Source organism: Sardina pilchardus, chromosome 5 (assembly GCF_963854185.1).
Source record: "Sardina pilchardus chromosome 5, fSarPil1.1, whole genome shotgun sequence".
Lineage (NCBI taxonomy): Eukaryota > Metazoa > Chordata > Actinopteri > Clupeiformes > Clupeidae > Sardina > Sardina pilchardus.
The window spans coordinates 24,683,641-24,744,588 of record NC_084998.1 but is presented as its reverse complement, the minus strand read 5'-3'; the positions used below and the strand labels follow the sequence as shown (position 1 = coordinate 24,744,588).

At 39.6% G+C, this 60,948-nt stretch overlaps 3 protein-coding genes and 1 long non-coding RNA gene across 7 annotated transcripts; 1 reads left to right on the top strand and 3 right to left on the bottom strand.

Moving 5' to 3' along the window:
* Window positions 1-426: 426 nt before the first annotated feature.
* Window positions 427-32,587, bottom strand: LOC134080546 (beta-1,3-glucosyltransferase-like). Of its 2 annotated transcripts, none has more exons than XM_062537048.1 (15): window positions 32,436-32,587; window positions 31,129-31,175; window positions 30,809-30,839; window positions 19,783-19,892; window positions 16,022-16,101; window positions 15,699-15,810; window positions 15,315-15,451; window positions 15,112-15,175; window positions 10,040-10,168; window positions 7,980-8,049; window positions 5,946-6,059; window positions 3,395-3,494; window positions 2,022-2,141; window positions 1,597-1,741; window positions 427-1,017 (listed from the first exon to the last, which is right to left on the bottom strand). In XM_062537048.1, exons 1-15 carry the CDS (start codon window positions 32,497-32,499, stop codon window positions 844-846), a joined length of 1,497 nt encoding a protein of 498 aa, XP_062393032.1. In that variant the 5' UTR covers window positions 32,500-32,587; the 3' UTR covers window positions 427-843. The 2 variants fall into 2 exon arrangements, with proteins under 2 accessions (XP_062393032.1, XP_062393033.1); XM_062537049.1 differs by having other exon boundaries at window positions 16,022-16,098.
* Window positions 32,588-35,503: 2,916 nt separating this feature from the next.
* On the bottom strand, window positions 35,504-45,368 carry LOC134080545 (uncharacterized). 3 transcript variants are annotated; one of them, XR_009939224.1, is made up of 5 exons: window positions 44,818-45,368; window positions 36,744-36,861; window positions 36,257-36,405; window positions 35,903-36,039; window positions 35,504-35,638 (listed from the first exon to the last, which is right to left on the bottom strand). It is a non-coding gene; the product is annotated as an uncharacterized LOC134080545 (long non-coding RNA). The 3 variants fall into 3 exon arrangements; XR_009939223.1 differs by lacking the exon at window positions 44,818-45,368 and having other exon boundaries at window positions 36,744-37,354; XR_009939222.1 differs by lacking the exon at window positions 44,818-45,368 and having other exon boundaries at window positions 36,257-36,342; window positions 36,744-37,354.
* Window positions 45,369-55,068: 9,700 nt separating this feature from the next.
* Window positions 55,069-56,702, top strand: LOC134080542 (mesenteric estrogen-dependent adipogenesis protein-like). The gene is made up of 5 exons (XM_062537045.1): window positions 55,069-55,303; window positions 55,502-55,635; window positions 55,874-55,989; window positions 56,114-56,281; window positions 56,389-56,702. Exons 1-5 carry the CDS (start codon window positions 55,110-55,112, stop codon window positions 56,401-56,403), a joined length of 627 nt encoding a protein of 208 aa, XP_062393029.1. The 5' UTR covers window positions 55,069-55,109; the 3' UTR covers window positions 56,404-56,702.
* A 165-nt stretch (window positions 56,703-56,867) lies between these two features.
* alox5ap (arachidonate 5-lipoxygenase-activating protein) lies at window positions 56,868-59,914 on the bottom strand. Its single transcript, XM_062537047.1, has 5 exons — window positions 59,757-59,914; window positions 59,517-59,598; window positions 58,533-58,603; window positions 58,118-58,199; window positions 56,868-57,170 (listed from the first exon to the last, which is right to left on the bottom strand). Exons 1-5 carry the CDS (start codon window positions 59,824-59,826, stop codon window positions 57,008-57,010), a joined length of 468 nt encoding a protein of 155 aa, XP_062393031.1. The 5' UTR covers window positions 59,827-59,914; the 3' UTR covers window positions 56,868-57,007.
* Window positions 59,915-60,948: the final 1,034 nt, after the last annotated feature.

Below are 60,948 nucleotides of genomic sequence, written 5' to 3'. Positions count from 1 at the left end.
AATGTTTTTTTTTTTTTATGGTAAATGGTAAATGGACTCTTTAGCACTTTTATCGGCTTCTGCGAGCACTCGCAACCCTTTACACATCATGCCTCACATTCACCTATCGATTCACATATCGATGGCATCGTTGCCATGCAAGGCGCCAACCTGCTCATCAGGAGCCCTGGATGTCTTGCTCAAGGACACTTCGACAGGGTCAGGAGGAGTTGGGCTCGAACGAGCAAGCTTCGAGTTACTGGACGACTCCCCTACCTCCTGAGCTACTGCCGCCCCACCAAATGTGAGTAGAAAAGGTGACTTCACCTGAGCTTTCATACAGTTCTGCTTAACACCCTGGTCAGTGTTAATTCATCCTTTACCAAAATGAGCTTCAACGCGTGACCCCCAACAAAAGTATCAAAGAAGGGAAAACAGAATGTACTATTCATCAGTAGAGTAAAAATTTATTGTTCTAAACTTCACGTTCATGTTAAATTGGTTTTCGTGCAAGAGAAATGTGTTCTGTGTTGCATAGCATCATTACAGATGTAACAGGCTACCAAGATTTGTTTATCATAATTGTACAACACACAAAGATTCCCCAAAAATATAAAGGCACACCCTCATTCACTCATTCATCCATACCTGGCAGTGCAAAAGAGTTCAAAAATATTGAGCAGAGCAGAACAGCAACAATAGAACACACACACACACACACCAACACTTTTGGGCCAAAATCTGTCGCTCTCACAGACTCTCACACACACACTCACATAAACAAACACACACAAAAAATACACACCAGCAGCCTTACTACACGGCTCTGGGCAAAGGCATATCTCTCACATCTTTGCTATAACTCTATAACTCTTCCTTGATTTGTCCTGGTCCATTCACAGCTTCTCGTGCCTCTTCTTCTACGGTGTCCGTCAGCCAACGCATGTAGACGTCCACAGGGTCCACGTTCCAGTGTTTGTGGAAGGAGATGTGTTTCTCTCGGGCAAGGAATTTCTTTGGGTAATCATCCGGACGTGCCTGTAAACAAAACAATGATGATGAGTATCCCTGAAACCAAGCTTGATGGAAACATTCCTCCATCAATCAAACAATCAATAAATCAATCAATCACTCTGCACATGCGCAGATTGCACACGCGTACACACACACACACACACACACACACACACACGCACACACACACACGCAAAGACAGACATACCTAGAACACATCTCACTCAAAGACCTGCCTAAAAATGTTCAGGGTCAGGCATGTCCAATAGAATCTCAAAGCTATTTGCATGTAATCTCTTGGCGAAACGATGACGGTAAATATAAACTCAAGCCTATTGGCCATGGAATGCCAGAACTGGGACAAGCTAGCTGCAAATAGTGACATGATTGATACTAAGAATACTTCCACCAACAACCCTTTGAACTGAAATATACTGTATCAGCCAGTCCATCCCTCTTTGCAGACTAGCGGTGCGTGTCCCATGCGCTCTAGTCTCAGGTCATGCACTACTAGTCTGTAAGGGGGGGGGGGGGGGGGGTGAACACTTTTAAGTAGTGTGAAGCAGACCTCCAGCTCTGGTCAGCTCTGGTCAGCCGCCTCACCTGGTGGAAGAGAGGACTGTGTGTGACGGGGACTCGGAGGGAGCTCAAGCACATGCCCAGCACCATGTCGTCAGGAGCGTCGTCGCTGTAGCAGCGGCAGCCCCCGGAGAGGATCCTACGCACTGCCGCTCGGCTGAGCACCATCCTGCCGACGGAAGAATGTCGACGGAAAATAAATGGGTTTCAAAAAGAAATAAAAAGAAAACAAACCAGGACAAGAACAAGCTTTGATAATATGTGCAGTGGATAGTCGAAGGGCAATGCAATGGAAAACTACCCTGCGTGCCAATGGAAGCATGTAACACAAAAACAAACAAAACAAAAAATTCAAAAAACTACATTTTGTGATCAACTGTCATATCAGAGTTCCAAAAATACACTAAAAGTAAACTAGCCTGCATTTTTTAAAAAGAGATTGACCTTACCCTCCTCCACCTGTGATATAACTGTAGCCGTTCTGAATCAGGCCGTAGCCGTAGCGCTCACCCAAGCACACTGGCTCTTTGGGGTTGTAACAGCTCAGCAGTCTCCGGAGTCTTGGCAGGCTGAGGACACAGACACATGCCGTGGTGCCGGACATCAGACACCTCAGTCTATAATGATACTGCACTATTCCCAGCCTCTTTCAATTGTATATTGCATCTTGCGTCTTGCCTGTGCCTGTTGGGGTGTCCACGACCATGGCAACCTTGACAGGAACAACAAGGCCGCATTCCCCCTCCGGACAATTGCATTACCCTATCCCACCCGCATCTATTTAATTTTAAATGTACATACTGTATTTATTCTTTTACATAGCTTTACTGCCCTTATTCTATTCTATTTTTTTAATGCTATTGTTGAGTGTTGTACTTGAGAGCAAAGATTAACCGGAGTCAAATTCCTTGTTTGTTTACGCAAACCTGGCCAATAAAGCTGATTCTAATTCTAATTCTAATCAACATGATTTTGTGCCGTCTGGCACTTAATTTAGTCAAATTACATTAGTTCATGCAGTAATTTAGCACGTGGTTTTATCCTAAATGACATTCAAAAGATATGTAGAAGAGAGAAAGGATTTTCATCAAATAGTACAATAGGTAGGGTTTTTTAATAATACTAGATTAAGACAAGATATTAAGACTGGGCATACAATACAGACCCTTCACCGCACACTGAGATTTTGTGACATGATAAAAAAATATGAGGGTTCGACTTTAAATCCTCCCGTGACTGTCGGAGAGGACAGAGTTGCTTCAGACTAGCACAGCAGTGGAGTGGCTTAATCTTGAGACTACAAGGGCGTGATATGAATGTGAGCTTGATATGGGACACGGAGTGCTCTGCAGTATATTATATTTCAGACCTGTATTTCTAGGGCATCAAATATCATTGTCATGCTGCTTTGTAGGGCACAACTGATTGTCAAGTTTACAAAAGCATCAGCTGATTCAGACAGAATCGTCTGAAATGTCTATTATTGCATGCTGTTGGGGGCTGTGAGTGTTTCATTTAAGTGCTTCCAGCTAAGCAAACACTAAGCTAAATTGAATGACTGCCGTGAGAAGTTTCACAAAATAGATGCTTGTCAAGTGTCAGTATATGGGTGTGCACGACAGTTTTTTAACACTGCATAATTTGTGCAATAATTACAGAGAACTTATGCAACAAAGTCCTCAAAGGTCACATGGGATATGCTAATTGTTGAGACAGAATTATCATTTAAGAAAACAAAAGTCATGCCAAAGTTGAAAAGATCAAGCCATAAAAAAATCATGACCTAAAAAACTCTTGTGTAAGCATGACTACTGATTGTCACCTGATCAGCGTGTCATCATCCACAATCACTAGCCACTGGCACTCTGGGACATCATTGCTAAAGAAGTGTTTCAAGATGGCAAAGGTTTTCCCACAATGCCCTGCAAAACAAGGAGTAAATTCTCACGTTATAAAGGTCTGAACATGCATGAACTGGCATCCAAAGTAATCCCAACATTAAGTCCATCCTCTTTGACATCATCAACTGTGAAAAAGTATTACTTGTTAGAATTGATGAGTTTCAACAGTTTCAAATAATGTTCCTAAATGTGGCACTTTTTGAGGCGTGTTCTAAAATAGACCCTTCTTTGGTACAATCTTCACATTGATTTTGATGGAATATGGTCATCTGAGGGACACATGAACACACATCATTTGCAGTGTCTGTACAGTACGGTTCAGTTCTAAACACCACATGAAGATAAAAATCTTCACAGCATTACGTGTCCAATCCTGATATAAGACTCCAGTTAGCACGTACTGTAGGCCTATGTATAAGCCATATCAGCTTCAAGTGGTTGTTGGAGGTGTGTTTGAAAGGTTTAACATGCTTTTAGGTGGGTACTAGTAGGTAGCTTGATATTTTAGACCAAAATGGCATAATTCCAAATATCAAAGAGACATGGAACATACTGTAAGCCTGAGGAGTGATCTATGTATTATCTCAATGCACACTTCAATAAGAATCTTCAAGCTATTACTGACAACTCCAGAGCTGTCTGTTGTTTCAGACAGACAGAGACAGTGAAAGAATAGAAGATAGAACAGACAAGAGAGAGAGAAAGAGAAAAAAGGAGGGAGGGAGGGAGAGGGAGAGAGGGAGGGAGGGAGGGAGAGAGACACCAAATGTGAGAATGAGGGAGACAGAGCACAGCAGGAATACCACGGAGGGAGACAGTCGAGCAAATGTTCTCCACCTGACATGAGAGAATAACACCGAGACGAGACTGAATGGGAGAGGTCAGAGATAGAATGACAGAGGTAAGACAAGACGAACAGAGCAAAATGTACCGAGGAAACGAGGAGGAAAGGAGAGTAGAAAAGCCACAAAGACAGAGAGATAGAGAAATCAGACACCTTTAACAGGAGGCACCTGAGGAACTCATGTGGAATTAGATGATGGGCTACAGGAACATAATAAAAAATACAGGGCCTCACTTAGAAATGTAATCAAACACTACCATGAAATGCTTGTTCAATGTTGCCGCTTTATTTATTAATAAAGACATTTAAACTTGCAATTGCTTATTATATTTTGGATTAAATAGAGACCACCTATACCAGAGTAGTAAACTGATTTCCCAATGGGGAATGCATGACGAAAAGCTCTATCCCCACTATCCTTTTGGGTCTGAAATGTTGCTTTTAAATCTATTTCCAGAATGTTCTAAATGGGTGGGGGTTTGCACAGCATCCACCTGGGCATGAGATAAAATCCTCACCAGTGCCGAATGGAGTGAAACGGGACCCTGGTATTTAACATCTAATTAAATGACTGAGCAGTAAACAACCCATCTGTAGCCACACATATTAAACAGACCGAGATAAGGATTATTCTTTTTGAAAAGACCAAGGCGGTGGAAAAAGAATTAAGTTTAAGGGTAAAAAAGAAAGCAAAACGATTAGACACACCATGGTTTAGTGCTTAGCTTTTTTATCATATAAAACACACAACCAAACACTATCTTTAGTAGCAGTAATGGTGAAAAGGGAGAGGTAAGGAGGATTTAATTTTTTTTTTTTTTTTTACAAAATGAAATAAGAGTCAGCCAGAGTTCAACTACACAGGAAGAAGGATGTTTAAAAAGGTCTCCTTCACTCCTGTATCCGGTCACGCTTCCAACATAATTGGTGTCTGCAATTGTATTTCTGCATTCATGCTTTACCCTGAACTAAAGACATTGCCCACAGCTTTAACATCTATCACTGCAAATTAAAGAAACGAGTTGATTTTATATGCAGGCACAACCATGGTTCAACTACAGGGGACACACTGGACCAAATGTCCTTATTCCATAACAGCATGGCATCAAGAGTGCATGTGGCTTGGGAAACACTAGGGGCTGATTCACTGGTGCCAACAGAGCTGGCGATTATTTTTTGCTGATAGAAGACTGACAAGAAGTGAACTGACTCATCGTGTAACAGATCATTTTTGATGTGTCATTTTTGACGGGCAAGAATACAATCACATACAATCTCCCAATGTGACACATCACACAAACCAGACAGAATGGTGAGTCCATTTCACATCAAACTTTTGGAACCAATACTAAACTAGAATTTATTTTAAATCTGTTATCAAGGACATCAGAATAGGAGCATACCGTAATTTCCCAACTATTAGCCACAGCTTATACATTCATTTTGTTAAATTTCTTCAGCTATGAGGTTAATACACGGGGGTCAGTTAAAATGGTATTAATATATTTTTTCTTCTTTTAATTTGCATAAAACACTGTCCTGCGGCTTATACACAATGCGGCTAATACACAGGAAATTGCTGTATGCTTTTTTTACATAAGAGGACAAATGTAAACTCAAGCCTGTACCTCTTTCTGTGTTGGGGACCCCCAAGTCAATAGTAGGTATGGAGGGGTCAGCAGAGTCACTGTAGTACTCCAGATAAGCCGCGTCTCTGGCCCATGTCTGCTTCACCACAGGTACTGAGAAAGACAGAATCAACACATGATGGGGGGGTTAAGTGCCACAAAAATAAACATTTATTCAACCTCAGGTTTGTTTATGTCTTTTAAGAGCAGCAGTAATTCAGTCTGGAAAATGAATTGCAGTTGCCCACATAAAAAAAAAAAAAACACTTTTATCCCTGTGGCTCTTTTATCTCTTTAAAAACTCGGACATTAAAAAAATGAATTAATTTCAAGTCATTATGTAAATCACTGTCATCGTGGAGCAGTTTGTTACCGAGTTTCCCTACACTCCAGAGAACATCTGTCCCATTTGACTGTGTGGACTGTTTTCATTTGATTACTTTAATCAGCTGAGGCTTTCAGCCCCAACAGAGGACACAGACAAAAACAACACCAATGAAACTGGCAAGACTGTCAGAACATATAGACAATGGAGCAAAGAAAAGTTTTGAATTTGAAAAGCCCTTTTAAAATACATCTCCCCTATGGTTATATCCACCTCCCTCGTTAGTCCAGAGACATTTACTTATATCAAGGTCTCTGAACCCAGAAGTCATATCATATTTACCCATTGGTTAAAAGTAATGGACAGAACTAGGTAACTACGGTATGCGTTAGTTGATTGAGCCCTTCGCAGTCCAAGCAAATGCAGATAACCAGAGGTAGAAAACTCCAGCTTCAGTGAGTAAAAGTCCGATCATGAATTGGTTCTACCTGTGCACTTAGCACAGGTGATCTCGTCAATTAGCTGCTCTACCTAGCTGAAGAGTTGTGCTAATTAGAATCAGCTGGTTGAAATGAATGGTTGGCACAGATATGTGGTAAGACTTTTACTCACTGTAACTGGATTTTTCCTAGCCTAATGGTGCATTCCAGACAGCATTTAAACTAGTGGGACGTGGGATGTATCCTACCTCCAACTACAAAAGGTGCACTGGAACGCCTGTCGAAGTGGAACCTCCTACTCGCTAACTCGTAGGAGATCGACCTGCCCCGACCTCAATAAAATTAAGTTGGAGGATTATGACGGCGCCCATGGAGACATGCTCCGTGAGAGGTAACTTCAAGGAATACGCTATAAACTTTAGGGTAGGGCTGTTTTAGACACGGTAATTAACTTGTTCTTCATATTATGACTTCAAATTGTGTTAACAAAGAATACAACGTATTGTGAAAGTAACGCTATAACGTTATACAGTTAGCCTAGCCTAATGTGCTAACGTTACGGCGGTATGCTAACGTTACAGCGGTCGCCCATGTTTTCTAAACCTCCCACTCCAAAATGTTTGGAACGCTTTGAAGTGGGAGGTAGGACGTTTCAGGATGAGGTCTGGAACGCAGCATAAATAAAATGTTCCACCTCTGCTGGTAAACAAGCATCACATTACAATTCTCTAATCAAAATATACTATTTCGTAAGTCAGTGTATTTTGCTGGGAAGGACTATAAAATCAAAGTTACCCTGTTATTATGTTATTATGTTTCCTCCAGCACCCGTATCTCAAAGTGCATGTTGTTGGATACCATACCGGTGTTATGTTGGTGTCAGATGAACCACAATTACCCTCTCTATTCTAAACTGACAGGTGGAGGTTATGAGGGCATAATAATGGCAAAACCCAACTCTCCAAAAGCCACCGCAAACAGATGGTTGCACCAGTAAACACTGAACGTATGCCAGGATTCGGTGGCTGGGCCAAACAGCGCTTTAAGTTGGCAAAAGCTCTACAGACTAGATCATAGTCTCCTATGAGCTTTGAGCAGAGCCATCCGAAACAACCCGTGTGAATTGAAGCTTAAGCACAATATACTTCGATGCAAATCTGACAGGACTTTACAACTAAACTAAAATAAGGAGGATTTAACGGCGTATCAGTTCTCTTTCCACAGTCAGTCCTTTTACAGTCTTGTTTTGCAATGTCCAAAAGCACTTACCTCTGTCTGTGTGGAATTTTGTACAGGTTTTCACAGCAACAAAGAGGTCTTCCTGTTTCACTGGTTCTCCCTAAAGTCATAAAGAACAGGAAAGGGAATCCATTTAAAAAAAAACAAAAAAACACTTGCTGCAAAAGAAAGCAGGTGAGAACAGAAGCTAACTTAGAAGATGAGGAAAAGTTAAGCATTCTAGGTGAAGTACACTGTACTTCCATCTGACTGACATCTGATCCTCAAGGGGCAGTAGTGCAACATTAAAATGAATATCTAAATGCACAGACATCCTGCTTTGCTCAATGAGGAATTCAATCAAAGCACAGAGAAGCCTGGAAGAGATGCAAAGGACTTCTCTGTGTCTACACTAATTAAAACCCAAGGGCCAGGATACAGAAGTTTTGTCAGGGCCCTCCTCATTGAATGAATGAATGAATGAATGAATGAATGAAAGAATGAAAGAATGACAGAAATAATATGGCATCAGCATAACTAAAGAGAGAGACTGTGCAGGGAATTTGACAAGAATGAGGAAGCTAAAAAAAGAAAAGACACTGAACCCAATGACGCTCACTCACTCTTGATCGATCAGCGGTCTTGCATGCCACATTATCTAATAAATGTCAGGAAAAAGCACGTCACACAATTGTGCTGTGCTTTCAGAGCAAGTCTGGAGAGATGCAATGATGAATAATTCTCAGAGAAAAAGTCTCTGTGGGTATGTTAATCCTTAAGGGTCAGGTGCAATCAAGCTCATTGGGGGACTTCTGCGATGGTTCTGATGGCAATAATATTATGCAATAACCACACACCCAACTCCCTGTCCCCAAAAAACACCAGGCTTAGAAAGGATTCTCAAGGAAGGAGAGGTGCAAACGCACACCAAAGTCGAGGTGCAGGCAACTAGGTTTAAAGCTTATGGAGAGAGAGAGAGAGAGAGAGAGAGAGAGATATGCCGCACACTCGGAGTTCTAAGTTAGTTTTTTTAATAAAGCGGTAACGTTTCGGCCTTTGGCCTTCTTCAGATCGCAAGAAACATTACCGCTTCGTTAAAAAAAATAACTTATAACTCGGAGTGTGCGGCATCTCTCTCTCTCTATAAAAATTGTAAAGGACTCTCTTCAGAGAATTACATGCCAGGCGTGCCAGGCATACCAGGCAAATACCAGCACAAGTGCAAGCGGGAATACTGAGCAAGGGATTATGGGTACCAGTCTGTCCTTTGAAAAGGCTAAGCAAATAAAATAGGGACGAAGACAAAATCAAATTTCACTTTCTTTGTACACAAACTTCAACGTAATCTTAAATGACAGCAAAAAGGCATCTGCCAAACTTTACATGATTGGAAATGTTTGTTAGTGTGCAAAAACAAGTGGACAGGTGTGTGCATTCTTCCCTGGTCTGTGAACACATGCAATTGAGCTCATTAGGGGGCTTAATTAAACTAATTGTGTCAAAGTTTCGATGGCAGCTCACTTGATGCACTGAGACATAAATTAATCTTGGCAGGATATTAAAGAATCAGACACCCTCTCCCACTTTTCCCAGCAAAACACACACCTGCCATTTCAAATGAGTGCATGCAAGAGGCAAGGCGATTCATGACTGAAAAGCAGAGTCGGAGTGTGAGATCCATGAAGACAAATGCTTATTACTGTTAGTTTGTGACCTTCACAAGTAAGGGTGAAAATCAGAACCTGTGTGCCTATACTAAGATAAATATAACAGTATACAATGGCTTGCCTTTTCTTTTCTTAAAAAAAACCCATCATAAATGACAAAGTAGACTTGTTGTTGACTTAGAGGTTTAAAATATAAGTACCTTGAAATATAACTTCGAAAATGAAAGAAAATCTACATGCACTGTAAATAACCCCAACATTTCAAACTCCATTCATACAAGCACTAATCCACTAATGCCACTAATCTTTATCTTGAATTTCCCCTTGGGGATCAATACAGTATGTATGTATGTATGTATCTATTTATCTATCTATCTATCTCATCACTAATAAAGAGATACCTAAAATGTTCATTATCAGGAGGATATAAAAAAAAATACATACGCAAGTAGGCAGTTTGTCGACAACAGTGGCACAGTGATCGCTACCATCAGACTCCAGCCCTTCAGCGCAGAACTCTGGGACTGGGGTCAGGGTGGGGCCTCTTCCCTCATGCCAAATGTAGAGGGCAATCTAAACAAGTCATGTAAAAAAAGCAGAGCATAACCAAAACAACGTCACATAAATAGCAAATCTGCTGAGAAAAAAAAACGAAGGTCATATGAAGGTTTTGGAGTGAAACTCTGGAGGAGTCTTTGAATAAGACTGGAAGACAGACCAGACGAGAGACTCGTCTACATTGTTTTCATGCTCATCCCTGTTGGCCTAGAAATGGCAGTGCAACACCCTTTGGCTGGCACTTTGGTCTAGTCTGGCTAACTGCCCTGCACCTGAGGAGGTGTAGATAAACGGCCGGCAGAGAAAGGTTGTGTTTTCACCGCTCTGTTTGCTTTGTTTTTGAGCATGTATGGTGTGACTAAATTGTAGTGTTAGTGTCCATCTTAGCGTTGAGGGACAGGTTGTCTTGATTTTTCAGAAAAGCAAGCGCAAGAATTTCAAGAATTTCAGACACATTCCTTCCTTGAATTACCTAAAATGACCTGAGGTTGCAGTGGTCCACCAAAAACTCTCAAGTCCAAAAGGATAAGACCACATCATTCATTAGCCTTGTTTATACTGTGGGCTATTGTTATAAACTGGGGCTATTATGTCGACTAAAACAAAATTAAATGCTTAACTTCTATAATTTAGTTGTTTGTAATAGACAAGCCACTGCTTCAGGGCAGGCTAAAAATAACTTTTCAGAGACAGAACACTGCTAACCCATACTGACACACTGGGACAAATTACAGAATGTCAACATAAGCTAACAAAGTGAGGGGTGTAATGTTTCCCAGAATGCATTGCCAATATGGTTGGGTGAGTGTAGTACAAACATACCAACAGAAGCACTAGCTTGAGAAACAGATTTCCCTCAATGTACAGATGATGACCAATGGTGTATGGATAAATGGCTCTCTCAGGTCTCAGGCTGAACTGATTGTTACCCAAAATCTGATGTGATATTTTCATTCACCTGAGACAGAACCGATCAGAGCATAATGTTGTAATATTGTACAACTAGGTATGAAAGTAGGCTATCATCTCAAAATGAACAGCTGTACACGTTTACATAACCCGGCAGAATTTATGAGATATGGCCAATGTTTGGAAATTATTACTGATCATGCAGTATTTAGGGATAGTGATCAGGTAAAGCATATCATCATATAATCCTGTGTGCCCTTTTTTAAATAATAATGATGATGACTGAAATCACCAAATGGGCCTGCAAATCGCCTCTGCAAAGCCACAGGGAATGTCAAAATTGATGGTAAGATGAAGACAGCATGTTATCAGAAAATGTTGGAAGCTGGGCAGGGGACACACTTGGACTGTGAATGATCACAAGCGCAAACAAATCAACCCCTTCAGTAGCTACAGCTGAAATAAGTGTCTGGAGTGGCAATGACGGTCTCTTGACCTCAGTACCATTGAGACACTTTGCAGAGGTCTCAAGTGTGTAGTTCACGCAAGAATTTACAGGACCTGGGGGCTTTCTGAAAGGAAAAAAAGAAGACTCTACCCATCTGAGAAAATAAAGGTCATCCATAAACTCATCCATAACTATTACAAAAGACCGCTAAAGGGGACAATACACAGTATTATGAACTACTGTAAGTGTACGCAAACGTTTGAATGGGATCATCTCATTACTTGCTTTATTGCTTGATGAATGTCCTATTTTATTTATATATATATATATACAGTCTATGCGGGTACTCTGTTGATGTTTAAAACTATTGGATCTGCCATAATCAATCGCTAGCGTTTGGTCGTGACCTGACATGCCCAAACTAGCGCACAACCTCAACGTTATCGTTCTCAGCTACTCCCTCTGTTCGCTGATTGGACCTGCACATTTTTGTCTTGAGAAAAACCTGCAAATATATCGCAGACCCAGACTCTCTGTACATTATGATTGTACGAGAGAATGGTAGGACCAGGCTAGTAAATAGCAGCAGTAGAATGTGAATTAATGTACAGGTAAAGTAAAGTATTTTTAATTTATATAGCGCATTTAACGTGCACTGAGTGCAACCCAAAGCCCCATGTGAATGTGAAAAAATAGGTTACAAGATAAAAGTGAATGAATTAAAAGCTCTCATATACAGGTATGTTTTCAGGTCTTATTTGAAGATGTTTACAGAATTTGTCTGTTTGATGTACAAAAGCAGGGTGTTCCATAGCTTCGATGCATAATGGCTAAAAAGCAGCTTCTTCACTATGCTTGTGGAGCACTTTGGGCACGCTTAAAAGATTAGCACTGGAAGATCAAAGGTTCCTTTATGGTTAATAACTTATTGAAAGCTCAGATATATGTGAAGGTGTATGCCATTTAGAGCTTTGTAAATCATTAACAGAAACTTAGAATCAATTCTATAGGAAACGGGGAGTCAGTGCAATTCAGCTAACCCAGGGCTAACATATGCTTTTTTTGGAGAGCAGTAAAAGTGCATTGCAGTAGTCTAATCTACTGGTGATAAAGGCATGGATTAATTTATCTGCATCTTGTTGTGTCAAAAAAGGCCACACTTTGGCAATGTTTCTCAGGTGGAAATAAGATTTTGGGGTAACTTTACTGATATGGGGCTTGAAGCTTAACTCTGTACTGTATCTAAGATGACACCTAGGCTTGTTACTTTGAATTTGACTTGGTATGCCAGGTTCCCAAGATGACTAAGAACACTGTCTCGCTTTGATTTTGGTCCTTCAAAAGTATCTCTGTTTTATCATTTAGCTTTAAAACAATGTTGCTTATCAACTGATTAATGGAGGCTAAGTATGTGAAAAGGGAGCAAAGGAAATCTGGGTTTGTTGGCTCCACAGAACTGTATACTTCAGCGTCATCTGCATTATCTATGGAAGTTTACATTATGCTGACCTATGATGTTTCCTACGTACTGTACATAGGGAAAAAGCAGAGAACGAAGACAACTCCCTTCGACCACACCGAAAGGCAATCATGTTTTACAGATACATGATCCCTCTAGATTGACATAAAAATCCTCTGCCAGTAATGTAGGTTTGAAACCAGTTTACCAACCCACCTCGCAAGGTGGTGAATTAAAATGTTATGATCAATGATGTTGAATGCTGCACACAAATCTAGTAGCATAAGGATTGAGACTCGGTAGCAAGTCTGAGATAATTAGCAATTTTGCTAAGGACATTTCTCTGCTGTGATTTAATCTAAAACCTGATAGGAATTTTTCAAGAATACTGCTTTTATTGAGGAAGGTATTAAGTTTATTTACAAACAACTTTTTCAAGTACTTTGCTCAGGAATGGTAGGTCTGATATAGGCCTGTAATTACTCCGGGTAGTATGGTCAAGATTTTACTTTTTAAGTAAAGGTTTCACAACAGCAGTTTTAAAAGCAGTTGGAAATATGCCTGTTTCTATTGAGGTATGTATCATCTTGAGAATAAAGGGAGACAAACTATCATATAAGTTCTTGAGGAACCTAGTTTTGCTTGCACTCATGTTTTCTTAAAAGAATGGTACACATTTCACAAATTCCACCAGGGTGTGTAAACTGCGTAAATTAGCACAACTGCACACAGTGTGATCTGGTTAAGCAGAATGACTGGTCGATATGCAAAATCTGATCATCCCATTCGGGGAAACTGCATTACATTTGATGGATTATGCCTTTTGAAGTGATCACAAAAGGGCACATATCTTAATAGAGCAGACACTCCCTAGTTTCCCAGAACCTTGATATGCTGGCGCACATGCACTCCCATGCCCATACTCTTCCACAAAACACACTTTTATATACAGTTAGGAACACAATGATTCATACTGAACCTCTGGCAAATATTGGTTTAATGTTGATTTTCTCTTAACCAATTTGTTTGTTCTGGCTGAAAATGACACAGCCACATGTCAAAAGGTTGCTAGACAATGTGGGAGAAATATGGAATAAAAAAATAAGTGTTTTTATTTATTTATTTTTTTTACATTTTTATGGAAAATGGCATGTGCAAAATTATTCATACCCTTTTTAAATGATCAATGGAAACATTGATCATTTGCATTCACAGCTCTCAAAATGGTTCTTATAATCCTATCAAGCCTCTCCAGGTCTCCACAATGATTCTAGAATGCATCATCTTGGCAGCAATCTGGGATTTGAGGCAGGAACAATTATTTGCCATCACTCTGGCCTTGTGCTCATTTTTTTTTTTTTTGACCGATTGAGGTCTGGAATCTTTAAATTTTTGCTCAAAATTGCACACCTCCTACTGACAATGGCCCTGTTTACACATACTTAGAATAGTCAAGTGCTTGACCTCTTTTGAAAGCTGTGGTACAGTACCAATAGATTGACTGTGTGATGATCTGTCAGAGAGTGGCAAAGGGTAGAATGATATTTTTGTAGGCAGTTATGCACATCTCTGTAAGTGACTATATTCTACCCCCTTAATTACTTATTTTGTCTTGGAAACACACCTGAGGGCCCCTACCAGGTCTTGTGAATCTGTATCTCAAAGTAGATCACTGTAGGATGAAGTATGACTGTTTGGGACCCATATCTGAGAGGGCAAATACATGCATTTTGCTCAGTGTCTATTTGGAGATTCCAAAAAGGACATTTGGTTACCCAGAACTCTAACTGAAAAAAAAAAGAAAACGGTAACTGTCTCATATTCAGGACACTCGACTGTTAGGACATGAATAATTTTGGACATGCCATTTTTCATTAAAAAAAAAAAATGTTAAAAGATGAAAAACTTAAAAACGTTTTAAAAAAAAAATATTTCATGATGTATCTACCTAATTGTTTTTGCAACATTTAGCCATGTGGCAGTGTCATGTTTGGTCAGAACAAACATATTGGTCAAGGGAAAATCAATATTAAATCAATATTTGCCTGGGGTATGAATAATTGTGTTCCTAAGTGTATAAGAAGACGCTTATAGGAGTTAGACAACCCCTGGCAGGGGTGGACATATCTGTGGCACACCCACCTCATGTTTGAGGTCGATGGTGAAGTCTGACTTGGGTGACTCACTGTTGACTCGCTCAGCCAACCTGAAAGGAGAAAAAACAACTGTTATGTGACAGAAGATGGAGAGGACGACAGAAGAGGAGAGTACAAACAGCAATCACAGATTAGAATCTTTTTCTCTTATCACAACGATAATCAACCCAAAAGCCTTTTTGCGCAAACCTGTTAAGCAGTGAACAGCTGAGGCCCCAACCAGCAGCAAAGTCTGGGTACTTAAAGGAGGAGGGGTCGTCGAAAAAAGCATAGTGGTGTATAATCGTTGACTCATCGTCATGGAGAGGACTACCAAGAAACCATTCCTGGATATCACAAGGCAGAAAGAAGGGCATGGGAAATTTGGTTAGCAACACTAGCATACTGTAACTCCTGGTGCCTTGAAGAGTCACCGAATTCTGGAGAGAGATCATTACCATTTGAGCTCAACTGCTAATCAAATGAATGGAAGAAAGTGAATGTTTAAACTTGCTGCAGCAGTTTCAGACTTTGTCAGACCACAAGCAAATCAGACATGTGCGTTACAGTGTGCCATAAATGAGCATACCTCACCTTACCAGCATCAAAACGGCTGAGGACTTGCAGAAGCCTTGGGATTTTCACCACAGTCACCTCCTCAATGAAAAAGATCCACGAGCAGTTTTTCCCAAAAGTAACAGAAAGGCTGGACGAGGAAATGTACAGAGTACAAATTTATTAATAAAATGTAGGACATGAAATGTGAAAACTAACAAACTCAAAGCAGTGTTACGCCTGTTGTGTGATTGATTGATAAATTGGTACATCTGTTTCTGTTCTACTGGCCAAGCTTGTATTTAACTATTATTGAAAAAGTATGGTTCACATGACGGAGGAGGCCAAAGGCCTGTACTCACTAAGGCAGGATGGGTAGTATGCTCCAATTCCCTTCATAGTCAGAGAGATTGTGAAGCAACAGCACAACAGGAGGATCCTGCTAAACAAAGAGAAGATTAATGGCATACTCACACTTTTGGCATGGTTCACTTTTACTGTTCCGGAGTACAGTTTTTTGCCGTTTTTGGAGCTCACACTGCATACTATCAGACTGTACCCAGGCACGGTTGAGCTGCTGGGCTCTAGAATCTTTGCATAGGTGATAGATAGATAGATACTTTATTGATCCCCAAGGGAAAATTCAAGAAGTTCAAGGTGCGATCATATGCCCAAAAGTACCGTGCCAGAGTCCACTTCCTCAAGCGGATCCAGGCATGGATAAGCACATCATGCCCGGGTACAGTATGGAGCAATCACACTGACCAAACAAACCGGACTTTGGGGGTCAAATGTACTCGGGTACGGTACGGATGGCATAGTGTGAGTATGCCCTAAATGGCATCTCAAAAGACAATACAAGCTGTGATTTTTAAAGAGTTTTGGATGCAAGAAGCTGTGTAGGAGGGAGAACATTGTAATGCTCTCAACACCACAAGTAAGCGTTAGCTGTATTCATTTGCTCTCCATGATGCAATACTAACAGCAGTGAGTTACCTGCCAAATATATTGATGTCTGGGCAACTCTGCCCCAGCCTGGTCTCACATCTTATCTCAAAGTGTGTGCTAACTTTGAAATCACAATGATCCAGCCTGATCAATCACATTGTTCAGGGATTCATAATGTTACCTCCTACTTTGCCTAAACTTTACAAACTGACAATAAATAGCACTGGCAGTCAGGAAGCAATGTGTGTGGACCTGCTTTTGCTGTAAATGACTTCAAACTGCATTTTTTTTTGTTTGCAGACTGGACTCAATTGCACTAAACAAATACATCCGGCCCCTGAGGACCTCCCCAAAAGCAGATGTCAACGCTGGGAAAAATATTGGCTAGATGAAATTAGGCACAATAGCCGGCATAATATGAATCTGCAATGATCCCAATGGACAGACAGAGAACCCTGAAGAGAATCAGCTGTACAGTTTGAGTCTGATGCAGAGTGGATATGGCATGTTTTTGGACCAATACACTTGCTCCATTACATACTGTTCCACAAATCCTCTGATTTTTGTCAATGTTTAGCTTATTGCTGATAAGCATTTTCAACAAGTTAAATTAGCACAACTGTGAATTGAATTATCCCTTCTATAACCACTGATTCAACAAGCAAAATCAAAAAGTAACACATCACAATGCTTTATTGCACAATGTCCTAAAATGGGTTGCCTCCCATACCATTTCGTATCAATAGCTGGGTTTCAATTCATTGTTATGAGCATTGTGACCAGAATAAGAAATCCTGACGATGAAAATAATTGAATGTAACTAAAAACCGGTGGGGTTGGAAAATGTGGCTATTAACATAGGGTATACTGTGATACGATTGATGGCAACAGGTTTATTTGCAAAACACGCCATTTGTCATTATTTTAACAGGTGCTTCCATTCAAGTTGCCCTGACAATTTTAGGTTTAATCCCCACACTGTTCAAACTCCTATTTTAATAATTAGGAAAATGTCCATTGCTCTATTCAGCTTACAAAGCTGATGTGTGATCAAATTTTCTTGAATGTGCATAAAATATGCACTTGAGCTGTATGGAAAGCCAGATGAAGACAATCTTTGTTTGCGGAGACAGAATTTTGTGCTCTTGGATGTGTCTTTTGTTTACTGTAAGCTGCACACTGTTTCACGATTGACAGTGTAAACAAGAAAGCAACCTGGAACTACATTTGACAGGGCATACAGTATATGTTTAGAAAGTAAGCAGACTGTGTACGTATTGATAAAATCACTCTACCCTGTGTGTTAACGCAACCCAGACGACACCTGCAGAGCAAGGTGTCAGGGACAGCAGGTCATGACGTCAGGTAATCAAAGGGTGTGCACACACACACACACACACACACACACACACACACACACACACACACACACACACACACACACACACACACACACACACACACACACACACACACACACACACACACACACACACACACAGTGCTCCAGTCAAAAAGAGAAAATTGGTCACATAAGGGCACCAGAAATAACCTTTGAAATGAACGTAATCCTGTGCTTCGTTTGTCAATCCAGGAAGTGGTGGTGGCACCGTGGGTGGCCCTGCCATGGTCTATTCACCCTGTGGCTGCTTTGATACTGATAGCCACCACCTTCTCAAATATGAGACACTACAGGATCAACATGGTCACTATCACAGTTCTGCAACTCTTCTGCACAAGCAATTAGCATGAGGTCGCACAATAGATTGATTCTTTCTTAACTTCAACGACGGTTTTAAATTCAACTTCTAGTTCTAGTTCTCGTTCATCTAATTCTGTAATTTGAGACGTTGTTAAACACCTGTTTTCTGGAGTCTGGTCAACCACGGTTCAACCAGTTGTATTTGACACATGCTCAACGTGTCATCGTTCCATTTAACCAAGCCAATCAACACCGGTTATTCTCAAGTCGTGACAATTCAGACAGAACCATCTGAGTCACAGCCCGGGAGAGAAGCAACAATTATTTCTTAATTTTTCCTTCAGCAGCAAAGGAGGGTAGGCCAGACTCAGTTTCCTGTGAATATTTTGAGAACCGAAGGACTAAGGAGGACCACATTTGTTGTATGTTGGGCTCAAGAGGCCATCTCATCCCATCCCACAGCCACTCATTTATGGTATAGTCAGTGCAAAGCAAAATTGAGGCTCTGCAGGTATCTTTGACTGACATGTTCAGAACTGCAAAACACACACACACACACACACACACACACACACACACACACACACACACACACACACATAGTACAGTGCTTATAGAGAGTAATCATACGCCTTCGAAATAGTTACTTTTTTTGTCTTACAGCCTGAAATCAAAGGCCATTTTAAAATATATATTTTTCCACTTTAATTTACAAATTGAGCTGTACAACATACAAATAATGAAAAACAGACAGTTCTGAAAATTAATAAAAATTGAAAAACTAGAATAACAGGGTTATGGAAAAGTCATCATACCCCAGATTGAATACTTTGTAGAGCTTCCTTTTGCTTTCATTACAGCCATCAATCTGTTTGGATATGTCTCTATTAGCTTTGCACGCCTAAATTGGGGAATATTTGCCCAATCTTCCTTGCAGAAAACTTGCAAGAAATTCAGTTAAATTCTGTCGGGAACGGCAATGGACGTTGGGTGTACTTGGCAGCATCCATTTTCCCTTCTATCCTGACCAATTGCCCAGTCCCCGCTGAAGAGAAACATCCCCGCAACATAATGTTGCCCCCACCCTGCTTCACAGTGGGTATGGTGTGTTTTGGGTGATGTACTGTGTTTGGTTAGCGCCTGGAGTTCAGTCCAAAAAGTTCAATCATAGTCTCCAAAAAGTTAAATCTTAGTCTCATTTCACCTTTTTCCACATGGTAGCAGAATATTCCAGATATGTTTTTGCATTGAACTCCAAGTGCTATGTTTGGCGAAATGCAAACACAGTACACCACCCAAAACACACCTTACCTACTGTGAAGAAACCCCATGTCGGTCAGGCTCTATTTACTACACAGTATAATAACCTTTATTCGTCCAACTTTTCACTCCTTCTCAAATGCTCTGGCAAATACCACATGACGGGACATATGAAGCACAGGATGAGGGGGTGAAGGGTGGAGGCAGGAGTACCTGGTGGAGGCTGGTGGCCTGATGGAGAAGGTCCTGACGATGCTGCTCCGCCCAGCGGGTGTGGTGAGCGCTCCTCTGACTCTGGATGACAAACACCACCTGGTTCAACTCTAAACAAATAATAATAGGAATTATCAACTAGAAAAGCACTCAGACAGCACAAACCTCCACCAAGCAACCACATAACCGCCTCCTGCATCCAGACAGTGATACAGATCACTCCCAAAATGTAATCATTTCTTCATTTCAGGTCATTTCAGACCTTCCCTGAAAATGTCATCGAGTTCCATCCAGAACTTTTTGAATATCTTGCGAACAAACAGACAGACAAACAAACCAACAAACTCCGATGAAAACAGAACCTCCTTGGCGGAGTAATAAATGGTAAATGGACTGCATTTATATAGCGCTTTTATCGGCTTCTGCGAGCACCCAAAATGCTTTACATATCATACCTACAGTAACATTCACCCATTCACACACCGATGGCGGAGGCCGCCATGCAAGGCGCCAACTTGCTCATCGGGAGCACTGGGGTTAGGTGTCTTGCTCAAGGACACTTCGACAGGGTCAGGAGAAGTTGGGCTCGAACGAGAAACCTTTCAGTTACTGGACTGACTTCCTCCTGAGCCACTGCCCCCCACTCCACAGAGAAGTTGTGGGACCAAGAGAGATGCTTCATCAGTGCCCTCTATCCACTGTGAATATTCTACCATGGGTGAGTCACAGATATGAACAGGGCAGAGTAGAAGAAACATTAACATATGAAAAAAACTTTTAAAGACAGAAACAGATACAACGGGGTATAGGGAGAGGTGGAAATGCTTGCTTTTTGCATGGCAATGCATTTGAAACATTATTTGAAATTACTTTTTACAGACCGTAGCCTGTAGGGCAATTCCATGCAAAGGTCATCCTACCATGGATGAAGAGTTTGATGGAAAATTACACTCTTTTAACATCATAGATATGGCGTGCCATGCAACCATAGAGAAACAACATTTTTACATATTTTCAAAGGGGATAAATGAACTCAAGGTTCCAAGAAATTGTTATCGCTTCACAAATTCCAGATTGACAAGGGAATGGTAGAGCAATGTGTATGCTCAGCTTGATCAGCTCCTTAAATTTGTAAGGCTGTTTATAAGTCAGCAAGTTCCATGGCCATGTCACATCTATAATGTTTTTTAAGAAATGTTTATGCTACACATACAGTGTTGATAAGGCAATGTCCAAAGCGTCTGTGCAAAGCTTATTTATATCAAAATAAAGTGGAATGAACCTATTTTATTTTACTTTTAAAAACTTCAATGGTGTGTTATGAATGTGAATTTTTTATGGATTTGATATAATGTAACTTTACAGGAGTAGAGACTTTATTTGACCTCAAAGTCATCATCGAACTGTTCCTACCCCCACCACAGACTGTTCACCCCACTCTCCTCAGGTAGATGCTGCAATTCTCTCTGCACCCGGACCAGCAGTTTCAGAAGTAGCTTCTTTCCTGCGGCTGTCAACCTATTGAACTCTAGCTCTGAATCCCGGGGACAACCAAGCCCCCAACCCCTGCTCTCACCCGATGCCTCCTTGTCTGTGCCTGTTGAGGTATCCATGGCAACCATGACAACAAAGAGCCCCCGCGCCCATACATACAGTGAGGAGCACATGTATTTGATACCCTGCTAAAACAGGAATATAAAATCATCATTTGACAATTGATCTTAATGCCTTAACTCAAAAAATTAGTACAAATCAAACCGCCAAGGACACCAATTTTCTTTGTGATTGAAGAATGTATCGTAAATAGATAAATGTTTTCCTTAAATGCTAGGGGAAGGAAGTATTTGACCCCCTATGTAACCCTATGGGAATTTAACACATAGGGTTAACATAGGGGCAGGCAGATTTTTATTTTTAAAGGCCAGCTATTTCATGGATCTAGGATATTATGCATCCCGATAAATTTCCCTTGGCCTTTGAAATTAAAATAGCCCCACATCATCACATACCCTTCACCATAGCTAGAGATTGGCATGGTGCTTTTTCCAGTAGGCCTATTAGCCTGTTTGATTTGCATTGAGCTCAATGAGCATCAAACAGGCTAATAGGCCTACTGGAAAAAGCACCATGCCAATCTCTAGCTATGGTAAAGGGTATGTAATGATGTGGGGCTATCTTAATTCCAACGGCCAAGGGAACTTTATCAGGATGCATAATATCCTGAATCCATAAAATAGCTGGCCTTAAAAAATAAAAATCTGCCCGCCCCTATGTTAACCCTATGTGTTGAATTCCCATAGGGTTACATTGGGGGTCAAATACTTACTTCCCCCTAGCATTTAGGAAGAACATTTATTTATTTACGAAACATTCTTCCATCACAAAGAAAATTGGCGTACTTAGCGGTTTTATTTTTACTCAATTTTTGAATTAAGACATTAAGATCAATTGTCAAATGACGATTTTATATTCCTCTTTTTAGGCAACTTTAGCATGGTATCAAATACATTTTCTCCTCACTGTACTTGCCTGTGCCTGTGTATTTATTTACAAATGTTCATCACGTAATTACACTTATATCCATATTGCACTGCTCTACGTACTATTCATCCTGCACATACAGTACGTGACCCTACAAGGCGAAACCAGTCACTTTCTCGCAGTTTTTCAGTGAAATTTGTTCACAATATGAAAGTGTAGACGGCATACTGTCGAATTATGCGAAAATGTGAAATTCGACATGTTAACCTGTGCGTTTGTTTATCGTGAGTTTTCTCAAAATAGTGATAAAGAAAGTAGATGTCCGCACACTGGAGACTCCACACCGACCAGGTTTGTTTTAAACACGCAACATTTCGACCCACCAGGGTCTTCTTCAGGCATGAAAAAGTTACCTACAGGTGCCTATAAGTTCAGGTGAGCTGAAGTCTTTTCTCAAAAGAGCACCATGCGCAAAGCGACTAGTTCACCGCCCTGCAGGGTCACATACACTATAGAATAATATTATTCTTACTTCTCTGTTATGCACCGACATACACTGCATATATCGATATTATTCTTACTACTATTATAATGTCACTGCTACTACATTGCATATAGCTGAACATGCTGCTCATACATTGTTCATACTGCATATTTCTTCTGCTCTTAGTATAAGGTAACTGCTAATACACTGCACATATTTATATTTAATCTACACTATTCTAAACAAATTTCTGCAAACTAACTGTATACTAATGTCTACCCTGCACTATATCTCTTATCCTATTCAGTGGCAATTCTAGAGATTTTTAACAAGGGTGGCCCTAGTGGGGCACTGATTAATTCAAGGGTGGCATCTAGATTAACAGAAACAGGCTCAAGTTGTTAAATTAGCACACATGCATCAGTAAAACCATCCATCAAACAGCTTACTCAAAATTGAAGGACATAGAAGCACAAAGACCATGCTCTCACATCAAGTTTCTTTGTATTTGGATAAAATGTTTATATAAACTAGAATGCATTTCCCGGTGGGAAAGTGCGAAGTGTGCTTGCTCCGACGCGCCGCGAAAGCGCTCCGGCAGGAGACGCGACCGCTCGCCCTCAGGTCAAAACGCTAAAGTTTGGCCAAGACGCAAAGCTGCTTCGAGTTTGGCGGCGTTACCCTCGATTGCCAAATTCTTACACTGACGTGACGGGTTGCCTAGGTTCATCAGTGGTATGTCCCAGAGCACCTCCAATGTAAAAATGTGGATGTCATCCCAAAGATGTAAAGAGATATGAGACAAAATGCATTTTTGCTAATTGCGACGCCCCCTAGTGGCCAAATTACACCAAATTTACTAAGGCTACTTTGGATTGTGTCCAAAATCGTCCCACCAAATATGGTCTTGACACCTCAAAGCGTTTCCGAGATTTGACCTCACTTCCTGTTTGGAGGCTTCGCCATCGAATTTGATTGGCTGCCATGGGCGAATGCTTTGATGTATGGAAATGAAATGTACACCTCTAAGGTCTGTAGACCTTGTGTTGAATTATGTATGAGTTGTTCACGTGTAGCCAGCATGAAACACGTAACCAGTGAAAGAAGGAAGGAGCCTAAGGAACTAGGCATGTTTCTAGAACAAATACGAGTAATGTTAGGAGTATTGCGGGAACATCTGCTGTTTACTCACTGTTGAGTAAGTTGCAATGTGTTATAGCCTCAAATTGATGGTAGAATAAATAGGACGACTCACCTGTTCAAATGGTGTAATAGGATCAAATTTGGTGTTGATATGTCAAAGCAACCAGGCTGTTACTGGTTAACGTGTCTGAATATGAAATAGGGATGGCGAAAACTACAAATTTTCTTGACCGACCACCGAGGCTCATTAGCCGGTTGAAACCGGTTAACCGGTTCGTTTAAAATAAATTATGCTATTTGAAATAACAGCCACGCAATTTCCCAACTCTCATCTCTCTGTCCCCCGCTCATAGGCTACACACAGCCCCGGCGCCGCCCTTTCACTCACGTCACTTTTTTAAATCCCCTACAGCGCCTGTTTAGTTTGAGGAAGTGCTAACAATAATAACGAAAGATGATCATTACCTTATCTGTTACCATTGATGACCCTTCCTGAAATGTAGATGTAATGTCTTTCCAAACCTAAGCCCATCTTATGCGGAAAGTTGCCTAGACTGCAACACGATAAAACCAATGGATAAAACAGCGCACTTCCAGATTGCAAAAGACGCACCGGCCACCGCTGTGACCTCGTGCCAAATGTTTTTATTGGTTTATTACGTAGCCTAGCCTACAAGCAGGCGAGTTATGAAAAATTGAGTGTGAGGGATAATTTGTTAACTTCACGAAAAAAAGATCTTCTTGGAATGAGATGGCTAGCTGTAGTAACGTTTAGTCCACTGTCTTTAGGCTAATTTAAAGATGCCTCTCTTTTTTTTTTGTTAACCGACTAGCGACAACTTTGGTCGGTTAACGTGGATACGGTCAACCATCGGTCAAACAGTCACCGGTTAACATCCCTAATATGAAATCGATTTTGGATTGGTTGCATGTGATAAAAGCTATGCCATTTCCTGTCCATATTCAGATTCAGAAATACTGTACACCGGCAACAAGGCACACACACACACACACACACACAGACACACACACACACACACACACACACACATATACATATATATATATATATGTATATACTGTATGAGCAATTCCATGAAAAACTGTCAAGTCCATAACCCCACACAGCATCAAACTATGATGTGGATGATGATTTCTTAAAAGTTTACCATTTCGCTCTTCTTGTTTGTACAACATATTCAATGACATTGTTAACTTAATCATTTGCATTATATAAATGTAACCTATTTTTCCACCCTTATGTCTCAACATATAGGCTACTATACACATAGTCACATTCATAAACATAAACAGGATCCTAGGTTCTCAATTTGCTGGACTCACTGTCTACCATAAAGTTAAAGAATAGTAATAACAGAAGAAAAGGTAAGAAGATGTTGATAGCGTGATTAACTGTGTGGTGCCTCCACTGAAGAATGTCTTTACCACTGCCCTGGTGGAAATATGCAAATCCTCAGAAATGTCAAGTGACTACTGTTACTTCTAACTGCTTTAATATAGCTTATCCTAAATGAAATACTATGCAATGCAAGCATCACAAAACATTTATTTTATCCTTTGTTTTTAACTCTTAGAATTCAGTTCAGTAGGCTATGACATAATAAAATGAAAGTACAAAAACAGTTTTTAAAACCCCTTTTTAAAAGTTCAACCTATCACTTTCAATGAAATCTCAATTAAGGATTACGTAGTTACATTGCATGTAAATGCAATGTACTGTTATCCCTGTTCTTCTTATTATCGTTATAATTATTATTCTGCTTCCGACCAAAATCAACTATCAAAGGCTCTAAAACCACTGAGCCGTCTGACGTCATTCAAGCACTCCTACACAGGACTTGTAACGGAGATTTGTTCTATGTATTTTTCAAATGTGTGAACTTTATACTTTTTGAGATATTTACGATAAAAGAAATTAAAATTCCCATAGAGTTTACATTGAGACCCTTTGGCGGCAAAGATTAATTGTTACGTCAGTGCGCAGCTGTCAGTAATCAAGGATCTCTGATCCAAAGCCATGCCACCGCCGATGCGCTGAACCAGGCTACGTGAATGTTACGTTACGTCTACTCATTAAGCTGTAACAGCTGCAGCTGCTGTAAACCAGGACGTTATCGTCTTGTCTCTTAGGCTACTCCTTACTTGATTTGTTTATATCGTTACAGTAGCCTAACCGGTTTGCTCTCGGTAACGTTATCAACAGCTAAAGACAATCTAACCTAACGTCAAAGTAAACACTGTATTTAGTTAACGACAACCAAACTTGCTCCAGGCTAACGTTTAACGTCGGGGTAGGCTGCAAGGCGAACAGGGCTTACACAAGGGCTTTTAGCCATCTCTACAGAGCAGCGTTTTAAGTGAAGTCCAACCTGATAGACAGGCCTACTAGTTGATTTAGGTTCAAGCCTTCTCACAGTCGCTTATTCCTATTAGGACAATCACACTCACACACCTGGAAACGGTTTCGAAGAACATACTAGCTCATCCTGTAATATGTGTAGTCTACATAAATTATCCTAGTAAGCTAACGTTACATTTGCTAGATATCCTACCTGTTGCTGCATCATCGTTGATTGGCGTTGTTTGAGATTGTATTCCGTACAGTATTCCAATGGTGTCAGCCTAGGCCTACTTTTAACCTGCATTAGTGTAGATATGAAGGCTATGTAAGCTATCCTACCAGTCGTTTCACTGTAGGCTACTTAGTCAGCTCTTGCAACTTGAAGTTGGCAACTTCATTTCAGTCTTTTAAATTCTAATAAATGAAGAGTTATTTTCCAAAATAGCCTATATCCACAATTTTGATGCATTTTCATAAATCACTTTTTAAATGTGACTTTCCAACTTGGAATTGTAATTGTTATTTATCTATTCTTCAGTTTAGCCTAGTTGTCTTTTTAACTATAGGCCTAATATGTTTTACACAGCTAGCAACCTTTTTGCATTTACATGCAATGGTAATTCCTTCCATGGAATTACATTTTCTAGTTTTAGATAGTAACTGTGTGGTAATAATTCACCGGTACCACCCATAGCCTAAATTAATTAAATGTTTACTATGAACAATAGTTAAATGAAACACACAGTAATACTTTCTATAACACTTTGTGTTGGATGTAATTCATTGAACCTAGAATTGTTAACTGCTATACAATAAGTGGGCCAAACTTCACAGTTTAAGTCTCCACACATAAGCTTGCCTACTGAGTCTAAAAACATAGCTCCCACTTTCCTTAGCTGGAGGGGAATTCTGAGATTTCTCCCTAAAGCAGAAACTATTATTTTTACCTAATTATTATTACTATTATTATTGGGAAGGTTATAGGTTTGCACTGATTCAGGTAGGGTAGTGGCACTATACTGGATGGTATATCGGTTAGAATATAGGACGGAGAAGAGATGGGGTTTAACTTTGTATTGTTCCAGCAGAGACATTCAGGATTCCATACATACAGAGAAATATAGGTAGATGGCTATTTATAGATAATATATCTGCAGCATACAGATATGCATTGAATACTAAGCTCATTAAACTGAATTGTAAGCCAGGACACACATACAGCAATGGCAACGCTAACCCCTTCAAGAAAGAAAAGAAACCTTTTTGTTCGTGACTACAGTTATTATGTGGTCAATAACGCCATCTAGCGGCGTAAACGGTACTGTGTAATAGCGTTAACTCGCACAGCACAGGTACAAACTTCCTCCAGTCGGAGATTGTTAATGAGGGCTATCTTTTACTGTCTATGGGGCTAAAGGACTGTATGGATTGATTGATTGTGTTGCTTGGATGGCGTCAGTTAGAACCAAAGATCATACAGCGCTAGAATCTTTGGTTAGAATACTGGTTGTGAAGCAGTAGTTTCTCCTTAGTTTCTTTATTGAGTTTTCTTCCACCATACAACAGCATGAATAAACGTATAATGTATAGTGGTCTGTAAAGAACCAAATAAACTGCCATTAATATGGTCATTAAATAAACTGTATCGCTATCTCTCATTCTATAAGCTCAACTTCTCACACAAGTAACACAGGCTTCCTTCATTTCAAACCCTTAATGCTAATGCTCCGTTTAGCATGCTAAGTCCTTGCATATCAACGTGAAAGATACATCCCACTCCCAATACACATGACCGAAGGTTACGGTCACTTACTTTTGTTGTCATACACGCACACAACTTCAACTTAAGGTAATTGGCAGTAAACTCACTCAAAACTAACGTCATGAACTTCACCAACACTGTGGTGTACTACTAGATAACGTCTCTAATGAACTAGCATGAGGCTGCACGAGAGGGCGTCACTAGGCAACAACACCTCAACAGAAGAAGAGTACAGAGATGCAAGACTAGTCTACGTCCTTACAGTAGAAACGCTAAACAGTAGATTCTTAAGCTAAACACATGAAGTATTATAATTTCAGAGAACACTTACAGCATATTACTTCATGGAAATCATGTCAAGAGCAAGTTTAAGTGTATTAGCAAACCTCTTGCATACCAGTGTGAATTAACGATGTATGTATCAAACTTACTTTTTGTCAATGATCGCATCTCTGAATGTAAAGGGCTGGATTACTCAGGATAACTGCAGGAATTGTCTAAGGGTAAATTAATTATCTATGTTTTTTGTGCACAGCCGTCTGCTCATCATCACAACAGAAAACGAAACTTAAAATCCTCAGACAGGGCGACCGCTCTACTTCCGGTATTTCGCCGAATTTTGGAGTGAAGTTTACCCAGAATGCTCAGGTCAATACAAATCATCCAAAACACACCGTCAGTATGAAACATCGTGTGATTGTCGAGTATATATACCAAATGAACACTAAAACACTAATAAAACTAACAGCGCGTAAGTCCGTACTTGCCCCTCGGGGCCATGGCATTGCTTAGATATATCAGCCTCAGGATGAGACACCCCGATGCGGACCATCCTAGAATCACACCCACATTGTACCGTTACGGACAATCTATGTCATCCAATGACCAATTGAACAGTGGAAGTCAACTACCATTCCATAATGAAGGTCTGAAAATACATGGATTGACTCCATAGTGCTGTGAGAATTACACCAATATGTTTTACAAGAATGGCCTCGATTTGATTTTTTTTTAAAATATCAACATTGTATCTTAAATCACTCTGAAATGTCATTTCTGCATGACCTAAGCAATTTAAGATGAGCTATTCTGCTTAATAGTATACATTCGCCAACACACACGTTTTTGCTAATTATAGAGCCATCGACAGACCGAATAACACCAAATTTATTGAGGGTGCTTTGGATGGGGTCTCAAGTCATCCCACCAAATATGGCTTTCATACGTCACAGTATTTCCAAGATAGGCACACTTCCTGTTTGGCGGCTTCGCTCGCTGAATTTAATTGGTTGTCACAGGCGAACGCTTGGACGTATGAAGGCGAAATCAAGGCGGTTGATCCGCCTTGGTCTGTAGATCACGCGTGCCAAGTTTCATGACGATCGGAGGAACTATGCGGCCAGAGTTGCTTTACTTTGACTTTGGACAAAATTCAAAATGGTGGAAAATCCATCATGGCGGAAAATGACGTCACATAGTGCGTTGGAATCAGCTGAGTCAGAGGATTCCAACGGTATAAGTTTTATCAAAATCGGCCATACGGATCAAACGTTACGGGCATGAACGCGTTTTCCAACTTTGACCAGTTGGTGGCGCTAGAGCGTGAGAGTGGCGAGCATGAAACCTGGTGGTGTCAATCAGGGTAGTCTCCTCTATCAGCGTACCAAATTTCATGACTTTATGTCTTACGGTTTGGGCTACAGGTGGACAAATGTGTGGGCATCAGCGCTCAAAAATCACTTTTCCATTCATTCCTATGGGAAAAAATCGACCGGAAAAACTGGAATAACGGGAGAACGACAAGGCGTATCAAAAAGCTGTATACAAGCCACCATCCTCGCATCAGGACCGACGCGTGAGAGGTGGAACGGCGTCTCTAGCTCTAAATCCCTAGGACAAGATAGGGAGACAAAAGTTTGACTTAAGATAAATAATAAGTAGTAGTATATGAAACGCACGGAGAACAATAGTGTGCTTTTGCAAGCACACTAATAAACAAACGTGTTAAAGTTAATTATCTACGTTGTCGATCACTGGATATGCTGTGCTAAAACAGATTTCCTCATCGGGACATTAAATAAAAATATATTCTATTCTATTGTATTCTATTCTATCAAATGAAGATTTAGAAAAATAGTTCTGCCATCTGTTTTTTGTAGATCTGTTTGGATCTGTTTTTTTTTGTCTGAGCTGGCAAAGAGCTAAACAAAATCATCCAACATCAAATACCAATCAGCAAACACTTCTCAACTAAATACTTTAAATATGTTTTAAATGTGTTTTACAAAATAGGAATTAAATAAACACCAAATATGACATTGCATATGACATTGCACTTTCTGCTGTTTTACACTTGCAAACTGCAATTTGTTGTATTTATACTCTGCACAATGACAATAAAGTTGAATCTAATCTAATCTACTCTACTCTAATCTAATCTAATGGTGTGTGTGTGTGCATGTGCACTCGTGTAGGTGTGTGTTTGTGCATGTTTGTGTGCATGCCTGTGTTTGTTTCTGTGTTTGTGCTTACCTGTGTGTGTGTGTGTGTGTGTGTGTGTGTGTGTGTGTGTGTGTGTGTGTGTGTGTGTGTGTGTGTGTGTGTGTGTGTGTGTGACACTGTTGTCTGCCCTTTATACAAAGACACATTTCAAGTGAGAGAACTTTGACATTAGGTTGAGTTGGGAAGCATTGTAAAAAGCCTTCGTTACAGTATGTGTGTGTATGTGTGTGTGTGTCTGTCTGTCTGTCTGTTTATGTATGTTACTCTACAAGTGAAATACCAGTAATCTCACCTGTCTGTCTGTCCAAAGAACGCTCCTTCACCTGAGAATGGAATAAGAAAAGGACCGTATGTCAGACGCTTTCCCCAAACATCAAATTTGATTACTGTGACCTGTAATGTTTTTTGCAGTGATGAAATCAAATCTTCTCAGCCACCTGGTCATTACTCTGGTATTTGTATTGGTATACCATCAGTGTATTGGTAGTTTCTATCAGTGGGCTTATCTTTTAAAAATGATCTTAAAGAACTCCACCTTTGAACATACAACAGATTGTCTAAGTTTCAGACTTTTTTCAGATTGCCAAGTCTGTGTCCTCAAATCACTCTTACCTGTACGGTACCTTCTCTTACACTACTGTCAGTGCAGCAGAGTACACCTGTAAAAGACATGCGAGAAAGAGTAAAGTCATCCATCATTGTTGAGGTGCATTAGGACAAATTTGAAAGGACTGCTTGTAGGTCAGGAGCAAAACAACACTGACAATCGACATTATCAATACAAATGAAAGGCCTTGCCGATGATTTGAGACAGTGTTTGTTATGTTAAAAAGTGTCATGACGTACTCCAATTAATTACACCATACATAGCATGTAAAGAATGTATCATGAAGTGCTTCTTGAAACAGTATATGATTTATTTGGTCATAACAAATCCAACAACACAAGTTCTGTGTTTTGAGAAAAGTGGTCTGATAGATACCGAGCAAGAAATAGCTCCATCTGTCCACAGTTAAATTCGTCTTAATCCAATAATATTTTCATTTAAAAAATAATGTTTATTTCAAATACCTTTGCATTGTTTCACAGCTTAAGCTTAGATAGACTTACACATTATTTTATAGATATATATATAGTGTGCGTGTGTGTGTGTGTGTGTATATAATCTATTTTAAATTGCATTATTTTTTATCTGTCTTTATCTGTTATCCATTTGCATTATAATTTTGTAGCACTTTGAGATTGTCCATAATATAAAGTGCAATACAAATAAAATTTATTATTATTATTATTATTATTATTTTGGCCTGCCAACCTGCGTGTCAGTAGGTTTAGATTGGCTATATTGAAATGGGTAGGCCTGGGCAAGGCTTCAGTCCCTAATCTTTGGAAATCATCCCAAAATGATTAGATGAGTCTGTCTGATTTGCAAACGGTGTTAGGCTAAGACCAGCAGTCGCCTAGAAACAGTATAAGAGCCTGGGGTTGGGTTTAAATGAATAGATCAAAAGACAAATTCTGACTTAGCGCTAACAAGCAAGACTACCTCGAATTTCAACATAGTATCCATCAAAACACTGCACAACACTCTACTTTAGGCAGATTGAAATGACCCCCATAACCGAATGAAGTGGCACAACTCAACGTAGACAGACAGGCTGCTGCTGTAGCCTGTAGGCTACACAGCTAGATCCTCTTGGAAAGAAAGTGGAGCGGTAAGATAGAACTGTTAACTAATTAAGTTTATCAGCCCGTCTTCTCGGCTATTTACCAGTCCGTGGTATACGCAACCTACATTCGCCAGCCTAGAGGAATCTGAGCGCTACATTGTAGCTATCCTTCTTTATTACCCACTGCTTCCTGGAAATATATCGGCATGACGTAATTAAGTCTTGGCGATTCAACCCAGTTGTACTTACCGAGCAAAAGAAGAAAGCTCCAGCATATATTTGTAAACCATGTGCAACAGCAGTCAGATGTCATAACGCAATGTGGTTTGCTAGTTGTTGTTTCAGAGTTGCACAGCCACTTGATATCCTGTGTTGATTTTTAATGACCGCCAGAAAGAAGATGGATTTTACCGATGAATTTCTCTAGTGCTGTTTTGGATTGCGCACTCTAGTGGCCGATATTTCGACAGTACAAAATGTGCAGGTCGTGGTCTCATGCTCTTCGAGGGTTCATGTTTTTCATACATAACTGTAGATACTTAAAAGTGAAGCCTACCTTTAATGGGTTTCACAATCATTTCCTTTCTTACTCAAAAGCCCTGAAAGTTATGAGTTCTAAGAATGCTATGCAACTCTGGAACAGAGTAGGCTAACATAATCTGATTTACTTTCCAAGCCCTATACTGTATATTTGTGTGTTTTTCCTTTTTTGTTTGTTTGTTCTGAATGTTTCTTGCACCTGTAATATTGTACATGGATTTCTTATAAAACGTGTATTGTAGATGCAGAATTAGCCTACTAATAAAAAATAAATAAAAAGCTGAATTTGACCCAGGGATATAGGCTACCCAATACTTTCTGGTTAAGAAAGCCACTGCTGTGCTGAATTAAAAATAAAAATGTGATTAGGCTACTAATAAATAAGTGCCTTATGATAATGCCTTAGATGCCTTCATTTTGACCTTAAAACCCTTAATTAAGTAGTTTTTAAGTAGAAATGAGCATAGATTAAGGTCGATTCAGAAGAAATTTACCCCTTACTTTTGTTTATTTTCCCCTTCATTTTACCCCTTGATCAATGAATCCCTGAATTAATATATTAGATTAAGGGAACCCCTTAAACCTCAAATAATGTAGCCTACTGTATAATAAGGGGTCACACCTTAAAATTAGCCTGGCTAACGCCTACCACTTCTCAAATGAGACGTGGTCTGGCAACCAGACGTTCATTTTCTCGTATTTGAAAAAATGCCCAGATCCATTCATTGGGCGCCACGAATGTCTATCAAATGCGCATAGCTCACCCAACTCGTTCATATGCAACGCTAAGGGCTGCCATTGACATCAGGCGTCGAATGTAGACGCAAGAAGGCAACGGAAACTTCTCGGATGTTCTGTGATTGGTTCGCCAACATCAGGCGAACATTTGGGCGTTAGTTTCCAGACTGGCTTAGCAGCGGGATTGAAATCACCGCGCAAGGCAGTATGGGAAAACCCAGGCTACCTTAAAATGGCATTTAAAGTCAAATTAAGGCCCTCTTTTACAAGTATGGTAAGGTCAAATTGAGTATGTTACATTTCGTAGTGACTCAAGGGCCATGCACTGAAAGCTTTCACGGACTACAAGAGTTCATAGACCACTATTTCCATTTACAGTATTTATATATCCACTGTAAAATGAAAAACAATTAAATACTGTGATTTCAGTCGTATTTACAGTAACTTACTGGCCAATTGTTGCCAGTAAGTTACTGTGAAAACCTTTTACAGTAAAGGTGCTGTATTTCCATTTACAGTAACTTACTGGCCAATTGTTGCCAGTAAGTTACTGTGAATACCTTTTACAGTTAAGGCACTGTATTTCCATTTACAGTAACTTACTGGCCAATTGTTGCCAGTAAGTTACTGTGAAAACCTTTTACAGTTAAGGTGCTGTATTTCCATTTACGGTAACTTACTGGCCAATTGTTGCCAGTAAGTTACTGTGAATACTTTTTACAGTAAAGGTCCTGCATTTTCATTTACAGTATTTTATGTATTCGCTGTAAAGTGAAAAACAATTGATTTTAAATTAAGATTTTTTTTTTTTTTTAGTTGTATTTACAGTATTGGTTGTTTCCCTGTAAAAGCTAGGTCAGTTAAATACTGTGAATTCAATTGAACTTATATGAGCAATCATTAATAGAATAACTCATATTCCAAAATATTTAAGTTAACTGCAGACAATAAAACAATTTTAACTTTTGTTATTTATTTAAGACATTTCAAATGTATGACTCAAGTGGATGTTGACAGACAACAGTAGACATGGTTTGAACACAACCACAACCTTATCTGATTTGACACAGATAAGGGGGTTAAAAGTGCAGTGTGTGTAAGTGCAGTATGGCAACTGGCAAGTCTATGTAATGTAGTATAAGGAGTTGTGTGTGTACAGGATGCGAAGTAAAGAAACTCATCCCCAGTCTGTTTTGTGGGTGTTCCCTCAGTCTGCCACGTGGGAACAGAGACGTCTGCTTGACCTCAGTGGTTTAAAGGGATATTCCGCCATTTTTGGAAATACGCTCATTTTCCACCTCCCCTCGAGCAAAACAATCGATATTTACCTTGTTCCCGTTCATCCAGCCATTCTGTGAGTCTGGCGATACAACTTTTAGCTTCAGCCTAGCATAGATCACTGAATCGGATTAGACCATTAGCTTCTCGCCTGCTAGCTTCATGTTTAAAAGTGACTAATATTTCTGGTAATTTTCCCATTTAAAACGTGTCTCCTCTCAAGTTAGAAAGTGCAATAAGACCAACTGAAAATGAAACCTGGCGTTTTTCTAGGCTGATTTGACATGGAACTACACTCTCATCTGGCGTAATAATCAAGGCAACTTGCAAACGTACCATAGGCGCAGTGATATCGTACGCAGCATCTGAAAATAGTCTCCATAGACATCAAGCAGTAGTAGTGCCAGTAGCTGCAAGTTGCCTTGATTATTACGCCAGATGAGAATGTAGTTCCATGTCAAATCAGCCTAGAAAAACGGCAGGGTTCATTTTCAGTTGGTCTTATTGCACTTTCTAACTTGAGAGGACACACGTTTTAAATGGGAAAATTACCAGAAATATTAGTCACTTTTAAACATGAAGCTAGCAGGCGAGAAGCTAATGGTCTAATCCGATTCAATGATCTATGCTAGGCTGAAGCTAAAAGTTGTATCGCCAGACTCACAGAATGGCTGGATGAACGGGAACAAGGTAAATATCGATTGTTTTGCTCGAGGGAGGGTGGAAAATGAGCGTATTTCCACAAATGGCGGAATATCCCTTTAAACAGTCCGTGGTCAGAGCGTGAAATGTCTTTTGAAATACTTTTGGGCCGTTGTTGTACTCTTCTGGTATAGGTATCCTGCAGGGTAGGGAGAGGTGCTCTGATGGTACCTTTCGCAGTAAATGTCAAGTGTCTGAAAAAGAGAAAGAAAGCATACATTACAATTGACCCATGAATATACAGTAATTAATGCAAACTACTCCGGTTGTGTGACAAATAAAAGCAAACCCACACTAGTCAGGTGCAATAGATAGAAGTAATGCAGATGTGTACAATACACCACCATAGCAAAGTTTGGGAGTTCACTTTGATATGTCCAGTGTTTTGTTTTTGGAAAGGGGACATTTTGAAGTGACCCTACACTTCTGAACAGAAGTATGTCTATGTGATATCATACCTAATCTCATAATTGCCTGCGGCAACTCTGCCTTCATGCGAACACCACTTTTCTGATGCCTAACATACTGTCAGGCCATCTCCCATCTGACTTGCAATAGCAGCCTCTGGCTCCAGGCTGGGACTTCTGGATGGCTCCTAAAAAGAATAAACAGCAATTGCCATATAATTTGTTAATAAACAGCAATTGCCATACAAAACAAATCATAGCTTTAAAAAATAAGCAAGGCAATCAGATGTAGAAATAGAAATGATGATTACCTTGCCATGAGGCAGCCTTGCCACCCTTGTCACCATCTATGTTACTTCTTGATATCAGTTTATTTATGAACATAAATAAAACACAAACACTTACACCATGTTGAGGGCAGCAGCCATGGCTAACAGACATCATCAGGGTAGTGCCATCAGGTAGTGCCATCAGGGTAGACCGACTTCGCCCTGGACAGTTGTTGACAGTTGAGCCCACAAAGTCATAACAGACACATGAAAGGAGGGGATAAACTAAACAGTTACAGACACAAATACAGTACATGCACACATATTAAATGCTATATGTGTCTCTATTTGGTGAGTGAACTCACTTGCAGCAGAGCCATATAAAGAGAGAGTTGCGACAACTCCATTGACGCTAATGTTCCATATTTTCTCAACAATAGTTCCCGGAAGTTAGGATCGAACACTCGTTAACAGACTGTAAAAGACGGTTATTTTATGATTCTAACGAACAGTCAGAATCGCTTCCGGGAACTATTTGAACTACTTTAAGTTACACGAACCACGTCACAAACCGAATTTTCTGTACCCGAGTTGTAGCAACTCTCTCTTTATATGGCTCTGACTTGCAGGCTTGGAACTTCTTCCTTATGGAAGTGACACACATTTGGAACATTCCAAAATGCACACAGCCTAAGTGTCTCTGACACAGCGTTCTCAGGGCAGCAGTCCTCACACCACCTACTAACAGAGGGAACAGAAAGAGGCTTACATTAATTAATACATTGCAAAACACACAGAACATGAAAAGACCATCACTGAAGCACTACTACACTCACATGCATCTTAAATAAACACATGCCTCAATGTAAGTCACCAAACATTGGGCAAATAAAGGCTATAAAATGAATACCATTTAGCCAAACACTACCCTTCACAAACTAAAGATCCCTTTACTTATCGGCATGATATTTCTGGTAATTGAAATTCCCCAAATGCTCCCCTTTCACATCCACTATATGACGGATCTATGAGCATGACTATGCAAAACTACAGTTCCTAAATTAGGGGTGAGATAACTTACACATCAGCCTACTTCATTCATTTGTTTTACTGGTCCTCTTTCCAGTTATAGCAACACTACATATTATGCATCAACACTACATGTATTAAGTTTAATGTTAACTACCCATGCCCCATGGAGTTCGCAAAGTAATGTTACTAACTAGCTGCTAACGTTAACAACTTTCACCTGTGTCTGTCTGCTAGCTAACTTCATAGTGGGGTACGAATTGTAATTCTGTAGGATTTTTTTGCTAAAATTGATTTTTTTGTTTTATTTGCTTTATTTGGGGTCCTACTGTTGAAAAATGACGGGGTGCAAATTTTCTGACCCCGTTTTGCCCTTCCTCTGGGGGGCGCTTTCTCACCTTGGCCAGGATACTGACTGCAATCATACATCTACTAATAATGATCACATTTTCACAATCTTGGTGTCAATTTAGGGGTTATTGAGGATGCTGAGTCCATTTATGACAGTTTCATTGTGATCAGAAGTTGTTATGACTCATTTTTACATAACATTGCAGTAATAAAGGCAAATCCAATGGGGCAAAGTCGCCAAACAGTAAGTGAGCTCATATCTTGGGAACGCTTTGATGTATGTTAACGAGACTTGGTCACATGACAACTGACCCCCTCCCAAGGGTACACAACAAATGTGGTGTAATTTGGCCAATGGGGGGCGCTATAATTAGCAAACCTGCGTTTAGAGGTTACAGTAGATCATGATGATGTTGGGTTAGCAAAAAAAAGAGTATGGCTAGTCATACTCTTCATACTCATATTGATGATTATTGCAAATTTTACCCACTCATTATAAACAATTGCCCATTTTGGATTTTCCTGAAAGAGAGACTAGATCATCAGCAGTCACAAATTTGTTTGGCCCCCTCATTGCTGCTTGCCAATTTTTGTCAAAGATAACTATTTCAACACAAGATATGTCTTTTAATTCTGTCTAATGACACAAAGCTGAGAATCACATTGCTAAGATACAGACAGAAGATACAAGAAGAAAAAATTATCAAATCGTGAGCTGAGAATTATAAGGTTCTATCTCCATTTTGGTCGAAATTGAGTTTTTGACATCATCTGATCCATTAGGTGCTTATTAATGCCTGTGTGGTGTAATTTTTGTAAAAAAAAAAAAAAAAAAAGTTAATTATTAGCAAAATAAAAAGGTACTACAGTACAGTTTTGCTAGCTATGTAAAACTTTGATGCTCAATATCTCAGAACTACCCTAAACGGAGATAGAACCTTATAATTCTAAGCTCACGAAATGATGCCATTTGTAATGGATGGCAGCTAAAAATCGTTAAATGTAAAAATGTATGAAAATCAATATCGGATGAAATGAGAAAATTATCTTTTTCTTGTAAACAACTTAAGTGTGACAAGCAGTATGACACAAAATACCCCAGAAATGTTTCACTATCAGTAAACTGAAGAGTGTGTGTTATATGAAAGTCTCGATTTCAATTTGAAATATGGAGCAAGAAAATCTAAACCGAGAGATGAGAGGAAAAATCACATGTAAAATTCTAGCTCTAAATAAGGTGGTTCTTCAAATCCAAAGGATAGGAGAAACCCTATGAGCCCTAGGCTGTTTTAAGGGCATTTCCACTACCTTTAGTTAGAAGCATTTATCCTGGTCATTGTAAGTGCCATTCACACATGCTACATAATACAAGAACCATGGTGGAGGGATACTTTGGAGCTGAGCAATTTACAGAAATATGTGGTGTGTGCCTTGCAGAAATAAATGGCAAATTTGATTTAGTGATGAGAAATGATTTTGAGAAATGACACGAGCTAATCTAACCTGACTTGTTTGCGTGGCACACATTACGTGCACACATGATGATTCTCTATAATAACTTTTTACTGCATCGCAATGAACAAAGTAAAGGCAAAAAAGTGTTTATTTGTCAAACAAATTTGGATGCAAATGAATTGGATACCATACAGGAATTTGCTAGGATCTCACAACTGGATTATGAATGTGCCTTGCCATAGAGAAACACATGATAATGTTGGATTATGAACATAAGCTATTATGCCACAAAAAATACACAAAAACATGGGGTAAGTGGAGCTAAATGAAGTTATTATTTTGCTGTCACTTCGTCTCTTCCATGACCTAGAAGGTTGTATGGTATCTGTGGATAGCTCTGTGTCTCCTCTTTCATCTGACATGTGTGCCATAGCTTTCTGATCTTTGGTTCAAGAGTAAATCAAACGAGAGTAATGGTAGCCTAAGCTATATGACATTATTATTTGTTTGTCACTTTGTCTACTTTTCAGTGGCGATTCTAGAGATTTGTAACAAGGGTGGCCCTAGTGGGGCACTGGTTAATTCAAGGGTGGCATCTAGATAAACAGAAACAGGCTCAAGTTGTTAAATTAGCACACATGCATGAGTAAAACCATGCACCAAGCACCATACTCATACACTGAAGGACAAAAAAGGACAAAGACCATACTCTCACATCAAATGTCTTTGTAATTGGATAAAATGTCAAATACAGTTTGCAGCTCATTTTCAGCTCTGAACAAAACCCTTTCAGAAATTAGGCCATTTGAGCAAAAGTGGAAGTGTGAAATGTTTTTTTGCCAGTGGTTCTGAACTGGTCTGGTTTTGGAACCCATAATTTCACAAGTTCATAAAGTTGTGACCAACTCAGGGTGTCTGCAGGTTTTAACAAGTGCAATTTTAGACTTTTTTAGACCTTTTTTAGACCATCATGGGTTAAATTTAAGACCTTCACGAAATATTAAAAAAAGAAATAACAAAGCCAGATTGCGGTCAATTGACATTTGCTCGCACACAGAGAATCAAAAACTTGCTACTGCATCCAGACCTGCAAACCCCTCAGCGTAAAAAAGGTGACAGTGTCCGACAGGGGGGGGTTATGTATATATTACTATACAGTATATATTATTATATATTATATTATTATATATAATACATATACATGTATGATGTATGTAAACACAAACATACACACACGCACACACACAGGGGAGAATACGTATTTGAACCCATGCTTAAGTTGACTTAAAAGAGGAATAGAAAATCATCTTCATGCCTTAATTAAAAAAATGAGTAAAAATCAAGGATTTTCTTCAAAAAATTAAGAATGTATTGAAATAAATACATTTTCTCACTTAAATACAGGGGGCATACAGTAAGGAGGCCTGTTTTGACCCCTATGTCAATTCCCATAGGTGCAGGAGGATTTTTTTTAATATGCCTATGTATCTAATATTAAGGTTTCTCGACCACTTTTAATGGTTTATGTTCAAGTGGCATACACACAACAATCCGTTTTAAAGTTTTTATGTTGACAACAAGACATGTTGCTACAGAAACACGATAGTAGTTCATTTCAGTGGGCTAGCGATTTAGCTGCTATGTGTTTTCAATAGGTTATAATGGGTCAACTAGCTAACAAGCTAACTCTACCGTTAGAGAGCTTACGTTAACCTACAATGATCTGTGTGTCCTGAACACATTTATGTCGCACATAAACAATAAACCGTATCAAAATAAACCATTAAAAGTGGTCGAGAAACCTTAATTCACATTTAATATTTCCAGTTACGACCCCCGGGCTGCCGCCATTGTTTTCTGATTTTTTTTGTAACTCCCGCCTCTGTGTACAACGCAGGCTTCTGATTTGCTCTGAGCGGTTCAAATTTGCATAGATAAACCACTGGATATAATCTGAAGCACTAGACTGTCTCGCTAACTAACCACTAAGCTAACCTGTTGAGCTACTGTTGACCACCGTTTTCAACGAGTATCCTGCCTGTCACTCAACCGAAACGCTAGGTGTGCGACCACCCCCCTTGGGCGAAATTTTAACAGGCGTATTTCGCGTGGTGACATGCCCTGTGGAAACCCAGCGTAAGGGCAGCATTCAACAGCGTGGAAAAGGACGCAAAACAAAACAAAACAAAACATTAGTCCTTTGTCGATATTTTGCATTGAAACGTAGGTCTTAAATTACCCAAACTCAATTTTAGACTTACAGTGCAAATATCTCTATATTTTAGACTTTTTTAGGCCTAAAATCGAAAATGTGTAATTTTAGACTTTTTTAGACTTTTTAAGACCCCGCGGACACCCTGCCAACTATATATTTAGCATTCAGGCCAACGAATATGGTGAGGTAGCCTACATAAGACACGCAAAGTGCCTGGCCTATTTGTCTGGAAAATGCAGATGTTTGGCATTATATTTGTGAAGTCTTTAACTGCTGATATTACTCAAAGCACTACTCGTCAGGTTTGTCTTTGTCAGGGGTGCGTTGTTTCCAAGTGGCACTTTAGTTTGGATGGTTTTATGCTCTCATGTGCACCCTACACTGTCTTATTCTGTCCTCAATTTATCACATTCTATCTTACTGCATACTTTTATACAATTAGCTCCCTAACATTATATCTAACATGACATGTCACATAAACATTGTCTATGTCCATGCCATGGCAATGACTGACATAGGCTATGAATAAATTTGATCAAAATAACGGGCCAATGATAGATCTGATCAGGTAGCATTTTAAATTTACATTTTTAATTTCTTTTTAGCCACAAGCTCCGCGACCCATCACTCAGATCAGTACCACAACCCACTTTTGGGTTCCACCAGTTAAGAAACACTGGCCTAAGCTATAAACTGTCCACAATATCAATATTACATTAGGGTAGGAGATTATTTACAATACAACATAACAAAACAACAGTGTCGGCTGAGTAGGTAGAATAGGCAGATATAAAAATCTGCCTACATAACGTGATTCTACAATTGCAATACTGGGTTCTGTGTGTGTAATAAGATGGGCACTGGCAGATGCGATAGGTAAATATACTGTATGTTCTTGTGTTAGCGCAAGCAGTAGCCTGTAGGCCTATTGTAAACTCACATGCTAAAAACAATAAGCCATGTAGCCTATAACTGCAAGCATGTTTGCTAGATTGCTTATATTTCTGAACCCTGATATTTCAAACTAGTGTGCTGCAAGTGCATCAAGAAATTTCTCGCCTTTGACTGTTAATGGCGAATAGTAGACTAGGATTTTGGGGTGGCACCTGGGGTGGCCAATTGAATCTCAAGGGTGGCCTGTGCCACCCGGAGCCACCCCTCTGGCTACGCCCCTGCTATTTTTATAACACAGAAGGATGTATTTGGTATCAATGGAAAGCTCTGTTTCTCCTCTTTCATCTGATATGCGTGCATGTCTGTGCAATCCCGGGTTTGTGAGTAATTCAAGCGAGAGTAATGGATGTGCGGGTGAACGCAGAGAGCAGTATAGACTATAAATATGATTAATTTAATGGCAAGTGTTTAGTCTCGTTGGAAAGCCCCAGTTCTGCTCTTTCGTGTAATAAAGGCTTCATCTCGCTGCAACTAATAATTGCGGAGCAGTGTAACAGAGAAGAGTGGGAGTGTTTTTTGACGCACTTGGTCAATAGGGCTCATAGAGTTAAAAGGGATCCATTACAAATGGCATCATTTGATAATTTTGTCTTCTTGTATCTTCTGTCTGTATCCTAGCAATGTGATTCTCAGCTTTGTGTCATCAGACAGAATTAAAAGACATATCTTGTGTTGAAATAGTTATCTTTGACAAAACTTGGTAAGCAGCAATGAGGGGGCCAAACAAAGTTCTGACTGCTGATTGTACTGGGGACATGTTTATGTGTAACACAGCGAGTGGTTCATTAAACGATACACGCACTGGACGTGCTGGTCTCCGCCTGTTCATTCATGGTAATAACACATGGTGTCAGAAGTTAAGAAGAGTTTGTGCAATCTTAAAAGAAAAAGATTTTAACTCCGGAGCCTTACGACAGAACAGAGGAAGAAGAAAAATAAAATTAAAAAATCAGTAAAAGGATTTACCTTCACGAACGTGAACGTCATTCAGACTAGCGTGTTTACAACTAGCCAAAGCCAGGCCGGCTATAGCATCCTGTGGACATCGGTTATTAAGAAGGAGAAAGATTTTCTCGGAGCTGCACGAAGCGTGAGTAGAGGAGAGATCAAGTAGCCTAATCCATCACTAGGAAGCACCCGTAAACGGAATGGACATTCATTAGCGATCTAGCTCCAGTCCAGGGCATGCCAAATAGACGTGAAAGACGACACAGTGAAAGTGAAAGTTTATCGGATGATTCGCTCTCGCCAGAAGATAATCAGCAAGAGGACAGTGTCAAGACCCCCAGATAGACTGGACATATAGAAGAGGGGTGGATAGGTTTTGAAGGACTGTAGAATGTTCATCTACACTGCTGCATTAGTTTAGAGCAGCTCATGTTCGAAGGAAAAAAAAAAAGGAAAAGAAAAGACAGTTTGTATGTTGTTAACAAGATGTTAATATTAGATTATTTCAGTTTGTTCATTTAGTTATTAATGACTTTCAGGAGTGAGTAAAATAAAAGAGTCATGGGATCCTGGGTAGGTCACAGCAGAAGATTAGATTTACTTTTATTTAGGATGTACTTCCTTTCTAAAAGGAGGAGGTGTACTGGGGACATGTTTATGTGTAACACAGCGAGTGGTTCATTAAACGATACACGCACTGGACGTGCTGGTCTCCGCCTGTTCATTCATGGTAATAACACACTGATGATCTAGTTTCTCTTTCAGGAAAATCCAAAATGGGCAATTGTTTATAATGAGTGGGTAAAATTTGCAATGATCATCAATATGAGTATGAAGAGTATGACTAGCCAATGGAATTTTGCTAACCAACATCATCATGATATACTGTAACCCCTAAACGCAGGTTCGCTAATTATAGCGTCCCCGAGTGGCCAAATTACACCAAATTTGTTGTGTACCCTTGGGAGGGGGTCAGTGACCAAGTTTCGTTAACATACATCAAAGCGTTCCCAAGATATGAGTTCACTTACTGTTTGGCGACGTTGCCCCATTGGATTTGCCTTTATTACTGCAATGTTATGTAAAAATGAGTCATAACAACTTGTGATCACAATGAAACTGTCATTAATGGACTCAGCATCCTCAATAACCCCTAAATTGACACCAAGATTGTGAAAATGTGATCATTATTAGTAGATGTATGATTGCAGTCAGTATCCTGGCCAAGGTGAGAAAGCGCCCCCCAGAGGAAGGGCAAAACGGGGTCAGAAAATTTGCACCCCGTCATTTTTCAACAGTAGGACCCCAAATAAAGCAAATAAAACAAAAAAATCAATTTTAGCAAAAAAATCCTACGGGACCATTATTTCATGACAATTCGTACCCCACTATCAGCCTTCAGCCTGCATGGTAACAGCCACTTTAAGCTAAGCTACTTGGGTCTGATATTTCATTCAAACTAAAACTCTACATTCATAACGACATATCAGACTGAATTATTGCTAGATATGATATTGACTATCATTCGAAAAATCCCACATGATGGTTAAGTTAGTTACTGGAAAAGTTAACATTAACAGCTAACATCGCTAACGCTAGCGACGTTAGCTCGCTAGTTCTAGCTATAGTGCTATGCTGATTCTAACATGACAATAATGGCTTTGGTTAACATTTCATTGTGAAAACAATACATTTCTAATAAATTCCCGTTTTCAATTGGCATACAAAAGTACTGTAATTCTTACCTTGAATATGATGTTTGTACAGAGTTGAAAATTGCAGTCAGATTCATGACTGAAAAGTGACGGTTGAAGTGAAGTCATTCTGGCTGGATTTGAAAAGTCCGGGGTGGGGGATGGGAATTACTGCGTGTGCGCATGCGCTTATCAAGAGGCGATAAGCAGCCGTTAAAAACAATCGTGGAAAATTATTAGGCTGAAATGTGTTATGCTTGCTCAATAGTGTGATCAAAGCCTTAATTCTTGACATCAAATTGACTTTCTCAACCGTCTCTGGTATGTCATTATGAGTTAAAAGAAAGATAAGATTAAAAAAGGGAAAACACAGTAGGCTAGTTTACTTAACTATTTACAGTAGCCTAGGCTACTAGTGGCTATATTGTGATTTATTTACAGTAGTGTTTTGACTACTGTAATTTCTACGGTAACACTTACTACTGTAATTGTAGTTTACAGTAGAGGTACCGCATTTCCATTTACAGTATTTTATGTATTCACTGTGAAATGAAAACCAATTAAATACTGTGATTTCAGTAGTTTTACAGTAACTTACTGCCCAATTGTTGCCAGCAAGTTACTGTGAATACTTTTTACAGTAAAGGTACCGCATTTCCATTTACAGTATTTTATGCATTCACTGTCAAATGAAAACCAATTAAATACTGTGATTTCAGTTGTATTTACAGTAACTTACTGGCCAATTGTTGAAAAGAAAAAATACAGTAGTTTACTTTACTATTTACAGTACTATAGTGGCTATACTGTTTGTTTTACAGTAGTGCTTTGGCTACTGTAATGTCTACAGTAACACTTGGACTACTGTAATTGTAGGGGCGTTACTGTACATTTTACAACATTCTACTGTAAAAAACATATACAGTAGTGCTACTGTGAAATTTCCTGTAAATAACTGTGAATTTCACAGCCATTTTTTACAGTTTAATTGTGGGCCTAACCATATGTTCTCAGACTATTGCCTCATACTGTACCTTTTTTCAATCTACATTGTGTGTCTAGCTGTCTTTTATCTGTCTCCCACTCAGGGACTGGAAATGTTTGGATGAACAGAACTGAAACGGTAACAAAACCAATTCATTTGTTCCGGAGTGAAGACCTACTAGTTGATAAAAAAAAAAATCAAACATTAGTTAACTGCCCTTTCCTTGTAGGTATAAACTATAAATACTGAAACATTGTGTGAAATAACAGGCAACCAGAGACTCTAGGAGAATACCTAGGCCTGGCATGCAGTTGGTAGCACCATACATAGGTTAGTCCTACAGGGCTTAAAGCAAGGACATTTTATTCTCCAATAGTGTCTCTCTCTCTCTCTCTCTCTCTCTCTCTCATTATTTCTCTCTGTGATACATGCTCTGCCTGTTAATGTCTTGTTGTTTTATTGTCATCATTATTCACTCTTTTGTATTGATTTGAAGCATTTGTTCAATTATACATTTCCAAAACAAACAGTATTACCACATCAATAAACATGGAATAAGAATGTAGCACTTGGAAGTTTTTCCTTGTGCTGGCTTTCCATCTTCCTGTACAAATATTACCCAAGTTTCTTTTTAAGTTCAACTCAGGCGCCAGGCCCACCTCCTCCGCACACACACTCAACCCCCACACACCTAACACCATTTCATCACCCCAAATCAAACAACACACCTCCAACAAACCCACACACCCTATTAAACCAACCCCCCCCCCACCAAGACATACCAACAACACCCCCCCCACACACACACACACTCCACATAAACCCCCATTCACATACTCATCATCATTCCAACCATGGGACAATTGTGAATGGTTCTGTTCAGAACTGAAAATGCAACTGTATTTGCCAGGACAGATGAACAGACGACAGATGTGCTGTAGGTTGCTAGTGACAAACTCTTTCAGATCTCTTTGTAAATTAGATTAAAAAAATGTTTGAATTGTCGTGACTCTCCCCTACTCTCGCCCAAAATATCAGACGCAGCCTAACTGCACACACACTTTAGGACAAATGGGACAGTTTAGCCCCTCATTTCTCCAACTTGGTGCAATAGGCTACTAGTCAGAACACTATAGGCCTAGATGACACCATGTTCTTTTCTTTTTTTTTAAGTATATTTTTTGGGCCATGCCTTTAATCAGATAGGATAGTATAGAGAGACAGGTAGCGAGTGGGATCCGGAGAGGACCACAGGGTGGGAATCGAACCTGGGTCGCCGGCGAGCAGTGCAGGTGCCCCAGCCAGTCGCACCACAGCTGGGGCCTACACCATGTTGTTAACCTGTAACTTAACATAGTATAACAAGGCAACAATTCCACTTAATTACCAGATGTTATTTATTACTTGGGTGACAATAAAATCAAACACCTATGAGCTCTATACGGAATAAATTCATTTGCCAAACCTGATGAATAACGTTAGGCTACTGTTTGCAAGCATGTTTGCTTTCCCCGACTGATATATCACAGCTGTTTTCCACAGAAAAAAACCCCCACACAAAACACAAAACATGTGCAGCATCAGGATTTGCTTGAAACGGTAGCAGACAGTGAAGGTCATTCAAATATTTGCAAAACATAGGCTACTTTGGTAAGGCGAGTGGCGCCTATTTTAATACCAGTGACAGCACTCTAAACAACATTCGCGTAGGCCTACTTATGTCTTCGTATTGCCAGTGCAAATGAAAATGAAAAACAGTTCTTGGGGACAGTAGTTAGTAACACTGATTTAAAAGTGTACTATTCCTATAACTGAGTTACTACAACTATGGTTCAAAAGAGACTATGCTGTCCGGCGACAAGAGATTCCATTCACTAGCTAAGCTAGTGGGAGTGCTGTCGGACTAAGAAAATGCATGCACGGAGACAAACATGTTTTTGCTCACTTATCTAACTCGATGGGAGATGGTGAATAACTCAATTTCATAAAACGGTGGTGTGCTCCTTTAAAGTTGAGCTGGCTCTTGAGCACAAGGAAATGCCCTTCATGTGTAAACATTAAACTACTTGAACTTCATCCCGACTGCTCCTAGTTTCCCGTAAAAGCTGACTGACTTGCCATTACAAGTGGATATACAGTAAATGGTTATGGTTATGGTTATGGTTATTTAGCAGACGCCAAATCAGACAGGTCAAACTCTGTTGGTAGGCCTATTCCAAGAAAAGGTGGGATCATCAACATGCCTAAGTAATCATTTACAGTAACTTACTGGCCAATTGTTGCCAGTAAGTTACTGTGAAAACCTTTTACAGTAAAGGTGCTGTATTTCCATTTACGGTAACTTACTGGCCAATTGTTGCCAGTAAGTTACTGTGAATACTTTTTACAGTAAAGGTCCCGCATTTTCATTTACAGTATTTTATGTATTCGCTGTAAAGTGAAAAACAATTGATTTTAAATTAAGATTTTTTTTTTTTTTTAGTTGCATATACAGTATTGGTTGTTTCCCTGTAGAAGCTAGGTCAGTTAAATACTGTGAATTCAATTGAACTTACATTAGCAATCATTAATAGAATAACTCATATTCCAAAATATTTCAGTTAACTGCAGACAATAAAACATTTTTAACTTTTGTTATTTATTTAAGACATTTCAAATGTATGACTCAAGTGGATGTTGACAGACAACAGTAGACATGGTTTGAACACAACAACATCCTTATCTGATTTGACACAGATAAGGGGGTTAAAAGCACAGTGTGTGTAAGTGCAGTATGGCAACTGGCAAGTCTATGTAATGTAGTATAAGGAGTTGTGTGTGTACAGGATGCGGAGTAAAGAAACTCATCCCCAGTCTGTTTTGTGGGTGTTCCCTCAGTCTGCCACGTGGGAACAGAGACGTCTGCTTGACCTCAGTGGTTTAAACAGTCCGTGGTCAGAGCGTGAAATGTCTTTTGAAATACTTTTGGGCCGTTGTTGTACTCCTCTGGTATAGGTATCCTGCAGGGTAGGGAGAGGTGCTCTGATGGTACCTTCCGCAGTAAATGTCAAGTGTCTGAAAAATAGAAAGAAAGCATACATTACAATTGACCCCGTTCATGAATATACAGTAATTAATGCAAACTACTCCGGTTGTGTGACAAATAAAAGCAAACCCACACTAGTCAGGTGCAATAGATAGAAGTAATGCAGATGTGTACAATACACCACCATAGCAAAGTCTGGGAGTTCCCTTTGATATGTCCAGTGTTTTTTTTTTTTTTTAAGGGGACATTTCGAAGTGACCCTACACTTCTGAACAGAAGTATGTCTATGTGATATCATACCTAATCTCATAATTGCCTGCGGCAACTCTGCCTTCATGCGTACACCACTTTTCTGATGCCTAACATACCGTAGGCCATCTCCCATCTGACTTGCAATAGCAGCCTCTGGCTCCAGGCTGGGACTTCTGGATGGCTCCTAAAAAGAATAAACAGCGATTGCCATATAATTTGTTAATAAACAGTAATTGCCATACAAAACAAATCATAGCTTTAAAAAATAAGCAAGGCAATCAGATGTAGAAATAGAAATGATAATTACCTTGCCATAAAGCACCCTTGCCACCCTTGTCACCATCTATGTTACTTCTTGATATCAGTTTATTTATGAACATAAATAAAACACAAACACTTACACCATGTTGAGGGCAGCAGCCATGGCTAACAGACATCATCAGGGTAGTGCCATCAGGTAGTGCCATCAGGGTAGACCGACTTCGCCCTGGACAGTTGTTGACAGTTGAGCCCACAAAGTCATAACAGACACATGAAAGGAGGGGATAAACTAAACAGTTACAGACACAAATACAGTACATATGCACACATATTAAATGCTATATGCGTGTGTCTCTATTTGGTGAGTGAACTCACTTGCAGGCTTGGAAATTCTTCCTTATGGAAGTGACACACATTTGGAACATTCCAAAATGCACACAGCCTAAGTGTCTCTGACACAGCGTTCTCAGGGCAGCAGTCCTCACACCACCTACTAACAGAGGGAACAGAAAGAGGCTTACATTAATTAATACATTGCAAAACACACAGAACATGAAAAGACCATCACTGAAGCACTACTACACTCACATGCATCTTAAATAAACACATGCCTCAATGTAAGTCACCAAACATTGGGCAAATAAAGGCTATAAAATGAATACCATTTAGCCAAACACTACCCTTCACAAACTAAAGATCCCTTTACTTATCGGCATGATATTTCTGGTAATTGAAATTCCCCAAATGCTCCCCTTTCACATCCACTATATGACGGATCTATGAGCATGACTATGCAAAACTACAGTTCCTAAATTAGGGGTGAGATAACTTACACATCAGCCTACTTCATTAATTTGTTTTACTGGTCCTCTTTCCAGTTATAACAACACTACATATTATGCATCAACACTACTGTACATGTATTAAGTTTAATGTTAACTACCGATGCCCCAAGGAGTTCGCAAAGTAATGTTACTAGGCCCCAGAGACGTGCGGTCAGGGTAGGCAGGGTAGGCAGTGCCTACCCTGAGTAAATTTCATTTTAAAAAGAAGGACGACACATATTTTAAAACAATATTATTAAAAGCTCACACTGAAGTCACAAACAATACAATTAGAATGCAATTTCAATTCTAGAAAGTAAATGTACGTCTTATTTATACCCAGGGGGCAAAACCCCCTATTTTAGGGAAATCAGACATGGGCTGCTGTAAAAGGTTGTCATACAAAAATAAAATCTAGGGTGTCCCAGGATCACAACCTGGGTGGCCAACCCGGTCAATAAGCTGCTGTTTGTGTTTTATCGCCCTCTTTATGCCCCATTATAAGTCTATGGACGAATATATTATGGGGTGAATAGGGTAAAAATTTTAACAAATAGATATTCCCACAAAAATTCCTCAGATGATTACTCACTGTAAGATAATACTTTTTTGTATTGCAAGTTTTCTGAAATATTTTATACATTCATGTAGATGAACCATTATCTAATGAAATATGCAAAATGTGCATACATTTATAGCCTTGGACTTGGGGGGCTTAAAGTGCACCTCTATCAACCCAACAAACTTTTTGTGAAAGATCTGGCTATGCTGAATATAAAAATTAATGTCAACATGGGAACATTTTGGGTTACACTAACCTAAAGCTACATGGGTGTTCATTGAGAATCAATGCATTACAATGCAATGCAAATACTTTAGAGAGATGCATGTTGTGGAAGAAGGTGAGACTTGTCATAGCACATATTAAATCATATCTACAGGGTGTACGATCCTAGAAAATATATAGGTTAGGCTCAGCCTAGGCTGTTTCTTACTGTATTTACCCATAAGGTACAGGCCAAACATTGATCATTTGGCTATTGCGTACATTTAGGCTAAGTGTATGATGCCTCATTTACATACTTGTACATGATATTTTTTAAAAAACTTGCAATACAAAAAAGTATTGCCTTAATGTAAATACTCATCTGAGGAATTTTTGTAGGGATATCTATTTGTTAACATTTTTACCCTATTCACCCCATAATATATTCATCCATAGACTTATAATGGGGCATAAAAAGGGCGATAACACACAAACAGCAGCTTATTGACCGGGGTGGCCACCCAGGTTGTGATCCTGGGACATCCTAGATTTTATTTTTGCATGACAACCTTTTACAGCAGCCCATGTCTGTAAAACCCCCTTTGCCCCCTGGGTATTAAGGTCAAAAACTCAAACGTGAAGGCTTACGCAAACAGCGATTCACAACACTGAACTACGCAGCAAAGCAAACATGCCTGGTTACCGTGGGAACGCCCAAGCAAGCCGTCCCGAAGCTTGCTTGGATTCCAAAGGCCAGGCCAGGGTAGGCTTGTAAGGTCTCTGCCTATCCTCACCATTCATTTCAATGCTGCGAATTTCGGAGATTGCGCATGCGTATTACATGATTCATGCGAAAGTTTATGAGCATCGATAAGCATGCTTATTCCCGCCAAGCGCTGCCTTTCGAACGCAGATAAGCCAATGGCAGTCCGGCCTCAATGGGACTCGGGACATCAGCTCGGACAACTCCACATAGGAAATAAACAGCAGGGAGGAGGCATACAATTACAAATTAATGGTGGATTTATGTAGTTTAGCTAATTAAAAACCCAGACGAATAACCATAATCGACCAAGTACACCGAGAGGCTAGAAAACGAGGTTATAATTCATCAACAGTAGCCTACAAGATCAAGATGTGTCACGTTTGCAGCAGGTCGGCGTGATAGCTGCTAAAGAAGCCAACAAAGCACAAGGTATTCATAATGTCACGGGCAGAAAAAAAGGTTTGGGTCTCAGTTAAAACGATTTCCCCCCTCTTAATCCCCCATAAATACCAGTAGGTCTAGTGAGGGAAATTAGCTTTAGGCTATTTGTTATTAAAATATGATGATAAGGACCCCAACGAATTTTCTCCCTTTCCTTCTCAAACTACGTTGAAACTGCATCTTTAAAAGCCCAATTTTCTAAATTTCCCGGGGAGAAACCCCCGGACCCCCGTAGGTTGGAAAAAAATAATAATGAAAAAAATTGCACACCTAGTGACCCCTGATTCTGTGAAATGACTAAGTAGTAGGAGTATTACCATGAAAATGGAATTTACATAGTGAATGGCCACTGCCTACCCTGCCACAGACCCCACCGCACGCCACTGCTAGGCCCATTCATACTCAACGTGTGGCAATTTACGTCCGTATTTTGTACGCACGTTCTATCCGGTGGTGTATTCATACCTCCGTCCGTATTTTACGTGTGAATGCATAGCGCCCCCACTTTTTGACAATCATTTGTTCTATAATGTACTTCCATTGAAACGCATTGATTTTGACTTGACTTGATTTCTTCATTTCTGAGGTGATATGAAGTAATATCTAATATTCCCTTTGCATAGGCTTTTGGTATCTAATATAGAAGCAAATTGCAGCAATTATTTTGAAGCTGACTGTACCCTATCGTTCAGATTTAGTTTTCTAGAAATATATGCAAATTATTGCATATTTAGGTAAAACTGGTCTCATTTGCATATCTAACCATCACATTTCAGAAAACTTGCAATACAAAAATATTTGCCTTCATGTGAGTAAACAACTGTGAAAGTTTCAATTTGATATCTATAGTTTAACATTTTACCCATTTCACCAGTAGTAAATCCCAAAGGCAAAATGCATTGGAAATTGCTACCTTTGACCTTGAATAAAAGTATGTTCCACTAAATATAAATGGGTAGATTTTTAATATGTGATGCAGGAGGGTTTAAGGATCAATAAAAAGTATGAACCATTACTATAGCAATTAGTTTAAGTTTTGGCCCTTTTTTGAGCTAGATTGACTGGCCTATTAGCAGCGGGATTGAAATCACCGCGCAAGGCAGTATGGGAAAACCCAGGCTACATTCACTGTAAAATGAAAACCAATTAAATACTGTGATTTCAGTATTATTTACAGTAACTTACTGGCCAATTGTTGAAAAGAAAAAATACAGTAGTTTACTTTACTATTTACAGTACTATAGTGGCTATACTGTGTTTGTTTTACAGTAGTGCTTTGACTACTGTAATGTCTACAGTAACACTGGGACTACTGTAATTGTAGCGGCGTTACTGTAAATTTTACAACATTCTACTGTAAAAAGCATATACAGTAGTGCTACTGTGGAATTTCCTGTAAATAACTGTGAATTTCACAGCCATTTTTTACAGTGTATCTACAGGTCTTAGAAGGGCACTTCATGCCAATAGACCTCTGAAGGTAGCCTACGAAAAAAGCTATCTATGCCCATAAGGAGATCTGGTAGCTTGCCCTTTTTCCTATGGGAATAACATTAGACATGAACAAGATTTGAATTATTGCACCTGTTAACTCGTGTGGGGATAAGGAAATTGAAAATGCAGACATTTCATTAAACACACTATTGTCTTCTGCCTATGGATACTGTGACATACTAAGACATCAAACATTGATGTTGGCTATAGCCTACCAGAGCGAACTTGCATTGTAGGCCTACTACCATAGGTAGTTCGCTTCAATTAACACCTAGATCTCCTTACACGGTCAAAGATGGCAGCTTTGGATCCGGAAACTTCAGAGGTCTATTGCACATACTCAATGGGTGAGGAAAAGAGTGTGATACCAAATAGTTGTACTGTGTGTGTGTGTGTGTGTGTGTGTGTGTGTGTGTGTGTGTGTGTGTGTGTGTGTGTGTGTGTGTGTGTGTGTGTGTGTGCGTGCGTGCGTGCGTGCGTGCGTGCGTGCGTGTGTGCGTGTGTTATGTTCAGCCCAGAAAATAAATAAATGTTTAATCTCGGCCCTGGCAGTGGCGCAACTGGCTGGGGCACCTGCACCGTACGCTGGCGACCCGGGTTCGATTCCCGCCCCGTGGTCCTTTCCAGATCCCACCCCGACTCTCTCTCCCACTCACTTCCTGTCATTCTCTCTACTGTCCTGTCCAAATAAAGGCATAAAAAAAAGCCCAAAAAATAATCTTAAAAAAAAATAAAAATAAATAAATAAATGTTTAGGACAGTTTGGGACTACTTCAAGAGTCTCTTGCTGCTGTTCACTGGGTGAGTATCACTATAATGAGTAATCATGTTGTGTTAGCCTATGTCTTTTAATGATTACTTTTAAACACTCTTAAACTATTGCCCTTTTATGTACTATTACCTTGTGTGTTCCATATGGTGTGTTTCTATGTTACCCACAAAGCATTATCAGCATTAACATCAAAATGGGGTGAGGGGATCACACAATACCCATTGTAAGCATTTAATTGTCATGGCCACAAAGTGACCTTGAACGCATTTAACATGTCCTAGTCGTGACATCAGTTTCATCAGGTGACATCACCTTATATCTGCAGTTAAGGTTTGATAAAAAAAAAAAAAAATGCTCACTTGGATTCTGCAAATAGCCTTCTTCATTGTTGGTTTGTTGTGAGACATGTTTGGATATAGGTCACTTTGGCCTGTTTGTGCACAAAGGCCCTGTCAATTCTCTATTTGTTTTAATCCTGTTTCCGTTTACACTGCAGACAGCACACCTTAAAACTCATCCATCATTTAACAGCTCCGATAAAGCTTACCATGTGAATTTGTGTTTGTTTTCTTCTGTCACACGATCGATAACTGATGTCGTAAAACCACATGTAGGTTAATGCTAGTTGATGTGTGACAAGCCATAAATTGGTGCGTTTGAGAACCACCCACGGGGTGGGACATAGTCAGGTCAAGTGTTAATACAAAACATCTCGACATCATAGCCTAGACTTCATGCACGAGACGCACACAGCAACATGGCAGACAGACGGATTTTTATGGAAATATCTGAAGTCGAAGATTTCCTTAGGAATCCTCCACATGGATTTAGAGTGCAAAGTCGGGAGTCCGGACACACACTGGTGAAGTCCGACCCAAATAACTGTTGCGTGTTCATCGACGAATTTCACTCGAACAACAGAAAAGTTATCTTCCAGTTCTCAACGGGAAGGTAGGCCTAAACTTGAAATCCTACCGCTAAAAATTAAAATATGATCAATATGCTGTTGCTATAATCTTATTGAGTGTGTGTGTGTGTGTGTGTGTGTGTGTGTGTGTGAGAGAGAGAGAGAGAGAGAGAGAGAGAGAGAGAGAGAGAGGGGGGGGGGGGGGGTAGTCTGCTAAACTAATGCAGTGTCTTCTTTCTCAGAGAGTTCGTGGTCAACAATCTGGGCAGCTATTCAAAGATGAGGAAAAAAATAACTTCACAACAAATGTATCTGCTGGCATCTGCTAGTGATATCTGTTCACTAAAGGGTGAAAAACTATCTCGAACTGCTGAAGGTTGGTAAACAATCCAGATATTCGCAGAAATCTAACATTATCCTAATTCCTAGACCAATGCGTAATTATAGCGCATGCCAATTCCGCCAGGTTGGCATTCAGGGAGGCCAATGTCATGTTCTTATGTTTGCGTAAAACCTTTAACCAACTTGTGCCGTGCAAATTAATCTTGTAGCCTATCATTGTCACGTGATGAGTTTGATTTTAAGCATCCCTCCTCCCCTTTCACATTTTGCAGGGAGCACATACTTTATAGTGATGTTAAATGGGAAACACCCCTTTGTCAAATGGCAAATGGAACAAGTACTAGATCGGGCAATTTCTTCAGTGGCAGGAGAAAGCTACAACGTGGAAGTAAGAAGACTTTTTACATCAGTTGGACTCTGGCATTTTTCTCCACTTCCTGATGATGTAAATAGCCTATGCAATAGGATGTGACTTTCACCATGAAGTAATCTGTACACATTTCCCCACTTAGATCGACCTGAGCCAAGCATTGCAGAGTTGGGTGGGGAGAAGGGAAAATGTTCTTCCCAGTGGTTTTAAGGGGAAGTCTTGGACAGATTGTTCCTTTACCCTCAAGTACCATTCGGATGCCCTGTTCGACATTCCCTTCTGGTGTGGTCTGAGTAACCGCCATTTTAAGGTATAGGCTATAATCTTGTCTCAAGGTTCTTAAAAAAATGTACAGTGGTCTTTTCAAAGATGATAAACATTGTTAGCTTCTACTAACAATGTTTTGTTCTCCCACAGATAACTTATGAATAATGACACTTGAAGGCAAAGCTTCTCCCTTAGGTGGACGTGGATGTCATACAGGCAACTGCCAAAATCTCTGGTTTACTCCGACAAGCATGCATTTCATATAAGGATTTATAAGCATTTTATTTTTGATGGATATTGGTGATACTTTTGCATTATATGTCATTTTGTACAGTTGTAGCCTTATAATTAAATGTCTTTTGGCATCTGCTCAATGAATAATGTTACATGTAAATGTAAATGAAGACTGATGGATCAGAATAAGATTCTATTCACTGATGTAAATAAACTTGAATGTAAACTTTCTTTATAGTGATGTGAATCCATGCAGTTCTTTTATTTAATTATTTCTCATATCTACATTAATTTATCATTTTATTATATGTATCTCACTTTATACTTTGGTATACACATTGGTCCTCCAACACATTTTATGCTTATTTCCATAAAACCCTGTGCACACACAAGAAAACTTGCAAAGAAAACTGGTTTTATTCACATCAATTTTCACACGAAATCCCTGATCAAAAAAGCCTGCACATGTCTGCATCAACACAAAGATCTGACGGCAAAACCCTGAAGTCATTCTGCGCAGCTGCTGGTGTAGAGCTCAGGGAATCAGAAGAAGGGGAGAGGCGGCCTTGGTGATGGTCTGTATGTATTCCTTGTAGTCACTTCCACAGTATTGGCCCAGCAGATAGTTCAAGATGCCCACCACACACATTAGGAACAGGAAGGAAAGCATACGTTTCCCAAACAGATAACCCGGGGTTCTGTCATGAGAAAGACATTATTTATTTATTTATTATTTGTGATGATAAAGTTGTGTGAAACAGACTGCATAAATATCACCAGCAATATCTCTGGAGTCACAAAAGATCTCAGTGAAATGATAATTTATGGTTAGCTTGAGAATCAACTTTGTTTCACCAGGCAAAATTGAACCATCTTGAAATTATCATTATTATTATTATTTATTATTTGGCACAATACATCCATTTTGTTGACAGATGCTATTTGCATTTGTATGGGTGTGAGCATCTAAGTATGGCATATACATCCGGGTGTCAACAATGATATTTACATCAGGGTGGCTACATAAACACATACTGTACATAAAGTGTGTGTCTTTGCACACTTTCAATGAATCTATATTGACTTCTTGATGTAAAAACATTTATGAAAATATCTATCTTTGATGTTACTGTCACATTGGTCTGCATTACAGTATATTGAATTTCTATGATGTAATAAAGGTATCTACAGTAGTCATTCATTCACACTTAACCTATATGTGCTATCTGCCATACATCTTCTATACTGTGCTTGTGTTCACAAGTTGTCAAATGAACATTTCACACCCATGGTGTGTCAATGACAAAAATATGTGTCATCAGGCGCATAATTTAAAAAAAAAAGAAAAGAAAAAAAGATTGGGTGATCAGACGCCAGGCGCATTGCTCAAAAGGTTTGTTCTTATGTCTTAAATAGTCATGGGTGTGTTTAGAATGTAAGATCCCTTAAACCAATTGAGAGTGACATCTGGCATTCCCTTTAAGAGCAAGGAGCGCAAAATCAAATCAATAAAACAGCGTCATGGTATTTTGACGACAAGTGAGTGCATCTCTGCAGAAGGAATCACACACACACAGTCCATTTTTTTTACCCTTTCTCTACACTTTGCATACGCTTCTAAAAAGATTAAGTTATCTGTATTTACCCCTGACATGTTTGGCCCATGTACCCAACGAAGTACTTCTGCCGTGCGAACAGGTACACTGCTCCTGCAAATGCTGCTGGAGCTAAAAGATAAAGAAAAAATGTGTTGTTAAAACAGAGACAGTGCTAACACAGGAGCCCTTCCTGATGATGAACTTGCATGTTCAGGGACCACCAATGCAAATGAAAGTCACAGATCCCCAACAGGCATATTGCTGTGCTGCATGTACTGTATGCCTTTAGCAAGTTGACAAGTTTGCATGTTTCCAGGAAGGATGGAAATCTACTGTTAATAATTGCACCATCTCGCAATCTCCATCACTTCAAGCTCGCAACACTCATATTCTACTTCTATCAGTATCTGGTGTCAGATACTGTATGTGTTGTGAAATAAGACATGGGGAAGCACACTTTACCCTGACTGAGGCAGATACCAGCACACCACATGACAGCCAGGAATGTGGGATATGTGTCCATGCAATTTCGTCTGAGGAAAACAAAGATCATCACACAATCGGGGGTTACAAACACATGAAATTGAGACTGACACTTCCCCTGCCAGTCTCATACTGAAGTTAACTGTTGCAAGGCGATTGATGTTTAGGTTCCCCTGCTGTTTTTAAAAGGGGATGCAACAAATGTCATGTTCCCCTTTCTCAGTTTGTCAAGATGTTTGCTCAAGCCAAATACTTTAAAAATACACTTCCTCTAAGACCAAGTATGTGCAATGACCTCATATAATGACAGGCATGGATTCTTATGGCAGCATTTACTTGCTAGAAGTTAGTGAATCAATCATTCAAAATGTACAAGTATACTGACATAACACTCCTTTGGTGCAGTTCTGCTCTCAGTAGCACATCTTAAGAAATGATTTCCTTGCATAAAGATCTGCTCAGAAGATGCAGATATGACACACTTGTATGCTGATCTGAACAGGATGTGGAGGTGCTTTGGTTATAATTATCACTCATTTCAACCACAAACATATAAGCCTCTTTCCTTTAGGCTACCGTGACTAAGCAAATAAACTATTATATAACATGGAGTCATATTGAAACATATAGAAACATGGAGCCAATATAGTATTTGTCTGCTTCCACACTTGCAGCCAGTGTTAATGGTGAAAGGCAGGGACTTTCCTCGTAGTCTTGTATGAAATGCTGACATATATGCAAATGAAATGGAAAGTTTACAACATTAGTGGAACTCTGTGAGTAGGCCTAAAATGCAAATACGTTGATGCTGCGAGCAGAACAAGCAGTATCCAACATCATGTCTACATTACCATCCAAATTATACAGGGGAAACGTGCATTCATTTGGCAATGCTATGGCATGTTTATACCTTATCATTATTTGCATTATTATTAGATGCATGCACATAAATAATAGTCTTACTTGGCACATGACAGTCGTTCAAATGCAGCAGCCTTCGTATTTTGGGATGTGCATTCTTTCTCAACCTTCAGAGCAAAGAACGCTGAAAAAAGTTTAAAATATTTTTTATTTATCACTGCCTATTAGATTATGTCAATAAATGAAAAACAATAGGCTATCCAAAGTTCTATAGCATTCATGATGACCCTGCTGACCCATTGCATGATTCAAAGATAGCATGATCGTAAGTAATTTGCTTACCATTTTGAAGAACGCTTATTAGGGTAACCAACACTAGAAGAAAGATGTTCTCCATGATATCGGCATCCATGTTCGATTTGGGATCAGATGAGCTGTCTCTTGCAAACAGGTCTTCACTGCACAGATGCAACAACTAAATGAGGAAGAACCCTCACAACTCAATGCACCACAAATTTACGTACGTTTCCTCTCTAGGAAGTCAGTCAGTCTCTCTCTCTCTCTCTCTCTCTCTCTCTCTCTCTCTCTCTCCCCCTCTGATACAGGAACAGGTTTTCGTGATGACCATGACTTACAATTACAATGAATTACACCCTAATTTCATACTTTAACTGCATGTATTGAACTGTTCTGGAAACAATGGCATCACATAAAAATAATGAGGTCCACAATTACAAGAATACAACAAGGTTTATTTGTCACATAGAAATACTAACATAAAACATGCAGTGAAATTTCGTTTGGTGTTCAGCTTTTTCTGTGCGGGTGTGAAAAAGACAGACCAAGAAATATTTTAGACAGAGTATAAAGTGCAGTGTGTGTAACCTAGTCCATGTGCAAGTGTGTAAGTGTAAGCTCAACTTAACTTATTTAGCATTGTGCTTGTTCAGGATACGCATGGCTTGAGGAGAGAAGGTCCTCCTCAGTCTCTCTGTTCTGATCTTGTAGCAAGTTTGCCTGACCTCAGTGTTTTGAAAAGTCCTGTGAGGAGTCCAACAATACTTTGGGCCTATTTCTTATAACCTAGGGAGAGGTGCCCTGATGGTGTGTTCGGCAGATCACACCACTCTGTACATGCACTGCAATTAATGAAGTTGAACACTGCATTGAGCACCTATTGCGACTATGCTTTAAGATCAGCGATTGCATTTGGTCCTGTTTTAGGGAACAAACATCATGTCAGGGACATAGCCATAAACAGTTCTGTTATCAGCACATTGGCTCAGGAGGAAGGAATGGAGCAGTGCAATTTTATTGCTGCAGTTGTTGTTGCTTCATAACAGCAACTTTATCATGATTTTCACTCAAATATGCTTTGTTGCACGTCAACAGGGTTATAATTGAGGCTGAAATAAAAATCAGCAGACAAAGAAATGTGGATATGAAACTGTCTGCTTTGCGTACAGGGTCAGGAATGTGATGAATGTGGTTACAGGGGTTATTTCATTCACAAACCTCAACAAAACCCACTGGG

Excerpts from the sequence above, each read along its gene's own strand:
- LOC134080542 (XM_062537045.1), top strand. The coding sequence starts at position 55,110 with ATGGCAGACAGACGGATTTTTATGGAAATATCTGAAGTCGAAGATTTC. Across the intron at positions 55,304-55,501 it reads TTCCAGTTCTCAACGGGAAG|AGAGTTCGTGGTCAACAATC; the intron begins GTAGGCCTAAAC and ends CTTCTTTCTCAG. Across the intron at positions 55,990-56,113 it reads GAGAAAGCTACAACGTGGAA|ATCGACCTGAGCCAAGCATT; the intron begins GTAAGAAGACTT and ends TTCCCCACTTAG.
- LOC134080546 (XM_062537048.1), bottom strand. The coding sequence starts at position 32,499 with ATGACATCTGACTGCTGTTGCACATGGTTTACAAATATATGCTGGAGC. Across the intron at positions 31,176-32,435 it reads GAGCTTTCTTCTTTTGCTCG|GTGTACTCTGCTGCACTGAC; the intron begins GTAAGTACAACT and ends TGTCTTTTACAG. Across the intron at positions 15,176-15,314 it reads AGCTGTTCACTGCTTAACAG|GTTGGCTGAGCGAGTCAACA; the intron begins GTTTGCGCAAAA and ends TTCTCCTTTCAG.
- alox5ap (XM_062537047.1), bottom strand. The coding sequence starts at position 59,826 with ATGGATGCCGATATCATGGAGAACATCTTTCTTCTAGTGTTGGTTACC. Across the intron at positions 58,604-59,516 it reads GAACGACTGTCATGTGCCAA|ACGAAATTGCATGGACACAT; the intron begins GTAAGACTATTA and ends TGTTTTCCTCAG. Across the intron at positions 57,171-58,117 it reads ATGGGCCAAACATGTCAGGG|AACCCCGGGTTATCTGTTTG; the intron begins GTAAATACAGAT and ends TTCTCATGACAG.